At 38.2% G+C, this 72,089-nt stretch overlaps 1 long non-coding RNA gene across 1 annotated transcript; it reads right to left on the minus strand.

Moving 5' to 3' along the window:
- Positions 1–33,984: 33,984 nt before the first annotated feature.
- LOC122472425 lies at positions 33,985–60,001 on the minus strand. Its single transcript, XR_006294431.1, has 3 exons — positions 59,912–60,001; positions 37,075–37,636; positions 33,985–34,267 (listed from the first exon to the last, which is right to left on the minus strand). It is a non-coding gene; the product is annotated as an uncharacterized LOC122472425 (long non-coding RNA).
- Positions 60,002–72,089: the final 12,088 nt, after the last annotated feature.

The following is a 72,089-nucleotide window of genomic DNA, read 5'->3' on the forward strand; positions in this document are numbered from 1 at the left end:
TATCTTCTAGGGTTTTATAGTTTTCTGGTTTACATTTAGGTCCATGATCCATTTTGAGTTAATTCTTTTGAAAGGTATAAGGTCTGTGTCTATATTTATTCTTCTGCATGAGGATGTTCAATGATTCCAGCACCATTTTTTGAAGACTATTTTGGCTCCGTTGTATTACCTTTTATCCTTTGTCAAAGACAAGCTGACTGTATTTATGAGGGTCTATATTTGGGTTCTCTATTTTGTTCCATTTACCAACCTATTTGTCCGTTCTCTAATATTACACTTTATTGATTACTGTAGTATTATAGTAAGTCTTGAAGTTGGGTGGGGTCAATCCTCCAACTTTCTTCTCCTTCAATATTGTGTTGACCATTCTTGGTCTTTTTCATACTCCAAATAAATTTGGAATCGGTTTGTGCATATCCATAAAATAACTTGCTGAGCTTTGTATTTAGATTGAACTGAATCCAGAGATTCAAGTTGGGACAAACTATTGTTGTTGCAAATGGCAGGATCTCCCTATTCTTTATAGCTGAATAATACTCCACTGTACATATACCACATTTTCTTTATCCATTCATCCATTGGTGGACACAGCTTGTTTCCATTTCTTGGCTCTTGTAAATAGCACTGTTATGAACATGGGTGTAGAGATACATTTTCAACAGTATTTTCATTTCCTTTCCTTAGGAATTTCCTCAAATTCCCATCAGTGGAATTTTTGGATCATACAGTAGTATTATTTTTAATTTTTGGAGGAACCTCTGTACTGTTTTCTGTAGTGGCAACATCTACTGGCAACCCTACCAACAATGCACACGAGTTCCCTTTTCTCCAAATCCTCACCAGTTTTTGTTATCTTGTGTTTTTTTGATGACAGTAATTCCTTTTTTTTTTTTAATTTTTTTTCAACTTTTATTTATTTTTGGGACAGAGAGAGAGAGAGCATGAACGGGGGAGGGGCAGAGAGAGAGGGAGACACAGAATTGGAAGCAGGCTCCAGGCTCTGAGCCATCAGCCCAGAGCCTGACGCGGGGCTCGAACTCACAGACCGCGAGATCGTGACCTGGCTGAAGTCGGACGCTTAACCGACTGCGCCACCCAGGCGCCCCATTGATGACAGTAATTCTAACAGGTATGAGATAGCTCATTAAGATTGATTTTATTTTCCTAATGATTAGTGATGAGCATCTTTTAAAGTACCTGTTGGCCATTTGTAGATCTTTGGGAAAATGTCAAATCCAGTCATTGGCCTATTTTAAATTGGATTTGTTTTGTTTTACTTTGCTCTCGAATTGTTTGGGCTCTTTATATGTTTTGGATATTAACCCCTTAACAGATATAATTTTCAAATATTTTTCCTATTCCATTGTTTGTGTTTTCCATTTTGATCATTTCTTCTGTGCAGAAGCTTTCCAGTTTGACGTAGTCCTACTTGTTTTATTTTGAGTTTTTTGCTTATATTTTCGGAGTCATATCCAAGAAATCATTGCTCAGATCCATGTCAAGAAGATTTTATCCTGGATTCTTCCAGGAGTTTCATAGTTTTAGGTCTTACATTTACAGCTTTGAGTTAATTTTTGTGAATGGTGTAGATATGGGCATAGTTTCATTCTTTTGCTTGTGACTATTTTTTTTCAGCACCATTTATTGAAGAGACTGGCTTTACTCCATTGAACTTTCTTGGCTCCCTTGTCAAAAATCAATTGACCATCTGTGTGTGGGTTTATCTCTTGGCTATCAGTTTTGTTCCATTGTTCCATGTGTTGTTTTTATGTTAGTACTGTACTGTTTTGATTATTATACCTTTAAAATCTAGCTTGAAATCAGGAAGTGCCTCTCTGGCTTTGTTCTTATTTATCAAGATTGCTTTAGATATTCAGGGGTTTTAATTTTTTCATATAAATTTTAGAATTATATTTTCTGTTTGTCTAAAAAATGTCATTAGGATCTTCATAGGAATTGCACTGAATCTATAGATGGCTTTGGGTAGTATGAATATTTTAAGAATATTAATTCCTCTAATCAATAAATAAGGGGTGTCTTTCTATTTATTTGTGTCTTTTTTTGATTTATTTCATCAATGTCTTATAGCTTTCAGTGTACAGATCTTTTACCTCCTTGGTTAAATTTATTCCTAAGAATTTTATTGTTTTTGATGCTACTGTAAATGGGATTGTTTTCTTTCTTTTTCAGATATTCTAATATTAGTGTATAGAAATGCAACTGTTCCTGTGTATTGATTTTGTATCCTGAAACTTTACTGAATTTGTTGATGTGCTCAACAATTTTTTGGTGGAGTCTTTAGGATTTTTTATACAGAACATGATACCATCTACAAAGACCATTTTACTTCTCTTTCCTATTTGGATGTCTTTTATATCTTTTCTTCCCTGGTTGCTCTGGCTATGATTTTCAGTACCATGTTGAATAGGAGTGGTGAGAGTAGACACCTTTGTCTTGTTCCTGATCTTATAGGAAGAGATTTCAACCTTTTACCATTGATTCTGATGTTGCCTCTGGGTTTTTCATATGTGGGCTTTAATTGTGTTGAGGTATGTTTTTTTTTTCTATATCCAATTTTCTGAGTGTTTTTTTTTTAATCATGAAAGGATGTCATACTTTTTCAAATGCTTTTTCTGCATCTTTTGAGATGATTTTCATTTTTTATTCTATTAATGTAGTGTATCACATTTATTGATTTGCATATGTTGAACCACCTTTTCATTTCAGGGATAAATCCCACTTGATCATGGTGAATGATCCTTGTAATATTCACTGAATCTGGTTTGCTGAATTTGTTTAGAATTTTTGCATCTGTATTCACAGAGATAGGTCTATATTCTTGTAGTATCCTTATCTGGCTTTGGTATCAGGTAATGCTGGCTTCATAAATAAATGTGATAGTACTCTCTCCTCTTCAATTTTTTGGAGGAGTATGAGAAGAAATGGCATTACTTCTTCGTTAAATGTTGAGTGGAAATTCCCAGTGAGACCATCTGGTCTGGGGCTTTTTGTCCTGGGAGATTTTTTTTTATTACAACATCAATTGCCTTACTTGATACTAGTCTGATAAGATTTTCTATTTCTTCATGATTCAGGTTGAATCATGTTCAGACCAAATATGCTGTATGTGGATTATGTTTCTAAAAACTTATCTATGTCATCTGGGTTATTTGGTTTGGTGTATGTTCTTAGAAATTTCTTAAGTTCCTTTGTCTTTCTGTGATATCAGTTGTAATGTCTCCTTTTTCAATTCTGGTTGTATTTGTGTCCCTTCTCCATTTTTCTGAGTTTAGATGAAGTTTTATCAATTTTGTTTCTCTTCTTTAAAAAAATCTATTAGTTTTATTGATCTTTCCTATTGTTTTTTTGATCTCTTATTTATTTCTGCTCAGATCTTTGTTATTATTCTCCTGCTCACTTAGGGCTTAGTTCTTCTTCTTCTTTTTTTTTTTTTTTTTACTTTCTCGAGGCCTAAAGCAAGGTTGTTTATTTGAGATATTTCATGTTTCTTAATGTAGGCATTTGTCACTATAAGCTTTCCTCTTAAAACATATTTGGTAGCATCCCATAAGTTATAATATGTTGTGCTTCCATGTTCAGTTACTTCAAATAGTTATTGATTTCTCTTTTGATTTCTTCTTTGACACATTGGTTATGCAGGAGCCTGCGGTTTAAACCCATACATTTGTTAATTTTCTAACTTTCCCCTTGTTATTTATTTCTACTTAGCTTCTTGTTATTTATTTTTGTTTTGTGGTTGGAAAGAATATTTGGTGTGATTTGAGCCCTCTTAAATTTGCTAAGACTTGTTTTGTGATCTGTCCTGTGGGATGTTCCAGGTGCACTTGAGAAGAATGTATATTCGGCGGTAGTTGGATGAAACAAAAATAATATAAAAACAGGGAGGGGGAGAAAACATAAGAGACTCTTAAATATGGAGAACAAACAGAGGGTTACTGGAGGGGTTGTGGGAGGGGGGATAGGCGAAATGGGTAAGGGGAATTAAGGATTCTACTCCTGAAATCATTGTTGCACTTTGTGCTAACTAATTTGGATGTAAATTTAAAAAAAAAATTTTTTAATTTTCAGTTGGGGGGAGGGGGGAACTAAGATGGTAATGTAGTAGAAGGGCTCTAGGCTTGCCTCATCCCTCAAACATAGTTAGATAACTATCAAATCATTATGAATACCCAATAAATTGACCTGAGGACTGAGAGAACAAACTACAACAACAGGGAGAGAAGAGGCCACATCAAGAAAGGATAAGAAGTGCAGAGACACGATTTGGGGGAGAAATAGATCACAGGTACTTTGGAGGGAAGGGAGACTTGGTCACAGAGAAAGGCAAGAGAGTGTGGAGCACACAGGGATATACTTAAGGAGGACACTTCCCCAAAGTCATTGGCTGGGAAAGCAAACAAGAAAGAGGGGCTGACTTTCGTGAGTTTTTGCAACCAGCAAAGACTGGAGTTTTAAAGGTCCCCAGGATAGAGGCTAGGATAGAGACCTGAGGACACCATCCTACTCCAGGAGACAAGGCAGACAAGCAACCCCAGGGCAGATGGTTCTACCTGAGGATTGCCATGCCTCACAGGGGAAGACGGTTTGCTCTTGTTTGAGTGCATCTGTGACTGTTGGTGTTGCCTCTCCTGGGACAAAAGAACTGGCAGGTGCCATTCCCTGCCCCCACCACACACACACACCCCCCTCAGCATAGGGGCAGAGACACTTGCTAAGGGCAGGTAACCTGGACACTGGCTCTTTAACCTGCTTTGTTCCAAATCCCACAACACCGTGTTCTGGCACAACTTCCCTTCTGGGTCAGACCTGCCTCAGTGCAGTGAGACCCTTTCCCAGAAGACCAGTGAAGGTCCCCACCACACCAGATCCTTTAAGTTTGGAATTTAAAAGTCAGCAAGCGTGGCTGGGATAGAGCCCGGGGTGCACTATGCTGCTCCAGGCACGCAAGAAACCCAGAGACAGACACTGTGAACAATGTGATCTGAAAAATGTCTGCAACACACTAGAGGAAATTATTTGCTCCTCTCAAAGTGCTTCCCTGAGAGTAGCAAGCATGGACTCCCCTCTCGGAGGACAAAGGAGCTGGCTGGCGCCATTTCCCTCCCTCACCCCTCAGCATAAAACAGCTTCAGTTATAGCACAGAGCCAACACTGACTGCTTATGCATGTCCTGCCTCACTGTGCTCTTCCAGTACTGCTTTTCTCAGGCAGGTATGCCAAAGTCCCAGAATAGTAAACTCCTTCCCCACAAGGCCAGCAGAAACCCCTGCATGAACCATGTCTACCGGCCATAGAGTTCTACACAGTTGTAGCATCAGGTCTCATTTAATAAGCTGACCAGAGCACACCTATTTGAAACTCACCACACTCTGGCCTAGGTCCAAACAGTCACCACTGCAGGCAAAGAGGAACTCTGCAGATGACTGGCCTGAAGGATAGGGTAGCCAAAACACACCAGCAGAATGCACGTAGCATACCCCAGCGACACTTCCTGACATGCCAAGCCTTGACCATTATATGACCTCTTCTTCATAAAGCCATTACTTTCAGGAGCAGGAAACATAACAATCTTTTCTAAAACATAGAAGACAGAGACCTAGACAAATGTCAAGATGGAGGAATTCATCCCAAAAGAAAAAATAAGAAAAAGTTGTGGCCACAGAATTAATTGAAACAGATGTAAGTAATATGCCTGTTCCACAATTTGAAGCAACAATCATAAGGATACTGGCTGGGCTTGAGAAAAGCATGGAAGACATCAGGGAGACTCTTTCTGCAAGGATAAAAGAGCTAAAAAAACAGGCCAAAATGAAAAATGCAATAACTGAGATTGGAAACCAATTGGATGTAATGACCACAGCATAGAGGAAGCAGAGGAAGGAATAAATGATATAGAAGATAGAATTATGGAAAATAAGCTGAACAAACAGAGAAATAAAAATTGTGAATCATGAGAGGAGATTTAAGGAATTCAGTGACTCCATTAAATGTAATAACAGTTGTGTCATAGGAGACCCACAAGAGAGATAAAGGGGGGCAGAAGGTTTATTTGAAGAAATAATAGGTGAAATGTTTCCTAATCTGTGGAAGGAAAGGAACCTCAAAATCCAGGAGGCACAGACTGCTTTCATTAAAATCTACAGAAGCAGGCCAATACCAAGCAGTATCAGTTAAATTTGCAAAATAATAGTGCTAAAAAAATCTTATAAGGAACAATACAAAAGAATTCCCTGAATTATAAGAGAAGACCCATAGGGCTAGCAGCAGATCTTTCTACAGAAATTTGGCAGGCCAGAAGAGACAGGCATGATATATTCAATGTGCTGAATGGAAAAATCTGCAGCCAAGAATACTTGATCAAACAAGGGCTATCATTCAGAATAAAGGAGAGATAAAGAGCTTCCCAAACAAACACTAAAGAAGTTCATGACCACTAAACCGACCCTGCAGGAAATAATAAAAGGGATTCTTTGAGTGGGAATGAAAGACCAAAAGCAACAAAGACTAAAAAAGTAGCAGAGAAAATCTCCAGAAACAATGACAAAACAAGTAATAAAATGGCACTAAATACATATGTTTTAATAATCACTCTGAATTTGAATGAACTAAATGCTCTAATCAAAAGACATAAGGTGTCAGAATGATAAAAAAAAAAAAAAAAGACCCATCTATATTCTTCCTAAAAGAGACTCATTTTAGACCTAAAGACACTGCAAATGGAAAGTGATGGAATGGAGAAATATTTATCATGGAAATGAACATCAAAAGAAAACCAGAGTAGCAATAGCTATATCAAACAAACTATATTTTAAGCCAAAGACAGTAACAAGAGATGAAGGAGGGGACTCTATCATAATTAAGAGGTCCAATCAATAAGAAGATCTAACAGTTATAAATATTTATGCCCCCAACTTGAAATAACATCCAAATATGTAAATTAATAATAAACATAAAAGATATCATTAATAATATTACAATCATAGTAGGGGACTTCACCCCATTTACATCAATGGACAGATCATCTAAGCAGAAAATCAACAAGGAAACAGTAACTTTGAATGGCACACTGGACAAGATGGACTTAACAGATATATTCAGAACATTTCATCCCAAAGTAGCAGAATACACATTTTTTTCAAGTGCACTTGGGGCAATCGCCAGAACAGATCACATACTAGGTCACAAGGTCATACTAGGTAAAATCAGGCCTCAAGAAGTAAAAAAAAAAAAAAGATTGAGATTATACCATGCATCTTTTCTGATCACAATGCTATGAAAGTTGAGGTCAACCACAAGAAAAAACTTGGAAGGACCACAGATACATGGAGGTTAAACAATATGTTACAATCAATGGGTCAACCAGAAAATTGAATAATAAATTAAAAAATGCATGGAAAAAATGAAAATGAAAACAGGATGGTCCAAAACCTTTGGAATACAGCAAAGGCAGTCATAACAAGGAAGTGTATAGCAATACAGACCTACATAAAGAAGAAAGAAAAATCTCGAATACACAACCTAACCTGACACATAAAGGAGTTAGATATAGAAGAACAAATGAAGCCTAAAGCCAGCAGAAGAAGGGTAATAATAAACATCAGAACAAAAGAAAATGATAGGGAAACTGAAAAAAACAGTAGAGCACATCAATAAAATCAGTAGCTGGTTGTTTGAAAAAATTAATAAAATTGATAACTCCCTAGCCACACTTAACAAAAAATAAAGATAAATGGCCCAAATAAATAAAACCACTAATGAGGGTGGAGAGATTACAACCAATACCACAGAAATACAAATTATAAGAGAACATTATGAAAAATTATATCCCAACAAACTTCCAAACAACAGTCTGGAAGAAATGGATAAATCCTTAGAAACATATAAACTACCAAAACTGAAACAGGAAGAAATAGAAAACTTGAACAGACCAATAACCATCAGAGAAATTGAATCAGTAATCAAAAAACTCCCAACAAACCAAAGTCCAGGGCCAGATGGCTTCACAGGGAAATTCTACCCAACATTAAAGAAGAGTCAATACATATTCTTTGCAAACTATTGAAAATAATAGAAATGGTGGGGAAACTTTCAACTTATCCTATGAGGCCAGCATTACCCTGATTCCAAGATGAGAAAAAGACTCCACTAAAAAATAGAACTACAGGCCAATATCCCTGATAAACATAGATGCAAAAAATCTCAACAAAATACTAGCAAATCAAATCCAATAGTACATTAAAAGAATCTCTCACCATGATCAAGTGGGATTTGTTCCTGGTTTGCAAGGGTGGTTCAATATTCACAAATCAATCTATGTGAAATACCACATTAATAAAACAAAGGATAAGAGCATATCCTCTAAATAGAAGAAGAAAAAGCATTTTACAAAGTACGACATCCATTCATCATACAAAAAAACCTCAACAAAGTAGAAATAAAGGGAACATATCTCAGCATCATAAAGGCCATATACGAAAAGCCCACAGCTAATATCATCCTCGGGGAAAATCTGAGAACTTTTTCTTTATGGTCAGGAACAAGAGAGTGATGTCCACTCTCATCACTGTTATTTAACATCATCCTGGAAGTCCTAGCCTCAGCAATCAGATAACAAAAAGAAGTAAAAGGAATCCAAATTGGCAAGGAAGAAGTCAAACTTTCACTATTTGCAGATTACACGATACTCTATTTAGAAAACCCAAAAAACTCCACGAAAAACTTGCTAGAACAATGCATTCAGTGAAGTCACAGGATACATAAAGAAATCTGTTGCATTTATGTACACCAATTATAAAGCAGCAGAAAGAGAAATCAAAGAATCAGTCCCATTTTCAACTGCATCAAAAACCATAACATACCTAGGTATAAACCTCACTAAAAAGGTGAAAGACCTGTACTTGGCAAACTATAAAACACTGATGAAAGAAATTGAAGAATACACAAATCAATGGGAAAAAAAATTCCGTGTTCATGAATTGGAAGAAAAAACATCATTAAAATGTCTATACTACCCAAAGCAATCTACACATTTAGTGCAATACCTATCAAAATACCACCAGCATTTTTCATAGAACTAGAACAATCCTAAAATTAAAAAAATTTTTTTTTCAACGTTTATTTATTTTTGGGACAGAGAGAGACAGAGCATGAATGGGGGAGGGGCAGAGAGAGAGGGAGACGCAGAATCGGAAACAGGCTCCAGGCTCTGAGCCATCAGCCCAGAGCCTGACGCGGGGCTCGAACTCCCGGACCGCGAGATCGTGACCTGGCTGAAGTCGGACGCTTAACCGACTGCGCCACCCAGGCGCCCCATAGAACAATCCTAAAATTTGTATGGAACCACAAAAGGGCTTGAAAAGCCAAAGCAATCTTGAAAAAGAATCTGGAGGCATCACAATTCTGGACTTCATATTATTTATTACAAAGCTCTTGTGATCAAGATATTATGCAACTGGCACATCGATCAATGGAACAGAATAGAAAACCCATAAATGGGTTGACTATATGGTTGACAAATAAATATTCAACTATACAGTTGACTAATAAATATTCAACAAAGCAGGAAAGAATATCCAATAAAAAAAAGACAGTCTCTTTAACAAATGGTGCTGGGAAAATCGGACAGCAGCATTGCAGGAGAATTAAACTAGACCACTTTCTTGCACAATACACAAAAATAAATTCAAATAAATGAAAGACAGGAAGCCATCAAAATCCTAGACGACAATACAGGCAGTATCCTCTTTGGCATAGGCTGTAAAACTTCTTACTAGTTATGTCTCTGGAGGCAAGAGAAACAAAAGCAAAAATAAACTACTTGGACTTCTTCAAGATAAAAAGCTTCTGCATAGGGAAGGAAACAGTAAAACAAAACTAAAAGGCAACCTTTGGAAAAGGAGAAGATATTTGCAAATGACATATCTGATAAAGGTTTAATATTCAAAATCTATAAAGAACGTATAAAACTCAACACCCAAAAACCAAGTAATCCAGTTAAAAAATGGGCAGAAGACATGAACAGACATTTTTCCAAAGAAGAAGACATCCAGATGGCTAACAGACATGTGAAAAGATGCTCAACATTATTCATTGTCATGGACACAAATCAAAACTCCAATGAGATATCACTTCACACATGTTAGAATGGCTAAAATTAATAACACAGGAAACAATAGGTGTTGGAGAGGATGTAGAGAAAGGGGAACTCTCTTGCATTGTTGGTGGGAGTGCAAATTGGTGCAGCCAGTCTGGAAAACATAATGGAGTTTCCTCAAAAAGTTAGAAGTACCCTATGATCCAGCAATTGCATTACTCAGTATTTACCCAAAGAATACAAAAATGCTGATTCAAAGGAATACATGCACTGCAATGTTTATAGCAGCATTATTTACAATAGCCAAATTATGGAAAGAGCCCGAAAGTCTACTGACTGATGAATGGATAAAGTAGTGATATATACATATACAATGGAATATTACTCAGCCATAAAAAGAATGAAATCTTGTCATTTGCAATGACATGGATGAAGCTATAAGTCAGTCAGAGAAAGACAAATACCATATGATTTTACTCATACATGTAATTTAAGAAACAAAACAAATGAGGGGCTCCTGGGGTGGCTCAGTCGGTTAAGTGTCCACCTCTTGGGTTTGGCTCAGGTCATGATCTCATGGTTTTGTGAGATGAAACCATTCATTGGACCCTGTGCTGTCAGTGCAGAGCCTGCTTGGGATTCTCTCTCCCTGCCCCTCCCCCACTTGTGCTCTGTCTCAAATAAAGAAACTTAAAAAAAAAAAAAAAAGAAACAAGACACATGAACATGGGGGAAAAAAGAGAGGCAAACCAGAAAACTGGCTCTTAACTATAGAGAACAAACTGAGGGTTTCTAGGGGGAGGTAGATGGGGGAATTAGTTAAATGGATGATGAGTATTAAAGAGTACACTTGTTGGGGTGCCTGGGTGGCTCAGTCGGTTGAGCATCCAACTTTGGCTCAAGTCATGATCTCGCGGTCCATGGGTTTGAGCCCCTCATTGGGCTCTGTGTTGACAGCTCTGAACCTGGAGCCTGCTTCAGATTCTGTGTCTCCCTCTCTCTGCCCCTCCCCCACTCATGCTCGCTCTCTCTCTCTCTCTCTCTCTCTCTCTCTCTCTGTCAAAAATAAATAAACATTAAAAAAAAATTTTAAATTAAAAAATAAAGAGTACACTTGTGATGAGCACCAGGTTTGTATGTAATTGATGAATCACTAAATTCTACACCTGAAACTAATGTTACACTGTATGTTAACTGTAATTTAAATAAAATAAAAACTTGAAAACAACAAAAAGAAAGCAAGTGATAATTAAAATTATCAATTATCAATAGTATTATCCTACTATTATTAGATTGTATTTTTCTCCTCTCAGATGTTAATATTTGTTTAATATATTCAGGTGCCCTGATACATATATATGTTTATTTATAATTCTTTTATACTCGATTAGTTGATCCCCTTATCATCATATAATGAGGATCTTTGTCTCTTCTTACCATTTTTAGTTTAGAGTCTATTTTGTCTGATACTAGTGTTGCTGTCCCTGTTCTCTTTGTTTTCCACTTGCATGTAGTATCTTCATCCCTTCATTTGGAATCTTTGTATATCTTCAGAGCTGCGGTGAGTCTCTTGTAGGCAGTATAGTGGGTTTTGTCTTTTTCATCCATCTAGCCATTCATTGCCTTTTGATTAGAGAATTAAATTCATTAACATTTAGAGTATTTTTTTTTAATTTTCAAAATTATTTTTTAATATTTTTTTAAACTCTATTTATTTTTGAGAGAGAGACAGCATGTGAATAGGGGAGGAGCAGAGAGAGGGAGACACAGAATGTGAAGCAGGCTCCAGGCTCCTTTGTAAATTCATAATTTTCCATAGTGGTATGCTGTGGTTCCCATGTCTTTATCTTTTGTGTACCTTTTTTAGATTTTTGGTTTGTGGTCCACGAGGTTTATATAAAACATCTTATAGATATAACTTTTTATTTTATGCTGATAACAATTTAACTCTGATTACACATAGAAAACTCTATTTTTTTACCCCTCTTCACATTTTCATGATACCATTTACATTTTTTATTGCTTATCCATTAACGAATTGTTGAAATTTTTGTATTTTTAATACTTTTGTCCTTTAAATTTTATTCTGTGTTTAAATAGTTGTCATTTTATAGTATTAGGGTATTAAGAATCTGATGGGGTTTTTCCAGTTTGAAAAGTCCTTTTAGAATTTCTTTTTTTTTTAATGTTTATTTATTTTTGAGGGAGAGAAAGAGAGAGAGACAGAGACAGAGACAGAGTGTGAGCAGGGGAGGGGCAGAGAGAGAGAGGGAGTCACAGAATCCGAAGCAGGCTCCAGGCTCTAAGCTGTCAGCTCAGAGCCCGATGCGGGGCTTGAACCCAGGAACCATGAGATCATGACCTGAGCCGAAGTTGGACGTTTAATCGACTGAGCCACCCAGGTGCCCCTAAAATTTCTTGTAATGCAGGTTTAGTGGTGCTGAACTCCCTTAGCTGCCGCCATTATTATTATTATTATTAGTAGTAGTAGTAGTAGTAAGTCTTTATCTCACCTTTAATTATGAAGGAGAACTTTCCTATGTAAAGTAGGTAAAGCATTCTTGGTTGGCCATTTCTTTCTTTTTTTTTTCTTTTTTAATGTTTATTTTTGAGAGAGCCAGAGCATGAGTGGGGGAGGGGCAGAGAGAGAGAGAGGGAGACCCAGAATCCGAAGCAGGCTCCAGGCTCTGAGCTGTCAGCACAGAACTCGATGTGGGGCTCAAACTTAACAGACCCTGAGATCGTGACTTGAGCTGAAGTTGGATGCTTAGCCCACTGAGCCACCCAGGTGCTCCATGTCAGTTTCTGTCTTTTAGCACTTTGAATATATTCTCATTCTTTTATGTCCTATAAGGTCAGTGCTGATAAATCTGCTGATAGTCTTATGAGAATTTTTTTCTTCTCTTGCTGCTTTTAAGATTCTTAGTGTTTGGTTTTAGACAATTTTATTATTATGTATCTCAGAGAAGAATGTTTTGGATTGAAATTTTGAGGTGACCTATTAGCTTCCTAAACTTGTGTATTGAAATTTCTCCTGATGTTTGGGAAGTTCCCAGACATTATTTCTTCAAATCAATTTTCTTTCTATCCTTTTCTCTCTCTCTCCTTCTGAGACTCCAGTAATGCCTACGTTATTCTTTTAATGGTATCCCATACCCCCCCATAGGCTTTTTTTTTTTTACTCTTTCCTTTTCTTTTCTTTCTCTCCATCTTGTAATTGGGTAATTTCAGTTGATTGGTCTTCTAGCTCACTTAGACTCACTTCTGCTTGTTCAAGAATAATGGTCAGAGCTCTCTGTTAAATTCTTTAGTTTAACCATTATATTCTTCTGGTCCAAAATTTATTTGGCTCTTTTTATATTTTCTTTTCTTTAATTTTTTAATGTTTATTTATTTTTGAGAGAGAGAGCAGGGAAGGGGCAGAGAGAGAGGGTGACACCGAATTCCAAGCAGAGTCCAAGCTCTGAGCTGTCAACACAGAGCTGGACACAGGGCTTGAACCCATAAACTGTGAGATCATGACCTGAGTTAAGTCGGATGCTGAACTGACTGAGCCACTCAGTCGCCCCTAGTTCTTTTCATATTTTCTGTCTTTTTGTTGAGCTTCTCCTTTTGTTCTTGCATTATTTTTCTCCTATCATTAAATTGCTTATCTGTGTTCTCTTTTATCTCTCTGAGTATCCATAGAACAATTAATTTTTAATTATTTCTCAAATTCTTTGTCTTTGGAGATCACTACATTCCTTTAGTGGCATCATGTTTTCCTGATTTGTGTGTGGGGGTGTGTGTGTGATCCCTGTAGCCTTGCACAGTTGTCTGTGCGTTTGAAGAAGCATCCACCTCTTAAAGACTTTATGGACTAATTTTGGTAAGGGAAGACTTTCCCTTTGAATGGGGGCATGCTGGCTTATGCTGTGACCCTGGATCTAGTGGTGTAGGGTGCCAAGTACAGGGTTGTGGGGCAGTATCAGGTGCAAGGTGTGATGCCCCATTCGGGTCCATGGTATCCACAGTTGTTTGGCTCTTGGCAAAAATTGTGGGGATTCTTCAGTAGCTACAAGTGCTGTTGGGCATCTAAGAGGTGCCTCCAGGACTTAGTAGGACCAAAGCGGACATCAGTAGTGGCTACAGCCAGTGGTATGCACACACTTGGCTTGTGGGGCCAGTTTCAGCTGCCTGTGTGGTGGCAGAGGCCTCTTATGGACACATTCATAGTGATGGAGGTCAGGAAAGGTAGCAAGAGCAAGGGCCAACTATGGGCTTTCTGGCATCTGCAAAGCTATGGATGTCAGTATGGTCTCCAATGGCTTCACACTCTACCCCTCAGAAAACCAGAGACAGGGGTAGGGCTGGGAGGAATGCAGATCCCCATCTGGAAGGATCAGCTGCAGGTAGGCACTAGCCAGTGACAGAAGGCAGGGTCTGATCTGGACCTGCAAGCAGCTGTGAGGTCCCTGGATGTCACTGTGCTCTACTGTGGCCACACTCTCTCCCCCGGGACATGCATGCTGAAGTGGAAGCTGTTGACAAGAGTTGGGCAGGGGGCTTGCAGGTCCACAACTTGAGGGGCTATTTACAGGTGGGTGCAGTGGTGCTTTACAATGACAGAGGCAGGGCCTGATCAGCACCTGCTGTCAGCCGCAGGGTCCTTGGATGTTGGTGGGCTCTCCTCTGGTTGTACACTCTTCTTCCTGTGTGTGCACGGTATAATGAAGGCCAGTGATAGGTTGGATTGAGAGCACGCTGCAGTGAAGCTGAGGGAGGGGGTGCTACCCATAGGTGGACATGGTGTTGCCAGTCAGTGACAGAAGCAGGGCTTGATCTGGGCCCACAAGCAGATGTGGCTCTGGCTGTCAGTATATTCACCCACAGTTACTCTCTCCTCTATTTGTGTGTGTGCGCATGCACACACTGTAGCAGAGGCCAATGACAGATGTCATGCCAGTGGCATGCAGGTACACAGCTAGAGGAGGTAACAGGGCTGAGGGTCAGCCAAGAGCACCTAGGCTGGGGTCTTGTGCTGAGGCAGCCGTGGAAGCCCAAGCTGGCTGTGGGCATATCTCCCCAGCTCCTGTTGGGTCAAGGAAGGACTCAGGTGGCTTAGGTATTATACTTGCCCAGCCTTTGATAACTTGTCAGTTGGCTCCAGTGAAGTTGGTGGGGGCGGGGGGTGGTGGCGGAGGGAGGCAGCTATTGTTAATGAGCGTATGTATGCATGGGTCAACTTCTTCAGTGGCAGAAGATTCTGAATTTGTCTGCAGGGCAAGTATCTGTGAACTGCAGTCATTCCGCTGTGTGTTTGCTAATAACAGCTGCTGCTTTTCTTCCTTTCTCCTATCCGGCTCTCTGATGACCTGGCTGGGGTAAAGCTCAAGTGAGACCTTCACACAGTGCCAGAGGAGGTTGGGTGTCTTTCACTCATCTCTCTCTGTCTTGGTGAAAGGAACCCTTGCTAGTTCAGAAATTTCGCCTTGGTGTTGAACAATGCAGCTTGTGGGAGCAGGGGATGGGCAGTGGGCAAAATGAGGTTTTCTTCTTTCTCTTCCGTGATTATTCTGTGTTTTGTGGTTGCTGTTGTCCCATGGCATTGTTAGAACTTCCTAAGTGGATTCTAGAGGTCTTCGGGAGCTGTTTGCTGTTTTTGTTTATGGTTAGCTATCTAATCATCGATCTTTGTTGGGGAACAGGAATGCTGGGATCTCCTACAGCACTATTACTTTCCTGAATCCTAAAACCTTAAAGCTTGTTTACCACAAAATCCATATATAAAAATCAACTGTTTTCTTACACTAGCTATGAGCAGTCAACAATCGATCATTTTAAAATGCTGTTAACAATAATACTGAAAAGTATGAAATATTTAGGAATTAATCTGAACAATATATGCAAGACCTCTTTACTAAAAACTATGAAATTTTGCTGAGACAAGTTCAAAAGGGTCTTAAGAAATTGGAGACTATAACTTGATCATAAATTAGAGTGTATAGTATTGCTAAAATAACAGCTCTCCCCAAATTCATAGGTAGATTCAGTATAATCTCAGTCAAAATCTTAGCAGGCATTTTTTTTTTAGAATTTTATGAGCTATAGTAATTTTTTTTCTTTAATGCTTTTTATTTATTTTGAGAGCAAGAGAGTGAGAGAGAGCGCGCAAGCCGGAGAAAGGCAGAGAAAGAGGGGGAGAGAGAGAATCCCAAGCAGGCTCCACACTGTCAGTACAGAGCCCGATGTGGAGCTCAAACTCACAAACTGCGAGATTATGACCTGAGCTGAAATTAAAAGTCAGACGATAAACTGACTAAGCCAGCCAGGTGCCCCAAATCTAGCGTAAAAATTCTTATGGCAATATAGAAGACCTAGAGTAGCCAAAACACCTTTGAAAAAAAAAAAAAGTTGTGTGTGTGTGTACAACTAATTTTTTAACAAAGTATAAAAGTAAATTGAGAATAGTCTTTTCAACAAATAGGGCTATAACATTGACATCCTTATAAAAAATGAAATTTCCTATCTTCATTGTACCACATACAAAAATTAACTCAAAGTGGATCATAGACCAAAATATGGTGTGCCTGAGAACAGAAATATAAAATCTGAAAGTTTAAAACTTCTAGAAGAAAATGTGATAGAAAAACTTGTGACATTGGATTCAGCAAAGATTTCTTGGCTCTGGTACTAAAACCATGATTCATAGAAGGAAAAAAATTGAAAAATTAGACTTCATCAAAATTAAAAATTTTTGTTCTTCAAAAGACATTGTTAAGAGAATGAGAGAAAAAAAACAGAAGTCATGGAATGGAAGAAGTTATTTGCAAAGCATTTATGTGATAAAGGACTTATACCCAAGGTATAAAAAAAGAACTTCCACAACTCGATAATGATGAAATAGCCCAATTTAAAATCGGCAAGAACCTAAACACACTTTACTAAACATGATAGTTGTAGAGATATGGTACCTAAAGATTTGTTAAAAGGGTAAATTTCATGTGAGGTGTTCCTACTGCAATAATTTTGTTTTTAAGTGAGAAGGATGTATAGTAGCAAAGGAGAAGATATTCAACACCATTAGTCATTAGGGAAATATACATTGAAACTACTATATACTCCCTGTTGGAATGGCAGAAATCTAAAAGACTGATCATACCAAATGTTGGTGAGAATATAGAGGAGCTGGGATTGTCATAAACTGCTAATAAGAATAGAAAGTAGTACATGCACTAGGAGAATCAGGGGACCAATTTCTTGAAGAGTTCAATATGTAGCTTCCATATGACTTAGACATTTTACTCCTGAATATTTACAGAGAAGAAATGAAAACCGACGTCCACACAAAGACTGGCACGTGATTGTTCATAACAACTTTGTCTCGTCACAAACAGAAAACAACTCAAATGTCCAGACAAAGGTGAATGAATAACCAAATTGTACTATAACCATACAATGAAAAACTACTTGATGTGAAAAAGGAATGAAGTATTGATTCACACAGCTATATGAATGGACCTCAAAAAAACACGCTTCATAGAAGAAGTCAAACAAGAGTACATGGTGTTTGATTCCATTCATATGAACTACTAGAAAATGCACACCAATCTGCCCAACAAGAAGCAAACCGGTGGTTGCCTAGGGCTAGGGACTAGTAAAGGGGAACATAGGTGTGAGGAAAGTTTGAAGATCATGAAAATGTTCATTATCTTGATTATAGTAATGACTTTGTGGGTATCTTTGTCTCTTCAGGCTGCTGGGAGAGAATACTATAGACTGGGTGGCTTATAAACAAAAGAAATTGATTTAAGTTCTTGAGGCTTGGAAGTCCAAGATCAAGGCTTTGGCAGATTTGGTGTCTAATGAGACATTGCTTCCTTGTTCCTAGATGTCTTCTTGCCATGTCCTCACAGGGCAGAAGAGGTGAGGAAGCTTTCTAAGATCCCTTCTATAAGGGAACTAATTCTTTTCATGAGGGCTCCACGTTCATGACCTAATTGCCTCCCAAAGGCCCCACCTCCAAACACCACCACATTTGGAAGCATGTGTAATGCTCTGTAATAGAAGTCTGTAATAGAAGGCAAATGTATGAGTTCTAATTCATCAAATGTTACAGTTCAAATATCTGAAATTTATTGCAGTTCAATTATACCTCAGTAAAACTTGCAGGGAGGGGGATCACAAAAGATACGGCTTCCTGAATAACATATCCCTTTTTATAATCCTCAATTTTAAGTTGTTAATTGTCCGGTTATTTATTTAGAGCCTACTGTACTCCAGAAACTGTCCTCCTTGTGAAATATGGTCAAGGTCAAAACAGTCTCTCTGCTTCCACGGAGCTCTGTCTAGCAGCAGACATGGAGACTGGGCGAGTCACTTCACAGACACTTAGTGCCAAAAATGGGAAAAAAAAAACAAAACAAAACAAAAAAAACAGTGGGTCTCTACAATGGTGCCTGATTTAATCTAGGAGAGAGGACAGATCCCTGGCCAAGGAGTGATGTGTAAGGAACTGTGAAAAATAAGTAGAATTTCCATCAGATGGGACAGCATGTAGGATGCCTTCCGGTGAGAAAGAGGATGTAGTCTGGAGAACTCTGCTGGAAGGTGGAGACAGAGAGAAACAAAAGTGATGCTAGAGAATCAACCAGAGCAAAAATACATGAGGCTCTATAGGTTATGTTAGGGATTCAGATTCATATCCTAAAGGTGATGGAAATCATGTTGGACTTTAAAGTGACATAATTCGATTGGCTATAGAGGAGAGAGCTGTGCCCACAGCATTGACGCAGTTCTGGAATTGTGATCATAAATGCCATGTTGGGTCAGGGTCCACCTGGCTTCAGATTGTGTGTCTTACAGAGACATTTTCTAGGTGGGTGTGGTTTGTGCTTGTCCACATCTCAGAGATGCATCCCGATGGGATCTCTGTTTTCCCATATTTGTTTCCCATCAGGTAATTAACCTTTTCATGAAGTTTTTATGGCCCCTTGTATGTCATGTTCCCGTCAGGGATATAATGCATTATATGTGCTGGCTGTAATATAATGTTTTGTGTTATTGATCCTTAAAATACTTTGTTCCAGCTTGAATTGATGATAATGAGTACTCTGATGTACTAGGAAAGCCTGTTCATCCTCTCTTTATACCCTTTGACTTAAACTCCGATTATGTCAGAAATAGTTGAATGGATGTCACCACCAGGCTAAACTTTACTCTTTCACCAAGCTTTAGAGGAAGTGAAAAGTGTCCTGTCCACAAACAGCTGCTGGGCACCCTGTCACTTAGTCAGTTACCCCCACATTAAAGCTGACCTGTAGAAATGGTTACTCTCTGCCAACACTTCCCTGCTTGCCCTTCTCCCTACTCCCCGTCACTCACTTTCCCCACTCCCAGCTTTTTCCATGCATTCCACATTATCTGATTTACAGATAGGAAGAGATGAAAAGGGTAAATAAAAAACAACTTAAAATTTTAACACATCATTATCATTTGGTATGAAAGCCAATGGTGTACTAAAATAACTAGATGCACAATTACCACATTGGTGAGTGAATTTTCAATGCTTGCTGCCCATTTCTGTTGGCATTTCAACCTTCTGCATGATGACATTCCATGATATGATATGGAATAGCAAACATTTTGCTTGCATATTCATTATTGCAATTCTGAAAATCTAGGTATGTTCTCATGAATATTTAAAATTTTCACATATGACATTACATATTATTATTGTTATTACTATTATTATTTTAAATATTTATTTATCTTGAGAGAGAGAGAGAGAAAGTGCACATGCAAGAGCAAGGAAGGGGCAGAGAGAGAGAGGAGAGGGAGAATTCCAAACAGGCTCCTTGCTGTCAGCGCAAAGCCTGATGCGGGGCTCAGTGTCATGAACTGCAAGATCATGACCTGAGCCAAAATCAAGAGTCTGATGCTTAATGGACTGAGCCACCCAGATGCCCCAGCATTACTTACTATTTTTTAAGCGATAGTACATACTATTATATAAGACTAGATTGGATGAGTAATGGATATATTATATGATATAACTTGTTAATTATGTTTTAACTATTTATTGAATCATACACACCAAATTTGAAAGAAATCACATAAAAATTGGTTGGTGTTATCTAATGTGAAGAGATTGAAAAAGTGTAGTTCATGAGGACATTCTAATTATATTTAGAAAAATCAGTATTTTCATATTCTGCTTTGGTTGTTCCAAATTCAGAATATTTATCATGAGCCCAGCTTTCCCTCCATAATAATATGAATAGGATGGGAAAAGACAGAAAGACTTACAGGATTAGGGAGACTTCCCCCAAACCAATATTTGTACCTTTTTGACTGCCCTTGAACCTTTGTAACCTAGCTAAGGATGCTATCATAAGATGTGGTATGGGTGAAGGATCTGCTTTCTTTTGAAAAGAAGAAGAGAATTTTAGAAAAGAGGATGGGTCTAGAAACCAATGAGAAGATTATGCCACCTGTCAAGTATTGTCTTTCCATGGCATATCCAAAAAAATGGGGAATGAAATCCAGATAAATTTGTGGACCCTCTGCATACATTGGGAAACAAAATCCAGAAGCCTGTTGATCACTCAACCATTGAAAGTCCCCACCTTGACTGATAGACTTCTTCAGGTTTAATGCCCCTTTAGAGTCAGGGTCCAGTAACCCCAAATATTTCTATTTCCCTTTCTGAGAGACACAATGACTTGAGCTAATGCCTCCAAGTCCCTTTGAGAAGGAAAGGAGAGAAGCACTGACAATCCACATCTGTGACAGCTTAGCAGGTACCTCCTCAAGAGGGCCTGTCATCATCCCATCCTACAGAGGATGTCTGCAGAGCTCTCAAAGGATGGCAGTGCTCCCCTCACCAAATACTGCTCCATGATTCTGTGGGAAGAGTGTCCTCTAAGTCCTCCCAGTTGAGTGAGTCAATCACACATTAGAAATCCATTCCAACATTCCTGTTTCCCTGAGCTGTTAGCTGTATTCCTCTGCATTATAGCAAGGAAATTGCACATTTTAGTTTCCTTTAATGTAGACAAATATAACTTCCAGGTTTTGGTCAACTATGTGAGCAAATTGTGAGGGCCTTTCTCAGTTGCTCAAGCTAACATATGGAAGCTAGAATTCCTCATAAGTGCACCCGTACTGATATAATTGGCCATTTCAAACTTATTTTCCCTTCACGCCGGACAAATATAGGTATAGTCCATTGATGCACATGTATATTAATTCCTGCTGATATAAACTAACCACATTTTGCACATTTTTCAAGGTGTAGGTGGACTCGTCCCAGGTCAGTCTTGGTACCCACTTCCCTGTGTCAGGTTGGATTTGACTCCAGTATGCATGTGGAGACCATGAGAGGTAGTGGACCTTTTGGGAACAAGCATCCCCTTGCAATGTAAGAGCATCACAGTATCCTTATGCTAGGAGAATCTACGTCCTCCTCAGAATGGAATGGAGGAGCACTAGCTAGCTGGTAAGGAAGGTCTAAAGGGACTTACAGGGAGGATTCATCTGAATCCACCTTCATTCATCTCCATCCCAGTTCTTGGGCACCATCTCTCCCTACCAGTGCCCTAGCATTCACATGAGAAACTTGGTAAGGATGAGAAATCAGTTTGAATCACAATTTGGAGCTGAAAGAAATTATTTTATGCTAATCATAGAATTGCCTGTCCCAGATTCTCTTACAGGGTGCCTGGAGGTGTTCCTTTTTTCTTTCTAGCTCTCCAACACAATAATAAAAAGTGGTTAGCATGGTCTTTCTAAATGGCGACTTTGTTTTCTAAAGTGTTCTCTTTTATAAGCACATCATGTCGGGCAGCATTTGGGGCTTATGCCTTAAAAAAAAAAGTCCCTATTATGAACATTGTAGTAGGTTTCAGGAGATGATTAAAACAGGGAAGTAAAGGCTAGTGTTCTCTATTCAGAAGTTACCTATGTTAGTATGTTAGGTTCTGGAAGCAAATTTTTCTTAGACACTTGACTTAAAATTGCGGGTTTTGCCTCCAAACAGTGAGACATTACTTTGAAGAGCCTCAACCTAAATTCTTTGACTCAGCGTGAATATCAGAGAAAGCTCAAACTAGCACACAATTCAGTATCTTGTATACTGACTATAATGCCTTAATTAAAAATATCCTGTTATTTTTAAGAGCAAATACAATTACTTAGCCAAAAAAAAGGGGGGGGGGGTGGAGTTGAAGCAAATGCACCTGTGTCCTTGTTACTACCAGAGACCCCCCTGAAATGTTCCCTGAGTCTCTGGGCTTTCTGACTGTGCCCTTTGTCCTACTCCATCAAATTCTTTCTATTTCTGGCCAATTTAAGGTTTCAATGGATTATAAACAGCACATTTTACTAGAAAGAAGACATTAATTTTCATCCTTGGCATTTCTAATTATCTCTGGAGTTGTTCTCCATTCATGTTTGACAAGGGATATGACTGGCTTTCTGCTTCTAGTCTCTATCTTCTATATCCCATCTCTGTTTTCTTTCCATTCCTTGGCGAGAAAAAAGAAGCCAGTGCATTTTTTGTTTCTTGCTGAAAAATAGAAAAAAGCAGGATTGTGTCTGTAGACTAGCTTTCCTAATGGCGGTCTATTGATATCAATAGAGCATTCTCTTGCAAACTCGTCTACTTTAGGAGGTCATGCGTCTTACCTCATGATGCTCATCAATGTCACAATTTTACATAAATGACTGAAGAAAACATAAGAGTAGTCTACAATCTCTAGTTAGTTTAATTCTGTCAACCAGTTTTCTCCCTTAAATATTTTTCAAGTAATTAAAACTAAAATGACTTAGATGTAAAATATAGAATTGTTTTATTAAAAATAAGAAAAATTGGCAAAACTCTGAGGTAAGATCATGTGAACAAAAATCTAGAAGAAACTTTCTGTATATAAGTATTATTACTGGACTATTCTCTTGAATTATAAAAGAACATTTTTCAAGTTCTCATGATCTAGGAGATGATAGTTCAACCACTATGTATGTAACCTAGTCTTAAAGATAAAATCATGAAACATTTTGGATAAATTCATAAATACAAGCAGAATCATTAGAAATAAGAAGATGTTGCATATAAGTAAGTAAACCAAAAACAAAAATCCTCACCAGTTAACTTTTCACTGCCACTTGCTAGACCTTCATTATCTTTTAAAGTACCTTCCAAAATGTGGTTTAAATGAGGCTGGAGTTTTCATTTTTTCCAAAGTAGTTTCCGGATTTAATTAGCATTCAATATAGTTCTTAAATGTTTGAGGAGTTTGGTTATGGGAAATATGTTATCTCCTTCCAAATCCAGGGACATAAAACAGTCTTTAAACACATTTAAATAAAATTTAAATACTTTTAACAATTGCAACCCAAAGTGTATGTTTTAAGAGCTGTGAGTAATTTAAGAGGCTCAGAGGCTTTGTCTTGAACAGATGCGTGAGAACCATCTGAAAGGGAGCACATCTAACGGGGAAACAGCGGATGATGAAATTATGTATGTATTTATAGTACTTACATTGTTCATGAGCTCTTTATATAACTACCTTTTCACTTGGGGATTTTTTCCATGGTGTGTGTTGTGATCTTATCTGTTTGCTTTTCTTTTCTTTAGGGACAATGGGTTATTTAGTATCTCTTTTAAAAAATGTGTTTAGGGGTGTGCATTTTAACAGCTTTTTCTAGTTGCATTATTTGCCTGATTTCCTCTCTGTGACATCTCTCCCTTATAAAGCAAACAAAGAAAATAATTTGGGGTTTGCATAGAAGAAAGAGAATATTGTGATATGAGTGGATATAGAACAAACCAGAAGTTTTAAGTATCTTAAATGGGTTTTGCCAGGAATCTTTGCTTTTTTTTTTCTTTTTGGATTTATCATAAAATTAATATTAAGTATTACTAATAGGAACTTTAAGTTAGTGTAAGCCTTCACTTTGAAGACCCCATTCTCAGTGCTTCCTATGCGTTTACATACATGCATTATTGTATTTAATCCTCGCAGTGACATAGAAGGCAGATGTTATTGTGCCCTTTTTTTCAGGTGAAGGAACTGAGACCCAGAGGCTGAACAGTTCCCCTATAATCATATGGTCAGAGCATAAAAGAACTGAGAAGGTAGCCTGATTCTGTAGGACTGAAAACCCTGTGCAATTAATGACACTCAGACCATGTAAGCAGTAGTATAAGGATTTGCAAGGGCTGGAGGTAGAGAAGAAAACATGGTGAAAGTAGTAACAGAAGTAATAACGAGAATAATAACACTACGCGATGGCCATTAGAACCAATGAGAGGCTAAGAATCAACTAGGGACTTCACATGAAGTATATTTATGTTCCTAATGACCTAAGGAATGGGATTTTTATTCCCATCCTGAGATCACACAATTAAAGTCAGGAAAATTAGGTATCTCATTCAAAGCTACATAGCTAGCACACTATAGGTGCACGAGTCCAACTGAGATCTTCGTTCCAAGTTCTATACTTAATCTGCTGCCTCATTATAAGCTGCATTGCCTCCGTACCTATGATTTCATCTCAGAAAACCTGCTTGATGGAATAGCAGATTTGTGGGGTTTTTTTTATCTTAGTGTAATGTGCCATTTCTACAGCACAATGATTGGAGATATCATTGTATTTACAGACCTGTTCACCCCATCCATTTAAAAGAGAGAGAAAAAAAAACCACTTTCTGAATACAGTGGAGAGGGACTGGCCACAGGTGTGGAACTCTTCCATGTAAGCCACAAATCTCTTAGCAAATGACAGTATTCTCACTGGACAAGGATAAAAAGTATGATACTAGGTCACCAAAATTTTGAGATTTCTCATAATACTAACAGAAAACAGAGCAAAAGAAATGTAAAGTTATCACTAAAAGCCTCATCTGAAGGCAGGGTTTAATTAAATGAATGATAGCACGCAGGCCAAATTATTTCATTGCAACCTAGAAATACTGGAGTTACCAAGGCCCAAGATCTGAATGAAGAAGAAACAGACCATTTTTTCTAAAACCTTCTTAAAGATCTGAAGGAAGTAATCCTTGAGTTACGCTGTTAAATGTTTGGATTAAAAGTCATCAGATTGCATCTATGGATGCTTTCCATTTTGGATTAAACAAACAAACAAAAAGTATATCTGTATGTTGGTGTGTATACTGTATCAGTCTACTTGGGCTACCATAACAAAATACCCCAGACTGGGTGGTTCGAACAACTCAGATTTGTTTCCCACAATTCTGGAGGCTGGAAAGTCTAAAATCAAGGTACCATCAAGGTACGTTTTATTCTGAGTCCTTCTCTTAGCTCATAGATGGCTTCCATCTCCCTCTGTGCTCAAATGGCCTCTTCTTTCTTTGGTGTCTTATCTTATAAAGGCACTAATACCATCAGGAGGGTCCTATCCTTGTGACCTCACCTAACCTGAATTACTTCCCAAAGGTGGCATCTCCAAATGCTATCATAGTGGGGGTTAGGTCTTCAACACATGCATTTGATGGGGACACAAACGTTCAATCCATCACGTCCTGACCCTGGCCTTCCAAAATTCATGTACTCGCATGTAAAATACATTTATTCTATCTCGGCAGCCCCAAACGTCTTGGCTCATTCCTGATTCAGTCGAAAGTTGAAAGTCCCCTCTAAATATCATCGAAAATCAGATATGGGGGAGCCTCAGAGTACAATTCATCTTGAGGTAAAATTCCGCTGCAGCCGTGAACCTGGGAAGCCAGACAACTTACGCATTTCCAAAATGCAAGGGGCACGCGTAAGATAGACTTGCCCACTTTAAAAGGAAGAAACAGGAAAGAAGGAAGAGGTAGTGGATCTCACTCGAATCCAAAACTTAGCAAGGCAAATTCTATTAGGTTTTAAGGCTCAGGGATAATCCCCATTGGTTCTGTGCTGTCCCCTGCAGGGCAGCATCCTCAGGGCTCAGACCACATGGCTCTGTGAGGCCTCTGCCCACACAGAGAATCAAGGTGGAGGTAGGCGGGCCACCTGTGCCTGGGAACTTTGGGCCAGTGTGGGGGTAACCCTGATGGTTGCTGAATCAGCTCTGGGATCTTTCTTTAGCTCTTGAAAGATAGGTCATATTCACAGCTAAATAGCTCTACAGTCCCATCTTGCAAAATCCAGTAAGTCCAGGAGCCTTCCTTCCTTCTGTTTCACCTTCTCCTTTAGTTCAAACTGGCGGAGACTGCTGGTATAACCCCACCTCTATTCTTGGCTTATTAATGAATCACACCCATAATTTGTTTATAAACTCATTTTCTTTCTTTCTTTTTTTAAGCTTTATTTAAGAGAGAGAAAATATGAGTGGGGGGAGGGGCAGGAAGAGAGAGAGAGAGAGAGAGAGAATCCCAAGCAGAGCCTGATGCAGGATTCAAACCCACAAACCTTGAGATCATTACCTGAGCCAAAGTCAGACACTTAACCCACTGAGCTACCCAGGCACCCCTATCTAATGGTTTTCACCCATAAGCTTAAGTGTTCTCTTCAGAACAAACTTTTCTCATTGTTTTGCAAAATAGAATTTTCCAAGTCCTGAAGTTCTGGTCCCCTTTTGCTTAACAATTCCTTCTTCAACTCCTCTCTCTCTCTCTCTCCCTCTCCCTCTCTCTCTCTTCATATTTTACTATAAGTGGTTGGGAGAACCAAGCCACATTTTCAACCCTTTATTCAGAAATCTCCTGAGCTAAATATTCCTGTTTCCTCACTCACAGCTGTCCCACAATACATAAGCACACAGTTCAGCCAAATTCTTTGCTACTTTGTAACAAGAATGGCCTTTCCTCCAGTTTCTGGTAGCGTATTCCTCATTTCCATCTGAGACCTCTCCAGAATCACTCTAAACATCCATATTTCCAGCATGCACCTCAAAACTCTCGCAGTCTCTACCCACTACCCAGTTGCAAAATGGTTCCCACGTGTTTGGGCATTCATTACAGCAGCACCCCACTTCTCAGGACCAAAATATGCCTTAGCTTGGGCTGCTGAAACAAAGTACCACAGACTTGGTGGCTTAGAAACACAAAACATAGTTCTCAGAGATATTCTCAGAGTTCTGAACGTTGGAAGTCTAAGATTAGGTGCCAGCATGGTTGAGTTCTGATGAGAGCTCTCTTCCTGGCCTGTTGAGGGCCACCTGCTCACTGTGTTTTATATGGTGGAAAAGGAGCAGGCAAGCTTTCTACTATCTTGACTTCTAAGGACAGTAATCTCATCATGGAGGCCCCACCCTATGCCCACATGTAAACCTAATTACCTCCCAAAAGCCCCATCTCCAAATTCCACCGCATTGGAGGCGAGGGTTTCACCATATGCATTTTGGGGAGACACAGGCATCCAGTCCATAATATATACATACATACGTACATAACTATTACGTGTGTGTGTGTGTGTGTGTGTGTGTGTGTGTGTGTGTGTAGCTAGCTAGCTTGTGTCTATTCTAACTACATATTCCAACTATAGATGCAGAAATACCATTAGTAGAATCAAGTATAAAAATAGGAATGATAGCATTTCCTTTCACTCTTAACTTGCATATTGCACCTAAGCTGTTTTTGAAACAGCTGTCAGAAATGTTACCTTTTCTTCTTAGTGTGAAACTTAGCCGTGGTGAAACCAGCCATTTGTTTCTAATCATTATCACAGATAGACTGACAGCAATAGCACCCAAAAGTAAGCCTCCTGTGCCTTTTTAGAGAAGACTGGTCAATACCCCATTGTGTTATCTTAAGGTTAAAATCCACTGGTCACTGTATACAAGCCGTCTCCATTTGTTACAAAGGGTATTAGGTAGTAATTTCATTTATAGTGTGCTTCTATGGGAGTAATTGTGGATATGTAAAAATGCATATCTCTTGAATGATGTCTACTCTAGTGTTATTCACATTGGTAAAAGATTTGGGGTATCAAATGGTAGAGGATGTTTAAATAAACCACAGTGAAGTGACATATCCAATGTTACGGAGTTGTTAAAATGCTAATTTTATTTAAACAAATGAGAAAATAGAAATGTGGGCGGGGGGGAAGCATAACTGGATTGGGAAAATGTGCTAGAGTGAACAGAAGTACCTAATTTCCCTGGCCACGAAAATTTCTCCGAAATGTCAGGTAATAAGTGGTTTGTAAGAAATTAAAGTCGTAAGTTCACTGGAAAACAAGGAAAGACTGATAGAAAAAAAGTTTCTGAGGAATTCCTAAGAGTTAGAAATGAAATGAGATCAGAGTCATAGAGAAACAAGAATAGAGAAGATGAATGTCCAACATGCATACAGGAAGAGACCATGGTGGCTTGGGGGGGGTGGTTTCGGGGAAGCTCAAAATTACCTAGACCAAGGGCAGGAGGGAACCATATTGAAATTGAACAAGGAAATGCAGTCTGACAATCAGCCATTGATTTGGTCAACCTTAAGCCATTTGGACTGAGCAGAGGGCAATGTGTCTGCATATGACCAAGCATCAGCTGTGACTCTTGGGTACAAGGCTCAGGCAGATCCTAGGGTGGGAGGAAGAGCTGTATGTCCAAGGCAGACTTTCCATCATGTTCATCAGATGCAGGTCCTTATACTGAGATCCAACCTCAACTAAACCTAGTGAGTCAAATCTCACAGAGAATCACGATACAGTGACCAAGAGTTAAACACACACACAGCATTAAAGAGACATGCAAACTGGCATGCCCAAAAAACAGTGCCTTCACTGCAAATTGAATACCTCCAAATAAGGTCACCTACGATCCTTCTAACTTTTGTGTGACATATGGAAATTTAAACATATTTTCAAAATAAAAATTTCAGTCTGAATTGCTGAAAATAACCAATGAAACCAGTCAATGAACTAGAATATCAAAGTATTTTCCCAGAATGTAGTACATTTCCTATAAAGTGAACTTAAAGTATCAAAGAAAAATAGAAAGACACCTAGGATATATCCAGAAATTCCACCAACTATTCAGAAAGGCAATATTGTGTAAAGCTATATGTGTATATACTTATAGCTACATTTATATGTATATTTAAAGACATACCTGACAGGCTAGAAATACGACTTTGAAAAAAAATAGAATCTATAGAAGATTATGAAACAATTTTAAAAGCAGCAAACTGCTTTTAAACTGCAGAAATTCTCAGGAATAAAAAAATGACTGGATTAAATTCCAGTTAAACATGTATGACAAAAGAGTTAGGAAACTGATGAATGTAACCCAAAAAGTGTACGGTTTAGGAAATCTAGAAAAAGAGATGGAGAAATATGAAAAAGATGAAAAATACAAATATGAAAAATGAAAATATAAAAACTGTGAAACATACAAAGTCAAAAAAAAAAAACAACAACAAAGAGTAACCAGTGTCTTGGAGTAAATTTAAAAGAGAATTGGACAAAGTGATATCAAAAATGTAGTAACTAAGAGTTTGCCTAGAATTGTTGAAATTCACCAATATTCAAATCTTGGAACCCCCAAAAAAATCCAGGGAGGAAGGGAGAGAGGAAGAGAGGGAGAGGTTGAGAGAGAAGAAAAGTCCCAACGTTCAACCTCAACTCATGCCAGTGAAGCCACAGAACACCAATGAAAAGTGTCATGGGCACTCACAGAGATTTCATTGATCATCTACCAAATTGATGCAGAATGAATGCACAAAGTACCCCTTTGCTTTGATTGCTACACCCACCAGAAGTGTCTTCCAAATATGAGGGTGACACAAAGATAATTTCAAACGACAACTGAGATATTTACTACCAGCGGAACAGTTTCAGTACAGGGACTCATGAAAGACATACTTCAGTCTCAAAGAAAAGTATTTCAGATGGAAAGTTCAAAGTGCAAAAAGGAATGGCAAACAAGGATGTTGGGAAATTTGTAGGGAAATCAAAATAAACATTGTACCAAACAACAAAATGTTAGGGGAAAAAAGTAGGATAGAACTAGAACACTAGACCACAATATCATATGAATTGAGAAGGGGGCAGATTGAGCTAAAACTTTCTAAAGTCCTTAAACTCATTGAAAGTGAAGTAAAGGTACCTATAAAATTTAGATTATCTTAAATCTTTAGAAAACTGTAGCCTCCAACTTTCAAATACATAAAAGAGGGAAATGGACAAGAAAAAAATTGACAGAATCAATAGAGGAGAGAGCCAAGAAAGAAAATGACAAGCAAATGGAAAATGATAAGGAAGAAAAAATATCAGTCAAGAGAACATAAGAAAGGAAGAACAAAAAGAGAGAGGAAGGAAGGAAGGAAGGAAGGAAGGAAGGAAGGAAGGAAGGAAGGATATCAGGACAAGTAGAAAATGTTTAATGGTGGAAATAAATCAGAAATCAAATCAATTCAAATTCATTACAATGCTCTAGAGAAGAGACAAAGATTCTCTGAAAGGATTCAAGATAGTTAATTGATATTTCCAAATACAATTGTAGGATTCAGGTTGCTAACATTTATTTGGAGTTTTTCATCTTCATTCATGAGTTATGTTATGGTAATAAATTTTCTTTATTCATACTTTTTACTTGATTTTGCCAACAAAGTTATATTAGCTTCATCAAATGGATGTGTATGTGGTCCCCCTGCTCCTCACCACCTTTTTCTTTCCTGATCTTGGGAGTTTGTTTAATACTGAAATTCTCTCTCCCTTAAATATTTGATAGCAGATGCCTAAAACGTCATATGGGCCTGTAATGTTTTTGTTGAGTTTTTTTGCTGTTGTGGAGAGATAAATTCTTATCTGTGGATTGAACATCTTTAGTTGTGAGACATGTCCTCAGGTTTTCTATTTTTCAGTATGTTTTGGTAAATTATATATTTTTATAAATGGCAATTTTCATCTATTTTCAAATTTGTCATAAAGGGATTTTTGGGGTATTTTCTCTTGTAATACTTAAAACGCCTATAATTAATCACAGCTATAATTAATCCTTCTTTATATTTCTAATATTCTTTATCTGTGCTTTTTTTTTTACCTTGATTTGGCATGCCAAAGATTTATCTACTTTATTAGCCTTTGAGAGGATCAGCTTTCAGCTTCTTGTTGATTCTTTCTTTTAGATCTTTATTTTTAATGTAATTAATTTCTGCTTGTATCTTTACAATTTCCTCTGCTCAACTTTTATTAGCTTTACTTTATTCTTTTACTGAAAGGACGAAAAACTTAGTAAGGACAGGGACACATCATGAAGTCCTAGCCCTGCGATTCTGCCACTCACTTGTCCTTGGAAAAGCTGGATACATGTTCTGGACCTGGGCTTTCTCATTATTCGGGAGAGGGTGCCATCCCTTCTTTCTGTCATCAAATTTAGACTTAATTAGAAAAGACAAATATGAATTTATCTGAGATTAATCATGCCAGTTTAAACCACCAAGTTTGGAAAGCCAATTAGAGTATTTATAAATTTTTAAATCAGTGTAACTCACTTGTAGATATGATCGAGCTCAAAGTGCCTTGACTAAACTTTTATAGTGCCTAAAACTAAAAAAAAAAAAAAATACAGTTGCTACTAATTTCAAAAGTAATTGTTTTATGAGGTATATATTCATATATTCAAAGAATTGATATTACTTGTTTCATACTAAGACACTAGGTTAACTTCACAAAGGAGTTATATAAAGTTATACAAATATAAAGGGAATAGTCTATTTCCATTCCATAAAAGAAAATTAAATGTTTGCTTGATAAGCAAAGTTCCTAGCATGATGTTTTTGCACATTTCTTGAAAGACATTTTATTAAAACACCATACAAATTAAATTCTTAAATTAACATTGATACCCCTTCCTTAAGGGAAGTATATTTAAAATTAAATTTGTGTGTGATTACCTCAAACACAGTCTTATTAACAGCCACCTAGATGTTTGTGGGTTTTCATGCATTAAATTTTTGTTCCAGATTATTCATGGTTTGTTAATTGGTGTGATACTTGATGAATATTGATGGTGCATATTGTGGAAATAATTTCCATATGAAAGGGGGTAAAAGCATTTCCTGCCTGAGCAAAACTCTGGAAATAGAAATAAAAGAATTCTGAAAGGCGGAATTTAGAATATGAGTTGACCCTCTTATTTAACAGTTAAGAATTCTCTATAACCAGGCATCCCAAAGTGTATGTTATGCCAGATTATAGATGAATACTTTAATGATGTCCAAAACAAATTAGGAAATTAATTGATTCATTAAGGCCCTGTTTAAATGTCGAATGCAGAGGTTAAATGTTTGCTTTATTTAAATGAGATGTTCAGGCTTGAGAAAAATCTACTAGATTTAACTTCTAAAACACCATGTTCTAAGAGTGTTTATATTTATCATTTCACATATTTTATAGAAGATACATAGATTCAGCCAATATGTGTGTATAGGGAAGACCTTAACTCTTGGGATCTTTTTTAGCCAGCATATGATTATTATTTATCCAGCTGGTAAATCCACAGATTATTGTATTTATAATAAGTAGTTTTGCAAATTTAATGAAATTGGAGTCTGTTCAATGTCTCTGTTTTCAAAGAACAACACATTAGGTGCTCAATAGATAGTTGTTGTTAGTTTCTCTCTTTGATATTTTTTAAAAGCGTTCTGACACTGTGGAAGGTGCCATTTAGACATTATTTCTTTTCATCTTTACCACTCCACTACCAAATCAGTATAATTCTAACATTGCATGTGAAGAGACTGAGACTTGCGAAGTTGAGTTGCTCATTGTTTTATTCCAGAATCTTCTTTTTTAGGTAGCTATGACCTTCTTGGAATTTTCGGTAAGAGAACTTGAGATGTTTTAAAGGTATCTTTACTATTTTATTTGTCAGACTTGTGAGAATAAGGAAGAGATTATGATATGACACAGTCCCAGTAACCTCTTTCTTTGACATTGGATCGTACTTCCAAAGGATCCCATCCTTATAAATACACTACTTGTAATTTCATGTTAATTTTGTACCCTCGATTACTTTATAATACTCATGGAAGAGAGAATTGATGACAATGAAAAAAGGAGGGTGTATGTGGCAGGGAAGGAATATGTATTAAAACCGCTTCCCTAATTCTTTTTATTTTTGTAATGTGTATTTATTATTGAAGGAGCGAGAGACGAAGTGTGACAAAGGGAGGGGCAGAGATAGAGGGAGACACAGAATCTAAAGCAGGCTCCAGGCTCTAAGCTGTAAGCCCAGAGCCCGATGCAGGGCTCCAACCCAGGAGCTGTGAGATCATGACCTGAGCTGAAGTCAGAGGCTTAATCAATTGAGCCACGAGGCACCCCAAACACTTCCCTAATTCTTGCATGCATTTTGGCAGCAAGATCCCCTCTTGCAGACTTATGCTTGATTTATGGTCAGTGTGCATTGCTTACCTTTGGCTTCTCTACTAGGCAGCTTCCTATCAGTTCAAGCACCTTTATTTTTTAATCATATGCCCGTGCTTTGCCATTTTGTGCACTGTCTACTTTATCCTCTAACCAATAAAAATTAATTAACCTCATGAATTCTACCCAAAGCAGCAACTAAATAGTTAAGCCAGGACTCAATGTCCAAGTCTAATTCTCTTCTCAAAAACAAAAGTTCTCTTGAGATATCAGTCCTTTGGAGTCTAATCATATGCCTTGTTATTGATGTAAACATTATCTAATCTTGTTTTTCAAAAATCAACTATTAACATAAGCAAGAAGACTTGGTGCATTCTACATATCCTGAAATCATACTAGATTGGAAATAATTGAAGTACTCCAGACACTTTTCTGAATTTCAAACATAGTCCCCAGAGTTATACAAAACTCTGGAAATTTTTCTGCCCAAATCATCATGTGTAGATTTACAGAGTGCCCTAATCATTGCTTCTGGTAAGGCAAATTTATTGCTGTCTAACAAACCACTTCAACACTTAGTGGATTCCCAAAATAATCATTTTATTATCTTTTGCAAATCTGTGATTGATTTGTCAGGTAATTCTTCTGGTCCATGTGATGTCATTTGGTACTACAACCGCTGGGCATTTCAACAAGCCGGAACGTCTAAGCTGTCTGTCACAGAAGTGGTAGATGTCTTGAGGGCGGGGGTCAGCTGCATGGCTGGACTTTTTTCTGTGTGTGTAGTTTCAAAATCTTGATTCTTCCTGTGGCCTTTCCACATGGCCTCTCCATAAAAGTAGCCCAGCTTCTTAGATGGCAGCTGAACACACACAAAACCACAAAAAGAAAAAGTTATCATGTTTTGTTAAGGTTTAGATCCAGAACCACCTCAGATCATTTAAAGCATTTGCATGCCAGCACAGTTTCAAGGGGGAAGAAAACAAATTCTGCCTCTAGAAGGGAGTAAAGATAAAAAAAATTGTGCCATCTTTAGTCCATCATAGGAAGGCATTCAAGGTCCAACCAAGAGCATTCGCCTCAATGCTAAGGAGAGACAAAGCACATTGTCTTTGAGAGCTTGGGTGTGGGAGGTGAGGAAAAGAATAGCGTGAGACTAGTCCAGAAAAATCCATGGTAATACAGGCCTCATTGAGTCTGTGAGACTTTATTACAGATGATTTGAAGGAAGTCATTAAAGAATTTGAGATAGGGTGGTTAAATAACTAGATTTTCAATTTTCGCAGGTTACGCTGGCTAGAATGGGAAATGGTTTGACAGAGAGTGGGACTGGAAGTAGAAAGACCATTCAGTAAACCACTGTGATAATATGGGAGGGGGTGGTGGTTTCTTAGAATAGGGTGGGAAAGTGGAAATGGAGAATTTTTCTGCTTCAAAAGATATTTAAGCGATATAATCAACAGGACCTTCTGATTGTTTAAATGTAAGTATACCAGTCTTTGGCTTGAATCACTAGGTAGCTGATAATTCAATTGTCAAGACAGGAAACCTGCAGAAACAGGTTTGGAAGGGAATAATCATTAGTCCTGTTTTGGATTTGTTGTGTTTAAGTTCCTGTGAGATATCCAGATGAAAATGTTAAGCAGGCAATAATCTACTTGAGTTTGGAGCCCCAAAGAAAGGTCTAGGGTGTAGAGAAATGTGGTGGATGCAAACAATGAAATATAAAGTGGTCCAAATTGTAACAGATTCACAGTCAGTAGCCTAGTGGATCAGATACCTCTGGGGGGCTGCTCCCTAGTCGGTAGGTCTCACCAAGAACTCCAGTCACTGCTGGAACAACCACTTTTGCACTTAAGAGATTTGGCCAGCTACAACTTGACAGTTCCTGATCTTGATCCTTAAAACAAACCATTGTTTCCTGCCCTTCCTTCCCTTCCTTCCCTGCCCTGGGGCTTCTCAGAAGCTATGGTATGGGACGTCTATGGGTATCTTCCCTGCAGACGAGCAGGTCAACTCAAAAGTATCCGGAAATGAGTGCCTGTGAGATTCCACTTGCCCAATGGAGGACAAAAGCCAGTAGATAAGCAAGTGTTTCCCATTTTGATCCCCTGGGAATAAAATTCTGAAATTCATTTGATACAGTTCCTAAGAAGGCTGTGAGGGGTTGAGGGTCCATCATAGGGAAGAGCAGAGATGACTTGATAATCTGTCCATGTGGTGCACTTTCTTTCTCTGCTCACTCTTTTTGTCCCTCAATCAGTACTCAGGGGTTCTCAAATAAACTGCACAGAAGCTTTTGTCTCAGCTTCTCTTTCAGGAGAAGTCAGTCTAAGATATACGAACAAATATTTAAAAACAAATTTAATGTTTATTTATTTTGGAGAAAGAGAGAGACAGCACATGAGTGGGGGAGGGCAGAGAGAGAGGGAGACACAGAACCTGAAGCAGGTTCCAGACTCAGAGCTGTCAGCACAGAGCCCGACACGGGGTTTGAACCCACAAACCGTGAGATCATGACCTGAGCCGAAGTCGGAGGTTTAACCTACTGAAATACCAAGGCACCCCTGGACAAGTATTTTTTAAAAATCACAATGTTGGGGCATCTGGATGTTTCAGTCAGTTAAGAGTCTGACTCTTGATTTCAGCTCAGGTCATGATCTCAGGGTCATAGGATCAAGCCCTGCATCCAGGGTCCACACTGAGCATAGAGCCTCTGTTTGAGTTGCTCTCTCTTCCCCCATGCTCCTGTCCCCCACTTGTGTGCTCTCTCTCTCTCTAAAAAAAAATAATAAGAAGAAGAAGAAGAAGAATAAATAAATAAATAAAAACACAATGTTGACTGAAAAGAGTAAGAAAAAAGAAATACATAGAACTATACTCTTTATGTAAAGTAAAAGTATATACACGTACAACAGAAGTCCTATATTTTAAAGGATATAAGTATATCCATATACAGATACACATACATAGGGATTTTTATATATGCACATATATGTTTATGAGACATTTCCATGTCTTTATATAAATATGTTTTTATATGTTTACATGTAAATTATGTTTATATATGCATAATGACATACGTTTTAAAGCATTACAGTGGAGATCTTTGAGGAGTTGGGGATGCAAGGAATTTAAAATAAAGGAGAGGGAAACAAAGTCATACAAAAGGGGGACTTATGATGATACCGAGTTGAGACTTGAAAAATTCTTTACTCATCTTGGGGCGCCTGGGTGGCGCAGTCGGTTAAGCGTCCGACTTCAGCCAGGTCACGATCTCGCGGTCCGGGAGTTCGAGCCCCGCGTCGGGCTCTGGGCTGATGGCTCAGAGCCTGGAGCCTCTTTCCGATTCTGTGTCTCCCTCTCTCTCTGCCCCTCCCCCGTTCATGCTCTGTCTCTCTCTGTCCCAAAAATAAATAAACGTTGAAAAAAAAAAATTTTAAAAAGAAAAATTCTTTACTCATCTCAATACCCCTAAGGATCAATTTTTTTAATAGAAAAAGCAAGAGAGAAGCAGAAAGATCGAAAAAGGTGGACATATTTCAAACAAAGATTATTTTATACCTAGAAGTATTCTTCAACTTCTTGATTATTTTTCAGAGGAACATACACTTAATAAGAAAATAAGAAAAACAGGAGTGATAACGGGACTTTCTGGATGTCACTTACATTCGTGCTTCTCAGGCTTCTTTCTCTGCTTATGGAAGTACCGATTCCTGCTTAAGTATCTTGCTAGTCTTGATTTGCACTCTGGCTACAGCACAGAAGAGTTGAAAATATAGAATGGGGATGTTGTTGACCTCCTAAATCCAAACCATTTACCTCATCTGTTTTTACTTATTTCGTCTGCGTGTGCACTCTTTGTACTTGACCTGCTTGCTGAAAATATTGCTTACTGATGTTGGGGGATAGGACAAGGGAAAGACACTTTCTATCCTAAAATTAACAATGCCGCTTTGCTTCTTCATACATAAGCATTTTGAATTTTCATCCAGCCTCTCCGGGTATTTCAAGAACTACTATAATTATTTTGCCAGCATTTTTAAAATTTGCATTTGTTCTGCTTTTTTCTTAATGTGTGAAATGTTATCAGAAAAAGAAAAAAATCTTCAAGGCAAATGTGGCCCGTGCTTCTGGGTTCATTGGTGAGATGCCCAGTTTCCACATGCTCTGTGGTTAAGTTCCTTCAAGAGTAGGGCATGTCTGGTGGTTGATCTGGCACAGATTCTATCTGCAAGAAAATGAGAGAGACTTCTGATCAAGAAAGATAATAGGACTTCCTATATCTATGGGGTGAGAGACCACATAGAGGGCATATGTATAATTTACAACAGCTGGATTGTCCTCTTGTAATTTTTCCTTGCCCCAACAAATTAAAGCCTTTTTCTGTCACCAGAATGAAGGGAAAGGAGGGGCCTGACCCTCAGTCACAGGTGTGAACAGCAGGAACAGGTGAGCTGAGAGCTGAAAAATCTAAACCTCAGCAGGACTCATTCCCCAGGCAACTTGCCCCAGGGTGCAGGACTGCCATCAGGCAGGATCTCTAGTTCCAGTCACTGGCGTTTCTTGTCCCTAAATACTTAGTCACATGGCTAAAAATTTATAAGTTTCGAGAAAAAAAATTCCCTCAGCCTATTTAACATTAGAGTTTCCCTGCTAAAAGGCAGATGGCATAAGATTTCAATAAGCTCACCTGAAGTGTCTCAGACTTGCCTCATAATGGTTTCCCCCAGGGAGCACGAGACACTTTAGAGAGACAACCAGGGCTGGCAGAAAGAACAATAGTTTGTAGGAGAAGGCACTGTCAGAAATCTCATCTTTGCTGCTTATAAGCTGTATGAACATAGACAAATTTTTCATATCCTGCAAGACTCTCCACGTCTGTAAAAGTAGAGGTCACAGTATATATGTCTTTTAACACATAGCAGACCACCAGGCACATAGTAGGGTATTCTATTGTTATTTTTTCTTCTTACCTACAACTTGCCTTGTCTCAATACCTAAAAGTTGAAGACTGCATTCCTATTGACTGAAAGCTTGTCTAAACTATTTATGATTCAGTACCTTATCTTCTGTCCTTCGGACTCTTTTTTAATAAACCCTTTATTCGTTGCATTTATGGGGGGGTGGTCAACATAGGACCCTTCACACTAAAAGAGAATGAGTACGCAATGTGGATTTTTTTTTTTTTTTTTTTTTTTACTTTTAGAGAGAGAAAGACAGCACATGAGCTGGGTAGAAGGCCCAAGGGGGGTGGGGAGAGAATCTCAAGCGGGATCCACACTCGGCACAGAGCCCAACACAGGGCTCGATCCTATGATCCTGGGATCATGACCTAAGTGGAAATCAAGAGTTGGACACTTGACTGACTAATCCACCCAAGTGCCCCTAGCAGACTTCACTTTGTAGCAGTGTGACCAAGATACATTAGAGGGAATTATAACCAAAAGAAAGAAAAATAAATAACAAATAATTTATTAGCTCTAAAATAACTGCTCAACATCTCCCAAAGAGTGGCTGATTCATTCATGAATAGAGAATCTACTTAAACCACATGTGCATGCCATTGCCTTTAATGGAATGGCCCATCCATGATATATTCTTACACGGTCACTTTGCTATTGTCACTTCTGGCTCGGTTTGCCATGGCATACAAGTCTAATGTCTAGTGTCTGATGTCTGATGAGTGTATCTTCAGTGATCCAGAATATCCACATAGAGTTCTGTGAGCACCCTAGATGGGGGGGGGGGGGTACTTAAATATAGTGAATGGTATACTAGTCAGAAAACTGGAATTAGGGTGCCTACACTGTAATCCTAGTTCTGCTATTGGGTTGTATATACATTGGATAAATTACTAAATATGTCTGAGCCACGATTTCACGATCAGTAAGATGATGGCAATAACAACATCAATTCTCTAGGATAGTGTGAAGGTCAAATGGGTAATGAATGTAATTTATGCAGAGTACTCTGATCATCATATGTTAGCTATGGAAAAAAAAGAAGAAAGCATATACTAGTACAGCTGTTCCCTCAAAGCCCTAAATTCCTGTAGCAATTTAACCTGATCAGGGATCTCCTCTTCTTTGGGCTTATGTCCTATGTTTTATATCAGCTTTCTTTTCTTCCTGGAGACTGCCCTAGAAATAGCTCTCCCTTAAAGTTCTTTATGTAATGTATCTTATTGGCTTCTCAAAGATCATGTATAAAAGGAAGACCTGTTTTCACTACAAAGGTGACATCTGGTCCCGCCTGGAATGAACTTTTGTGCAAGAGCAATTAAGGGTCATTGACTTGGTCTCTCCTGACACTTTGGATATATTGTCTTCAAACCCTGATTAAAATATTATAAAGGAATTGCCCCCCAAAAGAGCCAATTTTATGGCTCTCCTGAAGCCGTCAGATTTTTCCTTAGTTCTTAGTTCATGCCAGAGAGGCACTGGGGCTCATTATGCAAATTTAAATGACTTATACACAACCCAAATCACCTTAGGTTATACTAATGAGTTCTAGATAAGAAAGAATGAACACAAAATTGCATCAAGGGTATTTAGGAATAACTGCCCAACGGAAAGAATAATGAGGTAAATTGTAAAGGAGAGCTATGGAAAGATTTTTAAAATAATTTATCACACCTTCAATCATTTTTAAAAACATGTTCATCTGCTAATGCGTGGTACATCTAAACTGTATGTGTGAGTAGGAAAACTTTCAGAGTATTAAGCGCCAGTGAGCTTGCTTAGGTGTGGTCTTGATTAAAAAACTGGATTTCGTCTTTTCCAGAACCAGCCTTGAGGGCAGGAGAGTCCCCTTCTACTCCCCAGAAACTGCAAAGTTGGAGAAAAGAGATTTCAGTAAGGTGATATTTCACTGTACCTAACTAAACAGGATGTAAACTGCCAATAGCTCTGGCTCTTCCAGAGGGAGGGAACTCTTCACTAACCCTATGAGTGCCCTGCCACATGGGAATGCAGACCTACATAAAAGTGCCCAGGACTCAAAAGAGCAGAAGGAACATGTGCTAAATTTATAACCAAAGAGCACAGAGATTTTTCAAAACTCTGCCCCTTCAGGAATTCTCAGTTTGGGGGTCTGCTTTAATGTTCCTCTCATAACATGTTAGGAAGGGTTCCATTTCTACGAAAAGAATCCATTTTAGAGAGTTTCCACCGAAAGAAATGTATTATCTAATGAAGTTTGAGCAGAAATGGTCGTAAATGACTTAAAACTAGTTCAGAGAGTGAAGAAACAAACTAAGCTGAGTTTCCAGGAATGGCTCCTAAATGCATACTGCAGAAGTGGGTCATTAGAGTGCTATTGCATCTACCATAATTTTTTTTTTAAGAAAAAAAAAAGTTAGGAAAACTTCCAGATCCAAGAGGACACTGTCTCAGCCTCAGTCCATTCTCAATGCATGCCCCTACTCCTGCCTCTGCCCTCATTTGACTCTTTCAAGTCCAGGACTCAAAGAGGAAATATGATTGGCAGAATCTCAAACTCACCGGGTCACTCTACCTTTAAGAGAGTGTTAGAAATAGAGGTTTTAGCCTGTCAGTCATTGTGTCCTAGAAGCCATCACACTGTGTGTTGAATGAGCAGGTTTGTAGTATCTGCCAAACTGCCCTTGGAAACCCCAGATGGTCCTGATTTTACAGAATAGGATTCTAAGGTAGGGAGGAACAGCAGCATCTCTTGAGAGAAAGAAATAGTGCAGAAGAAAATAGACCCTTCTGTGTATGAGGGGAGAGTATTTCTTCAAATGGGGATGTATACAGAAGTGCAGAAATATTTTTTTTTGTCTTGTACTGTCTATTTCTTGTCATCTTTAGGTAGTTCTTTTCTCTGAGTTTGTTCTTATTACCCTACTTGTGGTTGTATTTGGGTATTTGTTAAGGCTGGGAAAGATGAACTTAACAGCTGTCCCTACCAGTAATGGCCTCCGCAGTGTGCCGAGCAGGTGTCCTGTACCAGGGTTCTTTCAGAGTTATTTGCAGAAAAACCTATTTGGGCACGGGAAAAATGTGCAGCGGGAGGCACTAAGGAAAAGCACTGCAACGTTCTAGTGTTAGCTCATAAAGTGAAAATTTTGTGTAGTCAGATTAACCTTGAAAACTTCAAGTCACCTATAACATGTAGGATATTTGTATTTCGGCCCAGAGTCGAGTCTTTATGAACCCAAAGATTAATATCCACTGAGTTAGCCCAAAAGAAGGAATAAAAGGAAAGGCTCTATTCAGATGTCTGGGCATTCAAACTACTGTCCTTTGGGAAAAATGATCAAATTCTAAGATGTGAATGGAGATTAGATGGAGACTTTTAAAATGTTTGCTGAGGGGCACCTGGGTGGCTCAGTCAGTTAAGCATCAGACTCTTGATTTTGGCTCAGGTCGTGGTATCGCAGTTTGTGAGATCTAGCCCTGCATCCAGTCTGAGCTGACCGTGTGGAGAGTGCTTGAGATTCTCTCTCAGCCTCTCTCTGTCTCTGTCCCTCCCCTGCTCATGTGCGCTCTCTCTCTCTCTCTCTCGCTCTCTCTCTCTCTCTCTCGCTGTCCCTCTCTCTCTCTCTGTCCCTCTCTCTCTCTCTCAAAATAAATGAATAAATAAACTCAAAAGAATAAAATGTTTGGCGCTCCTGGGTGGCTCAGTTGGTTAAGTGTCCGACTTCGGCTCAGGTCATGATCTCATGGTTCATGAGTTCGAGCCCCACATCGGGCTCTATGCTGACAGCTCAGAGCCTGGAGCTTGCTTCGGATTCTGTGTCTCCCTCTCACTCTGTCCCTCCCCCGCTTATGCTCTTTGTGTCTCTCAAAAATAAATAAATGTTAAAAATAAATAAATAAATAAATAAATAAATAAATAAATAAATAAATAACTTAAAAAAAAAAGTTTGCCTGAAAGGATTACTCAAATTGGTGTTTTTTTGTTAAGAATGTTAATTGTAATATATGTTACTGTTTGGTATTATAAGGACTAATCAATACAAAAGAGTCAGCTCTTAGAAGTTTAGAAATGACAAAATCATTTCTAAAGTTATCATGTGCTTATGGAAAAACTACTAATTAGAATGGAGATGGAACTTAAAAAGTTTGGACATTATCCCTGATTCTGTCATTAATAACCTTAAAATAAGACATTTCCTTTAGCTTTCCATATCTTATTCTTCCTTTTGAGAAATGGGGTTTTAGCCATAGCTCCCGTCACCAAATACATTATTAGAGTGAATTTTCTAACCCTTCTGACTGCAAAGACCTTCTCCAACATTGCCATGCCACCAGGCTGCCCCTCATCCTTCATTACTTAGTTCAGTATTCACGTCTTCAGGTGACCTCCCACCTCTACTGATCCTGTAGGACATACTCTAATTACCTCTATTAAAGTTGGAACTGTTTATTTTCATTCTTCATTTGTTTATCTGCAGTCTAGGAAGTTCCTTGTGATTATTTGCTGTTTCTCTACATCTTAATACAATGCTTGGTTAATTATAAATGCTTAATAAATGTACACTAAAGAAGTAGAAGAGAAAATGATAGAAAGTAGGAATGAAAGGGGATAATTTTTAAATTTCTGATTCAGTGTTGAAATCTCTTTATCATGTATTTTTAAAAAAAATTTTAAGTTTATTTTAATTTATTTTGAGAAATAGATAGCAAGCAGGAGAGGGGCAGAGAGAAAGGGAAACAGAATCCCAAGGAGGCTCTGTGCTATCAGCACAGAACCCTATGTGGCAGTGCTCAAACTCACAAACCATGAGATCCTGACCAGGGTCAAAATCAAGAGTCAGATGCTCAACCGAATGAGCCACTCAGGCACCCAATCATATTCTTGATATATGGTTTCTAGGCTTTTATATTTAATAAAATAGAAGCCCATACTTTTGGACAACTCACATTGTTACTTCTTCCTTAAATTAAATGAGGGTTTCCTTCCTTTAACCAAAAAGTATTTATCCAAGAAGATTGTGTTGGCCATGTTTTAGTTCTATTCTAGTTAATATAGGACCTTTCCGTTCACTTCAAGAAGCTCTAAAGTTAGTAAAGAAAATAGATATGAAAACGAGTAATAATTCATATTTACCAAGCTTTATCTGATTAAAAAGTGAAGGTCTGTGCTGTAAGACCAAGGGGTTGCCTAAATATATTACTTCAAGCAGCACACTGAGTGATGACTAGCACATTATGTAGAAACTTCTACCAGATGGCATTCCAGATGTGTTACAGAGGAATACAAATAATAACAGTGTTTATTATATCCTAGGCACTATTCTAAGAAATTTACATTATTACATAATTTAATACTGACATGATATGGTGAGGCTCATATTAGGACACAAAGAAGCTGAGTAACATGCCCAAGGTCCCGTAACCGGCATGCAGGAGGGCTGGAATGTCCACAGTAACAGTCTGGCTCTTGAGTTTGCACTCCTAGCCACCTTGCCACACTGAAAGACAGAAGCTCTTTCCCATGGGAGCTTCATGAAAAGAAAATGTCATTTTCTTGAATTATGCTATTACTTAGGCAAATGCAAAGTAGAAAAACAATATGTAGAATTTAGTAAATAAATATTCTATATGTTGGAAGTTTGAACAATTATATAAAGACAGAGATTCTCTGGGCTTTGCAGATGAATGCTGAATGGAGAGAGCATCCATATTAATTCTATTCTGAAAAGGAAGATGAACTAGGGGGTCCTGGGTTGCTCAGTCCACTGAGCATCTGACTCAATTTTAGCTCAGGTCATGATCTCATGGTTCATAATATTGAGCCCTGAGTCAGGCTCCAAGGAGCCTGCTTGGGATTCTCTCTCTCCTATCTCTCTGCCTCCACCCCCCCAACCCAGCTCATGTATTCTCTCTCTCTCTTTCTCCAAATAAATAAATAAATAAATAAATAAATAAATAAATGTTTAAAAATAAAAATAAGATGAACTGAAATGAATCCCAACTGAAGGGAAAAGAAACTCTGGACAGAACAGGGCCACAGACAATGGTCACAGTCGCACCTACCAAATGATTGAGTCAGTGGAGATAAAGTGGGATGCATTTGCATGTATCTCACACACATACATACATGATATATAGAGATTGCATCCATTGTTTTGAAAAATACGTATTAAATATTTCACAGCACTACTTTACTAATAGCCATGTAGAAGACCAGCATAAAAGAATGATAGGTAGCAGTCAAGATTCTGGTACCCAGAGAGGACAGGTCATGTAAGCTGCATGTCTCTTTTGAAGACTGAACAAAATCTTTCCTCCTACATGGTATGCCACACATTATGACACCACACATCACACTATGTATATGTGATGTTGTGAAAATAGAGAGGAAGCAGGAGCCATTTGGAACTACAGATAAAACAAAGGCATTTTCCTCCTGATGACCCTTCAAATATTATATCTCCCTGAGGCCCTTCTTTTCCAGCTTAACTGTTCTCTTGTTGTACAGGTTAATCCTTGATGGACATGATGTCTGAGACTTTTACCACCCTATTCACCCTCCTCTTAATGCATTCTCATTGGCAATATGCCACTTCAAACAACCCGGAATCGAATGCAATACAGCATATACAATGCATTCATGTGAAGCCCAGAAGGCTGATTTATGCATTGACTTGGAATTCCTCACCCAGTTGTATTATTGGGGCCTAAAGTGTCTTTTACTATTGCTATCTGATGCACCTCTAGAGTAGATTGACCTTGTAGTCATTTTCACATGAATAACTATTAAACTGGGTCTCCCCCACTCTGTAACTTATTTCACCTTGTTAGGGTTAGCCTATCTTTCTGATCCAGGGTGATTATAGGGTGTTGGTTGGTAACTCTTTACAGTGATTCTATCAGCAAATCAAATTGGTAACCTTCTTAGTTTTCAGTCATTCATAAATGTGATAAGTAGATATTTACTATCAGTAAAGTCATTATTAAAAATGTCAACATGTGGTAAGTATTGCAAACATTTTTTTTTTGAAACGTTTAGAGGAAAATATCATTACAAGTAAAAAGAGTATTTTGGTCTATTTACATTTAATGTAATTATTAATATGGTGGGGTTTAAATCTACCATTTTGGTATTTTCTCATAGTTCTCTCTGGTTGATGTTTCTTTTTTTCCCTTTATTTTGATTTATCAAATATCTTTTAGTAATTCATTCCATTCCCCTACTAGTTTTTTTATCCAAACTACTTTGTATAACATGTTAAAAATAGTTTATTTTGGGTATATATATCTAGATTTAGATATAGATATTAATATTATACCACTTAGTGATTAATTTAAAATTTTTACAACAATTTAATTCCATTTATACCCCTTCCTTCCTTTAAACTCTTATTGTGAGATAATTTATCATGAAAAAAAAAAGCTCTGCCTCCTAATGCTTGCAAATGTTCTACTGTAGGTCTGTTTTTGCACACTGGTTTTTCTCTTTATAGCTCCTTTAAAAAAAATATGGATCATATCTTGTTGAGACTCTGGATTCTATGATCTCTCTCTGAGGAATCTGTAAAGTTTTATTCTAGTAGGTAGTTAAATTGCTGCAAATCAACTTGGACTGGTAGAAGCTTGATATTTTTAAACTTTATTAAGATAGGTCTGTTTTACTTTTGTACTTAATCCTAACATAAATGCCTTAGTCCTTAGGTAGTACTCCTAACTCTTTTGGGATTTCAAAAATATTTACCAAGCCCCTCTAACGTGATGAGACTTGAATTCCTAATTCAATCTTCTATGTGATGTGCAGCTGCAAAAATCCCTACTAGCTCTCTTAGCCTTTAAGTGCTGTTACCTTCTTGAGGTCCTTGGTGCCTTGCTTCATGCATATACCATTCAGAATTTGAAGTATTTAAAGAGAGTTTGTATGCCAGTTTGGGGGCTTCTCCCTCTGTGACTCCATTCATTTTGTAATTCCCCTACCTCTTTTTGGAATTATCAGCTACTCTGCATCCCCAGACTTCATCCTCTTGTACATCAGGCTAATCAAACTCCCATCTGGGTCTTATTTATCCCTGGCTGGGAGAGGTTAGGAGTTCCCTTCAGGGGCAAAGCTATAGTACCAAGGTCTTACCCTCTATGGTTTCCTCCTGTCAAGTATTTAAGCCCCTCCAGTTTCTACCTGATTTTGGTCATTTTCCAGTGCTTCAAACACCTTATTTTATTTTATTTTATTTTATTTTATTTTATTTTATTGTATTGTATTTTTAATATTTATTTGTTTGTTTGTTTGTTTGTTTATGACAGAGGCAGAGAGAGAGAGAGGGAGTCAGAGAGAGAAGGAGACAGAGAATCCAAAGCAGGCTCTGTTCTATCACCACAGAGCCCAACACAGGGCTTGAACTCACAAACCGTGAGCTCATGACCTGAGTCAAAGTCGGATGCTTAACTGAGTGAGTCACCCAGGTGCTCCAAACACCTTTTTAAGTATAATTGATATCAACAGGAAAAATAGTCCAACACAAGCTACTCTGCAATTACTGAAAATCAGAACCCAAAGATATTTTAAATTTTTTTTTCAACGTTTATTTATTTTTGGGACAGAGAGAGACAGAGCATGAACGGGGGAGGGGCAGAGAGAGAGGGAGTCACAGAATCGGAAACAGGCTCCAGGCTCTGAGCCATCAGCCCAGAGCCCGACGCGGGGCTCGAACTCACCGACCGCGAGATCGTGACCTGGCTGAAGTTGGACGCTTAACCGACTGCGCCACCCAGGCGCCCCTCAAAGATATTTTAAAGCATGTATTCATTTTTTATCTGAAAGAATGAATTATGTATTTAAGGCAACAGAAGTACAGTAATACAGTATGAAGATCTGGCTCTGAATATCCATCTATCCATTCTACATCTGTGACTGTAGGCAAGTTGCTTTGTCTGTAGCCTTCATTTTCTTCCTCTTTAAAAAAAAATGGCCCTTTTCCTTGGAATGCCATGATTTTCAAAGGATATTAGTTCCTTATCCAGTCCCTCCACTGAAGGGGACCGAATTTAACATTTGGAAACAATATAAATACTACCTGGAGAGGGTAGAGCTCTGAGAGTTACTATAGCTCCCCAGGTTGCCTAATGCAAGTAAGGGAGGTATATGAACTGTAAGAATCTGATTCATTCAGTGCTACAAATAACAATGCTTACTTAGCCTTACTCATGTCTCACCCCTTGCTCTTGACTTCACCTCCTTCAGGGGAAAGGGGAAGGGAAAGAGAGATCCAGGTAAAAGTTACCTTACTCAGTAATTTTCAACTACAAGGAAAGGTGATGCTGCTGGCCTGTCTGCTATTGCTTTCATTAGATGCTCTTTGATAAAGAAGTTTAGAGAAATAGAAATTGGTGGGTGTTTTTGTTTGTTTGTTTGTTTTGCTTGTTGTTTGTAGGAAAGCATAAGCCACAAAGAAAAGTATGGCAGAGAGAGGTTTAATAAAAAAGGAAGGTTTTTTTTTTTTTCTGTTTGGATATATCATGGAGAATTATTCTCTTGATCGAAGCCAATAAATATGCCATGTGATTATCTTTTGGCTCACAAAGTTATTTTTCCAATTTGTGTATCGTGGTACTTTTTAGTCCTCTTAACTTGTTCCCTCAAATTAGTTGTATAGTCTCCTATTATAAAATACAATATTGCATCATCATTAACATTGCATATATACTAATCATCTTTACTACCAAGACAAATATCTACTTGTGAAATGTTGGATATTGAAGCTTTTAAACTAGAATTTGGATCTTTTATAAAATTCACATTCCTAAAATTTTGGAGTCTCTAGACCAGGATTTTATTTATCTACTTTTATACAAAAGAAAAAAATTAAAAAGGAACGTGGGAGCAAACCATGTATATTCCTACACTTACATTTAGGATTTATGCTTAAGTTTGTAAAGGAAGAGTTTCAAAGATCATGAAGGGCAGTCCTGGAGTGAGGGCACTACTGTGTTAGAGAAGAATCCCCCCTTCAGTTGAGACGGAAACCAGCAATGGCACCTCTCAAAAGTCTTTCCACATGAATTACTGTACAAAATAAGTACCTAATACCAGATGGAAAAGGGAGGAACTTCAGGCAGGATAAATACACATGTGTGAAAAGACAGGAGGGTGGAACTGACAGAGAAAGAGAGGGGAAAGAGTGGAGAATAGAGAATGCTGGGATTATAAAATTACTGTACTACTGGGAAGGTGAAGGCTCATTATATCATAAGCCAAAGTCTTATTAAAGAAAGACAATAATGGGGCGCCTGGGTGCGCAGTCGGTTAAGCGTCCGACTTCAGCCAGGTCACGATCTCGCGGTCCGTGAGTTCGAGCCCCGCGTCAGGCTCTGGGCTGGTGGCTCAGAGCCTGGAGCCTGCTTCCGATTCTGTGTCTCCCTCTCTCTCTGCCCCTCCCCCGTTCATGCTCTGTCTCTCTCTGTCCCAAAAATAAATAAACGTTAAAAAAAAATTTTTTTTAAATAAAAAAATAAATAAAAATAAAGAAAGACAATAGTGTCTGTTATTAGACAGCTGAGTGTGAGTGAACCTTGATTCTGCCAGATTCTTCGTGTAATTGTGGAAATTGCTTCTCTGAGTCCTATCTGTAAAGATGGGAATAGTATTTGAAAACCCACATATATTTCATTGTTGTTATAAGAATTAAATTATTTGACTGATGTGAAAATATGTGCCCTTATGTAGTATGGTGGAATCTCAACAGGGAGAATGCAGATGTGAATGAAATGAATGAGCCGGACTTCCAAATTCACTCTTGTTTAGACATGTGCTTTTGGCACTCTTTAAAAATTATTTTTAAAGAAAGAAGGATCAAAAAGATATTTGACCTCACCGTCTATATGGAAGAATAACTTTTTGTTTTATATAAATAGGTAATTGATCTGCACAATACAGATGTCACTAAAGTTATTTTAGCATTTTATGTATTTCAATAAACAAGTTAAAATTTCCATTTATAAGTTTTAAAGAGCAGGTTGAAAACCTGCTACAAAAGATACTTTTTTTTTCAAATTACATGTTCCAACAAGGGTCAGATCTAAAGAGAGAGCTACAGTCACTAATGTTCAAATCCTAAGTGATGTTGCAGGTGGTAAAAGAATACATGAACTAATTCATTCACACATCCCATTGACCCAAACACTGCAAGGCTTAGCAGCATCATTCACTTGAGATGACCTCATGTGGATTGGAGGTACATGGCTCATCTTTTCATTAGCTACATTTTACTGAACATTTATTAACCTAAACAATCTTATCCACATAACCTCTTACACCTTCGTCAACAGTCCTCTAAGGCTGGTACTATTTTGTCTTCCTTACGATAGAGGCAGCTGAGGTTCAGAAAGTTTTCCCAAAGTCGCAGGATCAGCAAGAAGCATAGCTGGATTAAGAATCTCATCTCTTGTGTACCTTCCCCAAGTGGATGGTCATGGGCATCTCAATCATTTCCATATTGGTTAAGAAGATCAGAGTAATACATATTGTGTGTGTTCCAAGTGTCCCACCCCGGCCCTTTCAAAGTTTTATAGGCTGAAAGTATGTGAAACAGAGTACCAAGGGAGTCTTTGGTTGAGAAAGTAAGCCACAAAGTGATAGCCTCATGAATGTGTGAGTGGACGTGTACAAGTGTTGTCATCTGTGTAAATCAGGAGGGCTTCCAGATACTGTGCTTTGGTCATACTTTTGGTCATACTTGTTTGTGAAATAATTATCTATAAATACTGATCTCAAGTATTTGTTTCTATAGGAAACTGTTAGATGAAACCCACATACTCCCCTGTCCCCCAACTTCATTCCCCATAATTGCTACCTGGACACATTAAATGAAAACCCTAAGGCTCTGTCAGCTCCCCAAAGTAAGCACTGTGAGAGTCCTCAAAGCATGTGGTCTAAGAGTATCTCTTGGGCATATTGGCCAGAGAAAGGCTTTGTCCACATCATTAAGCAAACAACATTAAAGAAGATTATTTTTCTACAGGTAGTTAATGGTTAGAATAGACACCAGGTGAGTTTTCAGGAGACATTTCAGTCTAAATTCTGGGAAAACATTACCTTTGTAGATGAGTATATGTTTGCTTACATCATACTCAACTTTTCAGCAGGTTTTTTTTCCACTCATACTTTGCAACTAACCCTCCCCCCCCCCCATATTATGTGAAGATTTCTTGTCATGCAATGTAATTTTGAAACCAAAGTAATATTGGACACATCCATAAGGTTAACTGCCAACAACTAGATTTTCAGTAAAGGAGATCAGAATGGACAAAACTGAAGAGATCGTCAAAGACTTCACAAGGCAGCCATGAAGGAATAAGTTAAGGATTTCTAGTTAATGGTTTATTTTATGTACTGGTGTAGTTTCATTCACTTATGGCCCAATGCATATTTGTTTGGGGATAAAACAGTGAATTAAACTATAGGGTTTTGCTCTCTCACAAGATATCCAAGTAAATAGGCTATTACAATGCAGTAGGATACAGCCATTAATAATACAACATGCTTTGGGGCGCCTGGGTGGCTCAGTAGGTTAAGCGTCCAACTTCAGCTCAGGTCCTGATCTTATAGTTCATGGCTTTGGGGCCCGCATCAGGCTCTGTGCTGACATCTTGGAGCCTGGAGCCTGCTTTGGATTCTGTGTCTCCCTCTCTCTCTGCCTCTCCCCACCCCTCAAAAATAAATAAACATTAAAAAATAAAAAAGTAATACAGCATGCTTTGATAACCCATAAGAGGGGGCCCTGACTCAAGAAGGATGGGGTTCTTGAAGGAGTTTTGAAGAAAATGGACTGAAAGGACAAGTAGAAGATCTACTGAGAAGGAATCTATGGAAAGAAACACTTGAAGGAGAAGAGAGCTGAGCTTTGTACATGCTGTCTTTATGGTGTCTCAGCTACATACTAATAATAGCTAATGTTTCCACTGAGTGCTGAAAATGTGTCAGACAAGTTTTAAATGTTGTCTTCAGTGCTCTCAACAGGCTGATGTGGTAGATATTTTTATCCCCCTTTTTACATCAAGGTTGAAATAAATATTTGTGAGTCATCACTGCATTGATAGTAATTGAAGCCATGGGAGGGCTGGAGGCTGCCCAGTGGAGATAGGAACTGGAAGAAGAAGAAGGTTTACCAAATATCCTGAGGAATATGACAAAGTAGGCAGAGAATGAACAACTAAAAAGATGGAAGAAAAGCAAAGAGAGTGCCATATAATGGAAACAAAGGGAAAATTCACAAAAAGAAGACATGAGTGGCCCACCATGCCAGAAGAGAAGTCAGGGACCATAACAACCACGTCTGGTGACAGGGAGTGGGCGCCATTCTTGCAAGGAGCTAAGGACAGAAGAAAAAGTAAGGACATAGAGGCAGTGAGGAAAATAAAATTCACTCCAATACCAGGCTGAATGGAAAGGAGAGAGAAATAAAAGTACAAGAGGGGAACACGGGTTTGAGGGACTTTTTTGATTCGTTGGCATGGTTCCTGTTAAAAGGTGCCAAAGGGTTGTGAAGAGGGAGGGAACTAAATCCAAGCAGGCTGGGAGGGGGAACATTTCTTTAACACAGCAGGAAGGAAGGAGAGAGAGAACGTTGCCTCTGGATACGGGCAGGTGCATATATTTTTACCTTCCCTGTCATAATTCCTGCTCTTCACATAGATTGTATTATGGAATTTAGTCTGGTTATAGATTAGCCAGCCAAAACTACCCCCGCATCCTGTTGAGGTTCATGAACCCAATGATCTGTGTTTATTTCCTTTTTGTTTAGTCAATCACATACTAGTTAGTATTTACTTTCAATTATAAAGAGCATTTTTTTTAATTTAGTAGTGAGCCTAAAATTAACATATTCCACACCTCATTTATTCATTTTTCTGATTTGGTCACTGTTCTTAAACATTGGGAAATGCTATCAGGATCTCCTACCCATGTTAATCTTTTGAATTTAAGAGGGTGGTGGAAAAGTTTGGTGGCTTAGCTATAGCTTTGAAATGAACACGTCTACACCATCTTGGTTCTTGTATTGGAATCCTTTTTGTTCAGCATTGCTGCAGAAGTTATTTTCAGAACATCATATGGATTTTTCATTGAAACATCTGTGTTAACTTTTATTATCCCTGGTCTGCTTTGTAATTTTGGAAACAGATATAAAGAACGAGCAACCCAAAGCACAGTAATATAGTGGGAAGCATCCTTCATAAGTCAATTGAGGAATTTAATAATCTCTTTAGAAATAAGCTCTGTAGCTATGAGAAAAATGTGTGGGTTAAAGGCCTTCCAATTAAGAAAGGTTTCTCTGTGGATTTATAGGCTGGTGGTTCACTCTTCCTGTTCGTGTTTCCATAGCAACTGTCAGGTAGATTTTCTGCTACTTGCTAGGAAGTTGGAAATGTTGAGTCTGGTTGAGCCTTTTCAATTCAGTGAAGCTTAAATGAAATTCTTTGCAAGGAACTGGCATTTAGCCTGGGTCATTTATTCATATCTAGAAGAAAAAAAATCAATTATAGTAATCAAATGTGCAAATTTTTTTATTGGGATTATTTTTGGTATATATTTTGTGCTGTAATCTATTTTTAATGCCAGGGTACTAAAGGTTTGAAGGGCTGCAGCTGGCCTCTTTGCTATCTGATGGCTTGTGGCTTTAATTACAGCCCAAGACATAGGAAAGCATGCCTTTTGCTGGTCTACTTTTGCAAGCTATAATCACCCCTGGTGATATTCAGAAGCAAACTAGGATCCAGGAGACTCATTAGGGTGAGACACATATACTGCACAAAACACAATGCAAACCTTTTATTCTTTTATTTTTTTCTGTCCCGTTGGTTATTTGAATTACATCCTGGGAAATAAATAATTTATGTGCTATTGTTTAATCTTCTTGGGAGTACAGTATCTTCATTTTTCCTTCAGATTAAACCCACTTGGGCATCACTCACTGGTTCATATCAACCCACATTGACTGATGTGTGACAGCTCCGTGTAGGACGGTGTCCTTTAATCCTTAAAAAAAAAAAATCAAGACCTGTAGGTGGGTAAAGTGAGCACCATTGCCCCATATATAACGTGCATACATGCCATGGGAAGGACAGACATCTGAGGGACATTACTCAGTATATTCTTTTGTTACCATCTTTGCTTCCCGGCATAGAACTAGCAGCTCCTACAGAAAATAAGGCACAATCCTTATTTCACACTGTGGTTCTATTTATATATCAGCTCCCCTGTGGACACTTTTTATAAGATATATTATTTACAGCAATGGTTCTGAATGCATATTCCAGTTCATTTCTTTCTATCGTTTGTTTCTATCGTTCATTTCTCCTGTCGTTTATATTTTTAAACGCCTTTAAATGTTTATCTTTTAAAATGCCTTTACCTATTATGGTAATGTTTCATATTATCTAGTATGATTGATTATTGGCAAAAACACAAATAAAACACACACACACACACACACACACAGATTACTTTTAAAAAAGTCAGAGCTGAAACGTCTTTTACTTACTTGCCCTGCCTTGTCTTATTGTCTTCCCCTTTGGTCTGGAAAATGTGCTTTCTTCTAGTAAGCTAAATAAAAACTTTCTGAGAAAAGCAATTGAAGGTGAAGGAAGCTCAGTCTTCAGTCGCTACACTAGGAAGTAGAAATGAAGTCTCTCAGCTCTGCTCTCAGCTTTATTTACTCTAAAAGGTGGGCAATTTTCTCTTAAAATAAATCGTACTTGGAGCTGCATGGCTCCGTCCAAAAGATGCTCCTGTACCCAGGAGCAGAGAGAGAGAGAGAGAGAGAGAGAAGTGAGATTCTGAACATTTGTCTGGGTACAGTATATTGCAGAGGGAATGGACTTAGTTACAGAAATATATCAAAATGGATGCATGAAGGGATAAATCGTTGGCCATAGAGATCATTCTGACTCAGGCTTCGACCGTTCCGGGTAAAATAATGAAGTGAAAGCTTCTTGCTTTGGGAGAGCCCCAAGGATTAAATTTTGGCTGTCACCACTTGGGAAAAGTGAGGCAGTCTCTGCTGTTGGTGTTTACACATTGGATCAGAGCTTTCTTGTGCCTTCTCTTCCTGCCAGGCAGGTGCCCCTTCTGCCACGAGTCCCTCTGGTCCAGCACGAGGCCAGGCTGGGCACCCACTCATGGTTCTGAGGGGATCACTCACCCGGCCTCATGGTACTCCTTGCCTAAGTGTGGTTTTAGTTCAGTGGATGGGCTTTTCCAGGCTCTCCTGTTGTCCCTGACTTTAAAGTCCCTAAGTCCTTGAGGCCATAGCTCCTGCTGAATGTACCACTAGCCTCCACGCTAGCCTGCACTCTCTTCTAGACTTACTTCCTGGGTCTGATCGGGCCTCAGATCTACCACTTGGGTTTCACAGTGACACAGCAGCCAGAGGGCTGATGGCCAGTGTCTTACTTAGTGCTAAAAGAACTTTTTCCCAGCTTCTCGCTTCTCTACTTCCCCACATTCACCCCATTATCCCATCCTGACCTCTCCTGCTTCCTTTGCTTTCCTTTGCTTTCCTTTACCCCGAGTCCCTCTGCTCTGAGCTAGCTTGTCCTTCATTTTCTCTCTAACATCAGGTGTCCATTCCCTGCAGCTGGGGTCACTTCTCCCTACCCACACACCCTGAGACTTTGCTTAAATACCAATTCAGGCATTAGTAAGAATCTCTCTTTAGTCCTAGCATGCTTCCATCTGATGTGTCTTCATCAGAGGTCTAAAAATAATTAGCTATGAGATGTTAGGCAAGTTTCTTAACGTCTCCAAGCCTCAATTTCTGCATCTCTGAAATGGGTACAGTTGTACATAAATGATAAGATTGCCTTGAGGGTTAAATTAGTTAATACATGTGCAATCTGGAGTACAGTGTGTGGCACTTAGAATGTGCCTCATAAATGTTAGCTTTTATTACAGTTCTTGTGGGCTTTTTTGTTGCAAAGAACTCAAGATTTATAGTCTTTCCATTATTTACCACCTATGTGACCTTGAGTAGGTTTTAAGAATTCACTAAGTTGGTTTCCTTTCTACTTGAAGGAGGAAAATCATAGCTGCCTTCTGGGACTGTCAGGGGCATTACCGAAGTGGAGGGATTTGTTGCATCCAGAACAATGCCCACTGGACAGTAATAGTAATAGTTTTCTTTACTCCCAAAGCACACCGACTGTCTCAACTTTTATGAATTTTCCTTACCTTTGACTTCCCATTGTTGTACCTGAAATACTTACTAGTAATCTTCCTCCACTGTACCCTTTTTTAAAAAAACAATCTCCCCTTCTTCTCTGATCCTTAGAGAAATCTGTTTGCCCAATGCCAAAAATCTTAAAATATCAGAAGGCAAGCCATCTGCCCTCCAGCTGCTTCCCCCTTACAAAGCTGGGTAATATATTTAAGAGGCTGCTTCCAAAGGCAAAAGAACATCTTTGCTTCCTAAGGTAGGGTGGCAAGTTGTGACGTGATTGTGTTTTACCATCGTGTGGGCAGTGAAGAGAAAGAGGGGTATCTTCTGAGCATCCCTAGCCCCAAGGAGCCTACTCCTGACTCCCAAGCATGAACGTATCCTACTGTTAGGCCTGGGAAGCACTGTGGGGTGTCCTATGTCCAATTTGTGGCCTCCTTGTCTCGGGTTCCTGTTTGCATTTCCCCCCCACCAATGTCGGATGTGGTCCTAATTTCCTTATTATGCCCGTGGTCCCTGGGAGTGCAAAATTTGAAATTGTTGTCAAATATACCCCTTCCAGATTGGCTAACTTGGAGATCAGAGCTTTCTTCACAAGAAAAGACTTTCTAGCTCAATGTGTCAGTTCCCTTTCATGTAGCTGGATCTTTCAATTTGTAGCATAACCCCTGCAGCACTATAGAGAAAAGATGATATGTCTGAAATGCTGAACCACAGTCACCCCTGCCTACCATTATGTTTCCACAGGCATTCTATAAAAAGCTGCAAAACCAAGGGGTCTGAGATCTGACACCTGAAAATGCCTGCAATCATTCAAAGGCACCCCTTTTCCTATCTCTTGCTGATTGACCCCATCCCATTGTGCCTTTCAATACACAGCCCACAACTCTATATTTAGGGCGATGACCAACTGTACATACAGGCTCCAAATACTTCTCACTCTTCTCTTGGATAGCTTCCCCTGTGAGTTTGGTGTTAGACTCGGAAGAACTCCGTTCTTGTCTCAGCTCAGCCACTTATGGTGTGATATTATACACTTTCCTTGAACTTTCTGATGTTTCATGCCCTACACAATAATAAGCAGTAGTGACCATGAATATTGTTAAGTACTTGCTGCCTACCAGCTATTATTTTGGGTGTTTTCTGTGTGAGTGCGTATGGGGGCACCAATTCCTTTAAACCTCATCACAATATTATGGATGAGGTCCTTTTGCAAGAGACAGAATTGAAACTCAGACCCAAACTCTTCCAGGTGGTAAGTGTGGAGCTGGAATTTGAACTCACATAGTCTTGCTCTAGACCCTACCTGCTTAACCATGAGTTACGTGTTTGTAACATACACAGCTACAATTGAGTTTTATTATCCATATTATCTGTGTTCTATAAAGTCACTCTGAGCACTGAATTAGCAAATGCTGAGCACTGTTCTCAAGGGAAATACAGGATTGGGTTCCTGCAAGCCTCTGACCACATTTTCATCAACTCATCAATACATAACCATGTGTTATATGGGTTTCTTTTTAAAGTCACCTCACTTAATATGTATTGTTGATTAAGTAACATTGAACTCACAGCCAGTGGCATTATAACTCATGCCTGAATGAAGCCTATTGAACACACCTCTGAGGCACATCACAGTTCCCTTAAGCTTGAGAATGCTATTGAGCATTTCAATAAAGCCATTTTAAACAGCTAAATCACCCAAAAAAGCACAAAATTACAAAATATGTGCCATTAAATAGACCCCAAAAAGGACACTCACTTATATTATGAGAGCTGAAATAAGAAGGGAGAAGGTCGCCCTGCTGGACCTCAGCTGGGAATCTGTGCACATCAGGTGACTCCCGATTTTTTTGCTGTTCTGTGCATGTCCCTGAATGACCGGAAAAGCTCTGTCAGTTGTTGATTTGGAGGTTCAAAGAAATTTCAGTGGGTAGGTGAATTTGGAAATACAGAATCTGGACTTATGAGGATCAACAGTATACAGTGGCTGGAAAAATAAATCTCAGAAAATCTTCAAACAAAAATAGAACTAGTAGATGTGGGTGACAGACCAGTCCAGGTGGGGGCACCTCCATGCAAAGACCTGCCAACCCAGGCTATGTCTCCCTGTCTCCCCAAATGAAAGAAAGAAAATGAAATATTCTGAGTAACTCTCCACAAATGAAATGAGCCTTTATATCCAAGAAGTATGTGTTTACCTTGAATTCTCATTTTGGAGATGTTTTCATTCATAGATATACAGCCTCGACATCTGCAACTTATATTTATCTTTCTCTGCAATAAATTGTAATGGCATATGAGTAGTAGACATTAAGGTATAAATTCTCCGTGGAGAGGGTAAATGATTGGTGGGATAAAGCAGTGGAGATTACTTCTTTCCTGTCCCACTTCTGGCTCTTGGTGTGCAGAGCTCTGGACTGTTCTGTAACCAGCACATCTGGCCATGTCTCCTCAGACATTAAAGGTAAAGAGATTTATAAACTGAGAAGTAGAGACGACTGAGCTGGAGGAAAAAAATCTGGGTTTCTGGTATGCTTCTTTTTAACCTTGCTACTCCAAGATGGCACATGGGCCAGCAGCACTGGCATTACCTGGGGGAGCTTGTTAAAAATACAGAAGCCCAGGCCTTCACCCCAGACAGAGTGCATTTTTACAAGCCTAGGCATGTGTTTCATGTGCACATGGAAGTCTGAGAAGCAGTGCTTTTTGAGACCAAGCCTGGATCCCAGCTTCCATCTCTTCGTAATATTCAGCACTTGCTAATTGTTTTCTTCTCCTCTCTGTAATCATAACTCTGGCCACAGCTTTTGCACAGTTCCAAGGTTACCAAAAACCTAGAACCCCTGTGGCTTTCTCACCAGGTCACCACTGAGTAGCACACCCTTGGCCAACTTGTCCTGGCTCCTTTCATATTCATATATAAGTATATATTATATATTATAGATATTCACCCTTATTCTCAGGCACTGGTTGTGGTTTATTATCCATGACCAATACCTAAGCTGCAGTGTTTTACATTTCAAAAAATCTCACTCTGACCTTTTGATCGACTATATGATGTTTTCCTTGTCATATATCCTAGATGTCAAATTGTGACTTTTTTAGCAATTCTGAAAAGAACATAGGTAGGAGAGTTTTTAATATTTCATTTTTTTTAACCGAAGCTTCTATCCCCAATTTTTGCCTAACTCAGACGCCCTTGATGCTCAACACTAGACAGTCATTAAGTATCAGAAGATTCAATGCAAATCTTAGCTTTTCCATTTAATCAGTCCTTTCTCCAATTTCCCATTCTGTAGGATAATAGGAATAGCAGTAGCCACTGTTCTATTTCACAGCTTCTATGTAAGGATCAAATTAGAAAGTGACAAAGTACTTTCAGAAGCATAAAATGCTATGCAAATGTAAATTATTTTTATTACTGTTACTCCCAAGGATAACTCCCAGCACTAATGCTCTTAAAAGTCAGCAATTTACTAATCCATAGGAGAATATGTGTATATGTTCATTTTTAGGCAGGAAAATGTTTTTGGTATAATGAGTATTACACCTTTATAATCACTAGTTGAAGTTACAGAATCAGATCACATCTTGCCATTTGGATACTTGCTTTGACAGTGACTGGTAGACAATCAGAGCAGAGAGAAAGACACCCCACTTCTCTGTCTGTAATCCAAGGTTCATGCAATCCAACATGCAATGAAAGTATTTAGGCCATTTTTTTTTTTAATTTTTTTTTTCAACGTTTATTTATTTTTGGGACAGAGAGAGACAGAGCATGAACGGGGGAGGGGCAGAGAGAGAGGGAGACACAGAATCGGAAACAGGCTCCAGGCTCTGAGCCATCAGCCCAGAGCCCGACGCGGGGCTCGAACTCACGGACCGCGAGATCGTGACCTGGCTGAAGTCGGACGCTCAACCGACTGCGCCACCCAGGCGCCCCAAGGCCATTTTTAATGGAAATGTCATCCTTGAAATTTATAAGACCATCATAGAGATCAACCAACTCCCTTAAGCTTTTCTTTCAAGTTGCTTTTGCAAAGCACACTTGGTCCTCACATTAAATAGTCAGTCATGCAGCACACACAGCAACACATTTTCAAGCAAGCATATGGAGAGTTGTGATAGATAACCTTAACTCATCCGCACATTCAGAACCTGGTGGCCCCTCTGTTTTCAAAGGTTAAGTAAGATGTGTATCATTTGCAAGGCCGTCGTCTGGATAGATACTGAACATTTCAACTCCTGGGTACCCATGTAAGCACCGAACCCCTATTGGTTAAAGAGCAGAGGGATCCCTGGTGCCTAAGTCATTTCCTAGTGGTAAGTAAGTAGGGTTTGGTGGGGCATACTTACTCGTCGGAACCATTAGAATTCAATTTAGTGCCTTCTTGATTATGGAGGGTAGAATGTAACCCGCATATCTGTCCCTGTCTCCTCAAACACTAAATAGTGTCCAATGAAATGAAGTAAAGATGGAATAATGTGTTTCCCCAAGCCAAGAATAGACTGGCAAACAGCCAAGTTTATCACTGGAGGTAACAGAACCCAGAAGTTGTTTTTTCTTGTTTTGTTGTTATTGATGGTTGGTCAGTTTGTGTGTGTGTGTGTGTGTGTGTGTGTGTGTGTGTGTGTTTTACCTTTTTCTCAAAACTGAAGGCACTGCTTTCTAGTTAATGCCATGTGTTTCTGAGGCTCGATATGCCCACCCAGCATGTGATTTTTCCACCCAGAAATGAGCATGCACACACAAAAAACATCCTGAAACTGCTCTTGTCTGTTCTGCAAGGAACAGGTGGATAGCTTCTCCTGATGGTAGTCTTTTCTTCTCTTTTTCAGATGCTGCACACTGCTTTTATTCCAGGGTTCTGTTTGTTTTATTTTTGGTTTGGTTCAAAATGAGATGTCTAGTAAGAACTTTGTAACAATGTATTCTCTTCATTGAAAAAGAGCTGGCAGATAATTAATATCATATTAATAACCTTAAATTTCACTTCCTGGTATTTAAGCCTGTTAAAGCTCAGCCTTTTCTCCTCACGGAAGTTTACTGCCAGACACTGAGGATTCAGAGATGGGAAAGACCTGTTTCTGACGTTAGAATGATTACAGTAGACGAAAGGATGGTTTCCAGTAGGGTGATGAGTACTTTTGTAAATGTTAAAATTAGTTGCTACAGACACAGAGAGAAAGGGAGCTAGTGTGGAGGCTTCAGGGAGGCTTCCTGGAAGAGATGTTGCCTGCGTGTTAAAAGAATCAGCAGGAAGACAGCAGATGGAAGGGATGGGAAAGGAAATTCCAGGAAGGAGAAATTGCACAAGCCAAGGTGCAGAAGTGTGAAGAAACTTCATGCACAGTGAATGCCAAGCGGCTTGGAATTACTAGGTCATGGTAGTCCTTTGGAGAACAGAGGGTGTTGAGGGTGGAAGGAAGGCAGCAGCCAGTAACGCCATGTACATAGTTCCGGATTTAACTGTAGTCAGTTGGGGAAAAGGGGGGGATGTTTGAGGACTTTGAGGAAATGAGGCGATGGGAATTTGTCAGACCAGCGCTGCCGGGCTATCACTCTGAGGAGCTGGAAATTTGTTGGGTGGCCTTGGAGGAGTGACAAGGGAGCCCTGAAGGAGAGGTTATAAAGTGGCCATGATGTTTCCGGTTTCAGTCCCTGGGTGGGTGGTGCTTCCATTTATTGGAATAAGAAGTCCAGGAAGAAAAATTGGGGTGGTTGGAGACCCTAACTTCAGTTGTGGAGCCTGTGTAATGTCCAAAGGGAGTTGAGCATTTAGGGAAGCCCTATGTCTAAAGCTTAAGAGTGTGAACTACATTTTAAGACATCTTTAAACTCTGTATTGCTTGGTGGCTCTCCTAGTTTATCTGCATATTTTAATTAATATGTTAACCAACTTAGACTCTCTGCCCTAACCGATATAATAATGATGCGGTGATCATTTCACTGCTGAAAATCTTGTGCTTTCTTGGGAGTTTCTTCCTTGTTTTCCTCAGTGGTTAATATTTCTTGCAATAAGGTAATTTTTGGTCATTGAATTCTTATTTATTTAAAAATGTAAAACATGCTCATTTGTGACTGCATATTATATCTAAAAAAGGAAAACATTTGGCATTCAAAGGTGTTATTCATAGTTCTAAGTTTTAGGTATTGTTCGCTCAAAATAAATCTGACTCCTTTTCAGATCCAAATAGCAAAAACAAAATATTACTCATCCTACACTGGAAGGTTTCATATTATTTGGAAGTATATGTCACTTGATGGTTTTTTGTGAATAGTTCAATGACTTTTTATTAAGAAAAAATCTTCCATTCCCATTTTAACATATTCTTTCAAATATCATAGATGATTGCAAAAATATTCCTCTAGACATCTATGGAAAAGTTTATTGTAAAATATTTCAGCTTCTGCTTATGTTTCTCATAATAAAAAACGAATAAGTGAATCTATATCTGTTGTTGCTATAGTAACTAACACATTTTATATATTGAGAAAGAACATGAACATTTCTAAACATATTTCCATCCTTCTGATATATGTCTCTGTATATACAAGACCATACACTTGGGGTGACTTTAAGTCCAGGAAGCTGTAGGATTTCTCATCTAGTAGCTACTCTGAACCTTTGTCCCCACATAGAAACATGCTGTCAGACCTGGGTTTAGTTTGGTGCACACTAATTGTACACTTTGTGCGAGACAGGAATTGATCACTGTTAATTTGAAAGACGATTGTAAAACATTCCTAACAGAGTATTTATGTTTCAGCTGTTTATTAGGTTTCGTAAATATGTCAGATTTTTTTAATAGATTTCAAATCTGAAAATCCTTGGTAAACCACCTATCTACCTGAATCTTAGGCTGGCTCTAAATTAAGGGCATTGCACATGTATTCATTCATAAACAGATAGTTTTGACAAATGTCCTAGGTTAGCATTTGTGCTAGGTTAATAATCTAGAAGAGGTTACAAATATATACCAGAAAATTATACAAAGTGCACAAAGTAATAACTGTCAGCATGGAAATCTAGAGAAGGGTCACCTAAGCCTGAAGGAGTCAAGGAAGGTTTGGAGGAGGTTGTAGAGACGAGGCAATGCCTAAGTCACATCTTCAAGAATGAGTCTTAACCTAGAGGACATTCTTATCTAAAAAAATATAAAGCCTATATAGACAACTGAGCTAATATGTGGCAAATGCAACAGAGAACATCCACATGTACTTACAAACCAGTTTGTGTGTGTGTGTGTATGTGTGTGTGTGTGTGTGGGCATATGTGTGTGCAATGAGAAAAAGACCAAAGCGGCTGTATGATTGGATAATGAGAACTCAGTTTGCTTTAACTACATTTATTGAACTTCTATCAGGTATCAGGCACTCACTAGATTCAGAGGTGATTCCCAAGGGGTTCACCTTTATAAAACTTAAAAAACAACCTTAAAAAGGAATTATAATCTTGATCTACAATAAGACTTTAAAAATATGCCTATATTTAAAAGTAGAATTTCACTAAACACTTATTTTATGATAAATAAATTTAAATTCCCAGATCTTTTAAGTTATATTAATTTATTCCTTGAAAACAAGCAACCAAGTAAGGAGTACACAAAATCAGAAATCCTAGCATTTGCAGTGATGACCGGTGTGAGGCCATAGTTCTCTCTCTCTCTCTCTCTCTCTCTCTCTCTCTCTCTCTCTCTTTTTTTTCTTTTGGTAGTCAAAGACTCAATAGAAATATGGCATCTACAGAAATAAATAAGAAATACAAGTGAACTAAAGAAGAAAGTCAAAGCAAAAACCACTAAACCACAAATCAAGAGACCTTGGAACTAATTGTTTCTCTGCTAACTTCCCTATTTGCAGTGTGGCTTTAGGCAATGCCCTAATCTCATAAAATCAGGGATTTGGATAAAGCACCAGTACTTTGAGGGGCACCGAGGAATCTGGGGTGGGTGAAAAGGGTGCTTGATCTTGAGACACTTACATTCTAGTGTGGAGATAACAGGAAGTTTCAATAGTGTAATGAGAAAACAGAAAACTTAAACCCGGGTTTTCCATGACTTCATTTCTAACACAAGATAAGACTAGACGAGCACTGGGATAATTTGACCTGGAAACCGTCTATTCACTCTAGGCTCATATATAAAATAAGAAAAACAATAATTATATGGAACGTTGTATATTTATAATATTTAAAAGACTGTGACAGGAATATACAGAAACATCAATGGAAAAAAGAAACACAAAATGTTTTCAAAATGATGTTTTTACTACAAGTTTTATTCTAACCAATAAAAATGGAATATTATTTAATATATATCACTAACCAACTAGCAGAAACTGAAAATAAAAAAAATTGACAAATGAAATACTCAAGACCATGAAAACTTTAAAAACCTCTCTAACATAAGAAGTCATAAAATTGAAAATGATTCCATAAACTGAGAAAATAATTGGAAAATGTATGTTAGGCAAAGTATTAAAGCCCTTACTAATTTTTAATGCATACTATTTTCTCACCTATTAATTTGGCAATTAAAAAAAAATTACTAATGCCCAGCATTGGTTTGCCTATGAAAAACTGTCTGTTCAATGCATTACCCCAGGAGGTAAAAATTGGCAAAATACTTTCCGTGGAGTAATTTTTGAGTATGAATGGACAGTCTTTAAAAATATGAAAAAACTTGTATATATGTACCACATTTTCTTTCCATTCATCCATCGATGGACATTTTGGCTCTTTCCATACTTTGGCTATTGTTGACAGTGCTGCTATAAACATGGGGGTACATGTGTCCCTTCGAAACAGCACACCTGTATCCCGTGGGTAAATGCCTAGTAGTGCCATTGCTGGGTCATAAGGTAGTTCTATTTTTTAGTTTTTTGAGGAACCTTCATACTGTTCTCCAGAGCACAACTATGTGGATGGAACTGGAGAGTATTATGCTAAGTGAAATTAGTCAGTCAGAGAAAGACAAAAATCGTATGACTTCACTCATATGAGGACTGTAAGAGACAAAACAGATGAACATAAGGGAAGGGAAACAAAAATGATATAAAAACAGGGAGGGGGACAAAACAGAAGAGACTCATAAATATGGAGAACAAACTAAGGGTTGCTGGAGGGGTTGTGGGAGGAGGGATGGGCTAAATGGGTAAGGGGCGTTAAGGAATCTACTCCTGAAATCATTGTTTCACTATATGCTAACTAATTTGGATGTAAATTTTAAAAAATAAAAAATAAAATTTAAAAATATATGAAAAAATTTGATATAGCAGTTCCAGCTTGAGGAACATATTCTAATTAAATAGTTAAATAATCATGGATGTGTACGAAGATGCAGTCACTAGGGTTTTCAACACAGCAATATTAATAAAGGTGAAAAAATACCATTACCCAAAATGTCCCAAAATTAGGTAACCGTTTCAATAAATTATAGTATACATTATATATTGTTATGGAATAATTATTATATAGATATTTAAATATTATATTTTTTCTCATGGATATATTTTCATCAAGTTTCACTGAACTAACCAAGCCCAACAGATATCCTATGCTTATATTTTTGAATTTTCTAAATTATGTGCTACTCTGAGATAACTATCATTGACATTGTCTATACTGCATTTTGTTTTTCTTTTTTGTTTTGTTTTATTTTTTTAAATGTTTATTTAGTTTTGAGAGAGAGAGAGAGACAAAGTGTGAGCAGGGGAGGGGCAGAGAGAGAGAGGGAGACACAGAATCCAAAGCAGGCTTAAGGCTCTGAGCTGTCAGCACAGAGCCCACTAAGAGATCATGACCAGCTGAAGTGGGACACTTAACGGACTGAACCACCCAGGTGCCCTGCATTTTGTGTCTTTTTAATGAATTTTGTTAAGAAAACTGTGTTGAAATAGGCCAAAAACATCATGAAGAGGAAAAAGGAAAAGATTTGAACATGTGGCATGTTGGAGAAGAAAGTTGTAGCAATGGGTCAGGAGTCTCTTAGGAGAATTTATCTTGGAAGAGATTGTGATAGAACAGGTGTAAGAAAGCTGGAGTCAGGAATGAGTTGCAGCTAAAGAATTAGGATAAATTTGCCTATGATCTAAGAAAACATGGCAGGAGTAGATGAAGGAAATGAGGACCAAGCAATTTATGCATCTAAGACTTCTGGTTTTGAAATTCAGTCATGGGATGGAAAAACTAGTTGGAAGAACAAAGATGGGTTCTCAGGCAGAGAGGAAAAAGACTTTCTGAGGAAGTGAAACAAGAGTCCTGTGGAGCCTCTAAAACAGAGGCTGGCAACTCTGACCTGCCTGTTTGTGTACACCCACAAGCTAACATTTTGTAATGGTTGGGGGAAAAAAATCAAAACAATATTATTTCTTCACATGTGAAGATATGAGAGTCTGATTTCAGTGTCAGTAAATAAAGTTTTATTGGAAAGCTGCCATGTTCATCTGTTTGTGTATTGCCATGGTTGCTTTCACACCATCAGGCAGAATTGAGTAGTGTCAACACATGGCCTGTAAGGCTTAAAATATTTATAATCTGGCTCTCTACAGAAGTTTTTTCTGACCCCGGATCTAAACACTAAAGGAGACATGAAGGAACAGGCAAATATTTAGGAAAGAAATCAAATGAGAATTGCTTGCTTCGAATTAGGAGTAAAGGAGATTCTGAAAGGTTAAGTAATTGTTGTTCATGGTTTAGAAGACACGGACCATTAAACCTTGGTTCACACGAGCCCTATCACCAGTTAGCTCCTCAGCAGCTCCATTCCACTTTGATGATACATTCAATCCCACATTGTCTCAAGGGTTCAACGCCTCCTGCTAAATCTCTAATACAATCAAGGCTCTTTTGGCTTCAAAAATCAGAAGTCATCCCTAACTTGTTCTAATGAAAAGTCAGATTTGTGAGAAAATTGTACAGTGAGCTTAAGGAAGTAAGGTTCAACTGGACCCTACAGGAACTGGAAAACCAACAGGTTCTGAGGGTTTCAGAGTTTCTCCATCCTCTTCCCTCCAGGGTCTGTATCTTCCTGCTCTTCCTCTCCTCTTGGAAGGCTGCCTTTCCCTGCTTACTCTCTAACTTTCACATGCCTAAAGGGAGCAGCTAACTCATTGTCTCTATAGTAACATCTCTACCTTAGAATCCAGCACCAAAACTGGACTGTCCTTCTTCAACCCTCCTCTCTCAGAATACTGGGGAGACACTAAGAAGCCTTATCCCACCATTTGATTGATTGCATTGGCAAAAGTGTGTGCCCCTGATCCTGTAGGTAGAGTGGCTGAATCACAAAGCCCACCTCACACTTACTAGGGCCTCACATTGGGTAAACAATGATAACTAAGTGTAGAAAATAGTAAAGTGTATACTACATATATGTAGTGAGAAACCTTTCCTTCAAACTTCAGTATAAAGAAACACCTCTTCTGAAAAGCCTTTACTTACTATGCGATCTGATATAGGTGTCTTCTCTCTGACTTCTAGAACATCTTGTTCATACCTCAATCTTTGGCAAATACATTAATGGTGAAGTTGCATCTTTATCATTTGGGTCTTTGCTGCATTTCTAGCACATAATATGTGTTCAGCAAACACTCATTCAAAGGATTAATTAATAAGCAAATGAGTAACCCAAGCACTAATGGAGTTGAACACAGGCAAGGTTGATTAGGTAGATGAGACATAAGAGTAGATATTTTTAAATTTCTGCTTAATGTTTATTTGAGAGAGAGAGAGGGAGAGAACAGGGGAGGGGCAGAGAGAGAGGGAGAGAGAGAATATCCCAACCCAGGCTCCAGCTCACAAACCATGAGATCATGACCTGAGCCAAAATCAAGAGCCAGATGCTTAACCAACTGATCCACCCAGGTGCCCCTAGGGGTAGATATTTTTTTTTAATGCAGGGATTTGATTAATTGGTTGTAAAATACCCTTTATATATTCTAAATATATATGAAATTATATATATATATGTATATGTATGTATAGAAAGAGAGAGCGCGCCATGATATATCTATATCATCTATATTTATATCTATATCTATATCTTTAACTATACCTCTATATCTATAGATAACCAGATTGAGCAATAGGCTTAACCCAATCCCAGTCAAAATCCTGTCAGGATTTTTTGTGAATATCACCAGCTAATTCTAAAATTTGTGTGGAAAAGAAAAGAAATTAACATAGTGAAAACAACTTCTGACAAAGAACTTGCATCCAGAATACATAAAGAACTCTCAAAACTCAACAAGAAAACATCAAACAAAAGTCCCAATTTGAAAAATGAGTAAAATATTTGAACATACCAAAGGAGATATACAGATGGCAAATGAGCTCATAAACAGATGCTCAAAATCATTAGTCATTTGGGAAAGGCACATTAAAACCACAATGAGATACCATTATAAACATATTAGATTGGCTATTATCAAAAAACACTGACAATACCAAATGCTGGCAGGGATTTTGGAGCAAGCGGAACTCTTATATACACTGCCGGTAGGAATGCAAAATGGCACAGCAACTTTAGAAAACAGTTTGGCAGTTTTTTAAAAAGCTCAACATGCACTCACCACATGATCCTGCCATTGCACTCCTCAATATTTACCCAAGTGAAGCGAAAACTTACATTCCCCCAAACAAAAATTTACATCCCCACACTCACAAAAAAAAATAAATAAATAAAAGTTCCCGTGAGGGCACCTGAATGGCTCAGTTGGTTGAACATCCAACTCTTGATTTTGGCTAAGGTTGTAATCTCACGGTTCATGGAATTGAGCCCCTCTGTCAGGGCAGAGACTGCTTGGGATTCTCTCTCTCCCCCTCTCTTTGGCCCTCCCCTGCTCACACTGTAAACAAACAGACAAACAAACAAATAAACTAACTGAAAAAATGAGTGAAGTCAGTATCACGCATAGCATAATTTGTCAATGTTTATATTTGATCAGAATAAATGAGGAAAATATATGAGGTAAATAAAATAATGGGAAAAATATTTGATATCATGTTTTCCTCAAAAATATATCTGTGAGACAGGAAGTAGAATACTGATTGCCAGGGCCTGAGAGGAGGAAAGAATGGAGAATTATTGTTTAATGGATAGAGAGCTTCAATTTCACAAGATGAGAAGAGTTACGGAGATGGATGGTGATGGTGGTTGTGCAACATATGATCTCACAGAAGCGTGCACTGAAGAATAGTTAATAATTTTGTTATGTGTATTCTACCACAGTACAAAAATTTTAAATATTCAAAGATACTAGTATCAAAATTCTAAAATCTCAAAAACTTTACAAACTAAAAAATAATTCAAAATTTAAAAAGTTACAAAACAAAAATTAAGCTGGGAAAATTTACCTTTATGTAGTGAAGCAGAAAACAAAGTTAATCATCTGGTTTGGCCCAGTAATTTAGATAAGGATCATTGGTATGGTAGATTCAAATTAAATTTAAAAATTCCTGATCTGTCGCATGTCACATCATAGAAATATGAAGATACTTTACTGCATATCTCAAAAACAAATAGGCTAAGAGTTTGGTCATGATTTTTTAAAAATGTGCCCTGATTTAAAACAAAAAAAAAGAGGAAAAAAAATGTGCACTGATTGAGACATTTTTGACCCTACCAATAATACAATGCATTATTCTAAAGAGTCTATGAGGGCTTTGAACTGTATCCAGCTGGGTTTTGCAGAACTGGGTATGATCCACTTGCTTGTAACCTCGAGAGGTTACTACAATGGTTTGCTTTATGAATTGCCATTTTGCTAATAGGGTTGACAAGGCTAATATCCCACCATGAATTCTTTCCCTGGCTTCAAGAGATTATAAAATGGCATTCAGTAGATTTTAGATGTTTAAACATACTGGTGCTTCTAACATTATTTTATTTTCCAGTTCCAAAGCTAACTGGATAACAATTCCCAGGACCCTACCCAGGTTCCCATAAAGTAGAAGGAGAATTTGTTCCCCTGCCCCCATCTAATGTTCTTCTCCTCTTTAATGGTAAAACTTTCCTGTGCACTATTTCTCTATTTATAGCTCAGACAATTCAACTCCAGGCAGGTGGTTCTATTGAAAGATAAACAAACTTGTAATAAAACCCCCACTGGTTCCTAAATAGCCAGCTGTGCTGACAAAGCAGGCTACAGGTGACTGAACTCATCCAGAGATGTTGGTCATTTACTACAGAGCTGGGGACCCACAGCGACTTTGGCCGAGAAACAGCTGGTACTCCCAGCATTTTTATCTCTTAACAGAAATCAAAATCAATGGTCATCCAACTGCTTAAAAGTATCAGGTGGGTTTTCATCTGATATACCAAACTCCAAAAATGCCATATCATCTTTACTGCCTTTATATAATGTGCTTATTGATCTCTGAGGACTTTTCAGGAATTTTATTGAACATTCTTACCTTTGAAAATGTGATATGGTCCAGTTGGAGTGGCCTCATGAATCTCAGGACACATGCCTCCTCACTTCCACATTGTTTCTTTTTCTGTCTGGGAAGAGATCTACATTCTTACATGACAAGAGCAGTTGAAGAATGACAAGAATTCCTCCCTCGAAGTGGATTTCCACAAACTCCCTTTTTCAATTTCCCATTTCCATCCACAGTCTCTTTGGACCTTTATACCACTCATTGAATGCACACTTGCATTGGCTCTTTTTATATCCTAATTAATTCAGTCTACTGCTATAGAATAAGCTATTCCTGTGGTCACAAATCTAGTCTTCAAAATTGTGGGGGTTTTTTTTCCATTGAGATATAATTGACATAATTGAAACTAATTATATTAGTTTCAGGTGTACAATATGATTCAATATTTGCACAATGATCATCACAACAAATGTAGTTAACATCCATCATCATACACAGTTACACATTTATGTTTTTCTTGTGATGAGGACTTTTAATATCTATTCTCTTAGCAACTTTCACATATGCAGTACGGTATGGTAACTGTAGTCACCATGCTGTCCATTATATTCCATGACTCACTTATTTTATAAGTGCAAGTTTATACCTTTTGACCTATTTAACCTACCCCCGACCCTACCCCCTGCCCCTGGCAACCATCATTCTGTTCTCTGTTTCTGTGAGTTGGTTTTGTTTTTATTTTGTAGAGTCCCCCTGCCCTACCCCCTGCTCCTGGCAACCACCAATCTGTTCTCTGTATCTATGAGTTGGTTTTGTTTTTATTTTGTAGACTCCACATATAAGTGAGATCATACGGTATTTTTCTTTCTCTGACTTATTTCACTTAGATAATCCCCTTAAGGTCCATTCGTGTTGTCACAAATGGCAAGATTTCATTTTTTTTTTTTTTAGGCCTGAATAACACTCCATTATGTGTATGTGTATTATTTTTTTTAATTCTATTTATTTCTGTCTTTATCCATTCATCCATCATTAGACACTTAGGTTCTTTCCATGTCTTGGCTATTATAAATAATGCTAAAAGGAACATGTGGGTGCAGATGTCTTTCTGAGTTAGTGTTTTTGTTTTCTTCAGATAATATCCAAAAGTGAATTGTTAGATCATACAGTAGTTCTATTTTTATTTTTTTTAGGAACCTCCATGTTGTTTTCCATAGTGACTGCACCAATGTCTATTCCCACCAGCAGTGCACAAGGATTCCCTTTCTGCACAACCTTGTTACTTCTTGTCTTTTTGATAATAACCATTGTAACAGGTGTGAGATATCTCATTATGGTTTGGATTTGCATTTCCCTGAGACTTAGTGATGTTGAGCATTTTTTCATCTATCTGTTGGTCATTTGTATATCTTCTTTGGAAAAATGTCTATTCATATCTTCTTTCCATTTTTTAATTGGAGTGTTTGAGTTTTTTGTTGCTGTTGTTGTTTGCTACTGAGTTGTATGAATTCTTTATATATATTGAATATTAACTCCTTATCAGATATATGATTTGCAAATATTTTCTTCTATTCAGTAGGTTGCCTTTTCATTTTGTTGATGATTTACTTTGCTGTGCAGAAGCTTTTTAGTTTGATGTGGTCTCATGTGTTTAGTTTTGCTTTTGTTGCCTTTGCTTTTGGAGCCAGAGCCAAAATATCACAAAACCAATGTCAAAGAATTTATGACATATGTTTTCTTCTAGGAGTTTTATGGTTTTGGGTCTTATATTCAAGTCTTTAGTCCATTTTGAGTTAATTTTTGTGGGTGGCGTATGCTAATGGTCCACCTACATTATTCCACTGTGGCTTTCACAATTACATTTTGGCTTCTCTCATCCAAGACTTCTCATGTGTCTTTAAGTATGAAGAAGGTCTACTGGCCACTAGCATCTTTCCAAGGTATGGCCCAATTCAACACACAATTAATTATTCATCAAGGAAATGGGGAATCTCTCCTTGAAGAGCATACAAGAGAAGTATTTAGACAATTACAGTATATTTGCCACATATGGATGTGACACATAAACAATACTTAGTGAAGCTGAGTACATTTTTAGACATGAAAGGGAGAAATAAACTGTGTCAGCAGATGAGGCTGGCAAGGTGTTG

This window comes from Prionailurus bengalensis, chromosome B4 (assembly GCF_016509475.1).
Source record: "Prionailurus bengalensis isolate Pbe53 chromosome B4, Fcat_Pben_1.1_paternal_pri, whole genome shotgun sequence".
Classification (NCBI taxonomy): domain Eukaryota; kingdom Metazoa; phylum Chordata; class Mammalia; order Carnivora; family Felidae; genus Prionailurus; species Prionailurus bengalensis.